The sequence below is a fragment of the Manihot esculenta genome, chromosome 17, assembly GCF_001659605.2.
Source record: "Manihot esculenta cultivar AM560-2 chromosome 17, M.esculenta_v8, whole genome shotgun sequence".
Lineage (NCBI taxonomy): Eukaryota > Viridiplantae > Streptophyta > Magnoliopsida > Malpighiales > Euphorbiaceae > Manihot > Manihot esculenta.
Genome location: NC_035177.2, coordinates 20,295,255 through 20,348,948, shown reverse-complemented (window position 1 = coordinate 20,348,948; position 53,694 = coordinate 20,295,255). Strand labels below are relative to the sequence as shown.

Genomic DNA, 53,694 nt, shown 5'->3' with positions numbered 1-53,694 from the left:
GGTTGGATTTTAGTACTGCTTTCCATCCACAGACTGACGGATAGTCAGAGAGGACCATCCAGACCATAGAGGATATGCTCAGAATGTGTGTGTTAGACTTTGGCGGTTCTTGGAGGCAGCATCTACCTTTGGTGGAGTTTGCCTACAATAACAGCCATCATGCTAGCATCGGGATGGCTCCTTATGAAGTTTTGTATGGATGGAAGTACAGATCACCTGTTTGCTGGGAAGAAGTAGGAGAGGCGGCTCTTGCAGGGCCGGAGCTAGTAGAGATCACCAGCAAAGTGGAGCCCATGATCAGAGAGCGAATCAGAACTGCTCAGAGCAGACAGAAAAGCTATGCAGATATCCGCAGGAAACAATTAGAGTTTCAAGAGGGTGATATGGTTTTGCTGAAGGTGTCTCCAATGAAAGGCGTGGTTCGGTTTGGGAAGAAATGTAAGCTAGCTTCACGGTACATTGGACCCTTTAAGATCTTGCAGAAGATCGGGAATGTGTCGTATAAGCTGGATTTACCTACTTCGATGGAGAGAATTCACCCGGTTTTCCATGTTTCTATGCTCCGAAAGTTCGTGTCAGATCCGAGTCAGGTTCTTAGTGAGCCTGAAGTGGAGATCCTTGGAGATCTCACCTATGTAGAGCAGCCAGTGCGGATCCTAGACACGCAGATCAGAAAGCTGAGGAGCAAGGAAATTCCAATGGTAAAAGTCCTTTGGAACCACCATAATCTAGAAGAGTACACCTGGGAGACACGAGAGTCTCTGCTCTAGCAATATCCATATCTGTTTTAAGGTTAGTTTTTCCTCCTTTTTATGTGTTTGATTGTTTGAGGAACATTCGGGGACGAATGTTCTTAAGGGGGGAGAATGTAATACCCGGCTAGAGTCCGGCATCAGAATTCTACTATCCGGTGGAATCCAGGATGTCGGAATTCTCTAGAAGGGTAAGAATTATATTTTTCTAAAGAGTTTTGGAATGTTTTAATGTTTTAAGTATAAAAGGAAACGAGTTTTTGAATGAAAAGCACCAAGGAAGATTTGCCAGGTTCAGCCGCCGAAGGTGAAGTTCGGCCGCCGAACATGCATGAGTTTGGAATCACGTTAGGCCGCCGAAGGTGGTCTGGCCAGCCACCTATAAAAGGCCCTAGGTCGGTGAATGGATAAGATTTTCTTTTCATTCACAGACAGAGGTGAGACCATGATCTTCCTTGGGTGATTTTCATGTTTTCTTCAAATCTTTCAAAGTTTTGATGAGTTTTATGTTGTTTTGAAGCTTTTGAGCAAATCAACCAAAGTTTTGAAGTTGGAGACTTTGAAGGAGAGTTTCTCCATATCTCCACGTTGGAATCATTTATCTTCTTATTTGTAAGAGGTAAGTGAAGATCCTGAACTTCTTTTCATGTTTTATGAAGGTTTTATGGAGTTTATGGGTAGAGATGCATGTTTAGGGTAAGTTGAGGTTTTGGTTGATTTGTAGTCAAAGCATGCTTATGTGTTGAGTTGTGATGTTTGTTGGGGGTTTAAGTTACTTTTGGACCCCTTTGTGCCTATATTTGAGTATATGCAGGTTGTGGAATTTTGGGTTGCATATTTGTGTGAAGTTTGGGTGAGTTTTGCATGAAGCAGAGCAGGGTTCTGCCTTACTGGCAAATCCAGTTTCGGCCGCCGAAGGAAGGTTCGGCAGCCGAACATGCTAAAGAGGTGGTTTCGTCTGCCTAAGCTTGCCCCCGAAAGTTTGGACTTTCGGCTCTGGAAGGGGGTTTCGGCCGCCGAAGGTTAGGGACTTTTGTCTCTGGAGAGGACTTTCGGCAGCTGAAGTGCCGCCGAAAGTGCTTGAGTTTCATCTCTGGAAGGGACTTTCGGCCGCCGAACCTGCCGCCGAAAGTATCCTGTCCAGCCTTCTTTTGCATGTTTTACTTGATTATTTTAGGATGTTTTAGGGGGGTTTTGGGGAGTTTTCTAGAGTTGTCTTTGAGTTAGTTTGGTCCCTCATTTGAGTCCACCTGTGTAGGAACAGACCAGAGGAACCGAAGAGAGCAGCAGTGAGCACTGCGTCAGAGTTTGCAGAGTCAGTTCAAAGTCAGCCAGAGGTGAGTGGGACTAAACTAAACTTAATCGTTTAATATGAGAACTTAACTGCTTTTAGCATGTTCCATGCATCATGATATGTAGTAGGTTGAGTGCACTAGACTACACTAATGTGACGCATTGCATTATTCTATGCTTGTACAGATCGGACATAGAGTGGATTCATTAGCCCTCGAAGTAAAGTCCTGAGGAGCCCTGAGAGGGCCGAGCACAGAGCACCAGAGGGTGCGGAATAAAGTCCTGAGGAGCTCCTTAGCGGGCCGGGCATAGTTTAGAGGGAATTTTGAATCTGTCCGTCTGAGATGGGTGATTTACTTGTGATGTGATGCATTCCATGTGAGCATGTTTTAATGAGTGTGAAAACCAGGCTTAACATAGTATGAGTTTAACCCGTCTAGAGCAAGCTCTAGTAAGGGGTTTCAGAGTTAGTGCATGCACAGGTTGAGCCTTGGTACAGAGCAAATGTTTATGTTTTTACAGAAAATGTATGATCATGTATGGGATTTTACAGGTACTCAGAGAGTATAGCAGGCTTGCTACGGGTTCCGGCGACCTTAAGTCGACCTGGATCCTAGCACCGGTAGCGGTCCGATTTTCGGGTCGTTACACATACAATTGTGTAAGGCGACAAATCCTAACATTATGCAGATAGTTAGTCCATTGTTCATACTTTAAATATGGGCATGAGACCGTATTACAGCAGTATCGCCGACACTAGCTAACCGAGTACCACATCATAATGCTCCCTTAGACAGTAGATATGTGATATTATAATATTTTTTACTAATTTTTTTAAATTTAATATTTAAAGAAACATTTGATAATATAATATAATTTACAGGTGGAGTAATGCCAGACAGATTACTGAGATTGTCACCCACGTACTAATGGAGCTGCGTTATTGTTAGATCGGCTATTATCCAAGCAGGTAATACTGTAAAATAAAATTAATATTTTAATACTACATTAATTTATGGATAATACTTAAATGTTAATTTGAGGTAATTTAAGAGCCATACACTGAAGTCCTGATTGAGTCGCTCCCTGAATACTGTCGCGAAGGACGAGGAATTTGGAGAGCTATTGTCCCACTAGTATGCTTTCACATTATAAAGTGCATCATCCAGATCGTGTCAAGCGATAGTTTGGTATGCAACAACATATTCCAGCTGAACCTCTATAATCTGTTGCACTGCATGATTTTGATTTGCAAAAGAGCGATACTAATTGGGCAGAAATGCATTCACATTGGATTGCGCGCTGAAGTACCCAAGATCGAAGAATAATTACTAGACCGCCAATAACAGAGTCACTCTATTTTCATTCGGAGTATATGGAGTGGTATGGTAGGGTGTCCAAACGCTGGATTTCTATTAAAGGAACGACACTGGGATATGGGGTAAAAAATTTGTTATTTTTATGTCATTTTAAATTATACCAGCCTCTTTTAAATAATATAATTTCTTATATCTATTGCAGGAGGAAGATCTTGAGCATATGTAAGCTATTGCTACCAACCCGACTACTGGGAGCATGACGACTATTTGTGATCTAATACAATTCGTATTTTTTTGTATGATGGAAGAGAGACGGCAGACATAGTTGCCAGCTCCGCATCCAGCACCTGCTGCACCGCCTAGCACAACTGACCCAGATGACCAATCTATTCCAGAGTCAGTTTCACATGGCACTAGGGGTAGGAGTCATGGTCATACTAGGGGTCTTAGAAGCGATCAGGCATAAGCGACACGAGTTGAGAGGGATATGCATCTAGTGTCTCTCCCGATACAGTATCACTAATCCACGCATGATCAAGATGCACCAAGTTCATCTCAAGTGACATCCATATTTTATCCTTCTCAGAGCCAGTTCATTAGATGGACGTCGGGACCTTCAATACCGACTACATTCCCTTCATTTATGACCAGTACTTATGGTGTACCATATACACCATTAGAATCGATGTTTCCTGCACTTCCATCAGAGCCTATGCATGAGCCTTCTACTTCTAGGCAGTATTACATGTTAGGCGGTACTACAGAGCATATGTTTATAGGGTATAGTGCTGGATTGGGGTATGGGCATACTGGTGTCAATTTCTTTGGTCAGTCCGATCCATCTGCGGGTGAGGTGCGCACTCTAGATCTCAATGCGCCGACGACACAAGATGATCTGGATCCTTAATAATTCCTAGCACTGGGACTATGGTAAGGATATTTATGAGCTCCACATGAGAGGAGACATCCAGGCTGTGGGACTAGTGATTATAATTGAAATGTTAACTGTATATGTATGTAAAAATGTATTTCAATTAAATTCTATTAATTATGTTTGTTTTTTTTTGTATTTATTTAAATTTATTCCCCTATGTTGTTTTGGCTTAAGCTCATATTATGGATTCTGGTGAACTTTCATGTCTCATATTGGTTTTATTGTTAGCTTGCATTATCTTAATTAATGGAATTGTTTGTAATTATAAATTATTGAATCATTCGTTAGATTGACTTAGCTTAATTTAAGGGTTTTTATAAGTGAACAGTAATGATGCTGAAAATGACATTTAGTATTTAAATAAATTAAATTTAATAAAAAATAATTATAGAATACAAATAAATGAATTGAAGTAATTTAACGAATAATTTTAGATGTATTATGAAATGTATTATGTGAAGATTGGCCCGTTTAATGACACCTAACATCGGAACACCTGTAATGTACAAACAACTTGACTTGTTTGGGGTTCTATCAAGATTGATTGGCCGGGTCTTCCTTAGGCATACTATAAACTAGCCATTTGGCTACGCTAGCTACTTTGATTGGGATTTAACTTGTATATTTTTTTTATTTGTTTCATTTGAGTGGGATTTAGCTACATTTCATAGTCCAATCTTCATAAATTCTTTTTCCATTATCCCTTGTTATAAATATATAATCAACCTCTTTTCTTTAAAAAATTACGAATGTTGGACAATGTGTTTTTTAAATGTCTAATAAATAGCTAAAATAAGTAGTGTGGCGTTGGATAAATAGCCAATAATAAAACAGTTGGCATGCATATATCGTCTAATTATGTTCATACTAAAATCACATTATTAATTAAACAACCTTTGATTAGTTATAACTTGCATATAAAAGAGGCGATTTCTTTTGTCATAATTTGCTCACATAAGAATAAGAATAAGAATAAAAAAAGATGGACACTAAAAAATACATTATATTTATAATAATAATAAAAAAATCAATATTTATCTACTTGCTTCCTGACCCACACAGGTTTTTTTATTGTGCCCTACCTTGCCACATATGGAACAATGGACTCTAGATGTTTCTTTTATTTTGTTCGACCTCCAATCTATCTCATTACGAATCCTAGAAGACCTCGGACGTCCATTTTTTCTTGTTCTATAAATATCAGGCACAATGGGAAGTCCATCTGCTGCAGACCAATAGTCAGAATGTCCAAGAGGATGGAATGTGTATGCATAACATTAGATGGTGCGCTCCAATTTATAATAATCAGATACAAATTGTTCGTAGTCAATTAAATGTGACATGGATGCATCAATAGCATGTGAATATGGTATCCTTGTCTCTTGAAATTTTCCACATGTGCATGTTTGATCCATGAGTTTTACCACTTGCTTTTGCCTACCTTGAGCAGTAATTATTTCACAAACTATTGTCTGACTATTGAACCATCTAATTTTATATCCATTCGCTTTAATTGCATTAGCACATAGAGTTTCACTGCAAGCTTGAGTGAAAATATATCCCTTATTTTGTTGATCTAAAAATGTTGTCCTCTGCGTATTAAAATAATGGATACATTGGAAGAATATTTTCTCAACTATTACCGTTATAGGCAACACCCGAAATTCTTTCATCATGCCATTTAGGGATTCAGACATGTTTGTTGTCATCACGCCATAGCTTTGCAATTGCGTTCTGCTTTGCTTTCCATATTTTTTTATAAGATTGGCTTGTATCCAAATTTATTTCTCACTTCAGCTTGTAGGGCAGCAATTTTTTTATCAAGTTGTTGTTCAATTAATGCAAAAATGAATGGATAAATGAAATTTTCATCCAATTGGCTAAGGTTTTTCGTCAATTGAGGATTTGTATATGTGTGTAGTCTACTATATCTCGTAATTTTTCATATATCCTCTTCTTCTTTTTTGGATACTCGAAGCCTCCATGCACAACCACTATCTTTATCTTTACACTTTATAAAATAAGTCTTCTCTCTTGTTTCATGATAGCAAAATTGATAATGATGTCTTAGGTGATATTCTTTTGCAGCTGCAACTACTACATCTCTCGAAAAAAATATCATCCCAACCGAAAACTCTTTAGATGGATCCTAAAAGGAATGATCTTTTAGCTTATCATAAGGATCCATCTTAAGTAAATCGAAGTCTATTTCTGAGTATGGGAGAAGGTGAACAACAGGCACAATAGGATTAGGAAATTGAGTGTTGTAATATCGACACTTACTCCCACTATCCTCATCATTATTATCATCATCATCATCCTCAGTAGACATCCATGAATTATCGTCATCGTCATCATCATCCTTTACTCTATCAGATAAATTATTTGACCATCCTCCAAGACTATCAAATAAATCATAATCATCCATTGAATTTTGCTCTTCACATTTTTCAATATTTGATTCCACAGCAGTTCCAGATGGACCTATATCAGCATCCTCATTCGTCGCATCAACACAGCGAAGTATCTTAACATATATTTCTATACCAGAAATACCACCAATTTGATATAAATAATTAAACATACTAGATATATCATCTTCACCCCATATCTTTATGCATTTAAATTTTAAAAATCCATCCACAATTGTAGACTTTCTAAAATTAATTGTCTCTATATATTCATTCTTCTCAGATAATCCAATTGTACGAGCAATTTTTCTGACCAATTGATTAAAACTTATCCTTTTACCCACTGGAATAACCTTTGAAAAACCTCCATTATAAACATATCCATGAGAACTATTTATAATATTTATGTCCCAATGAATATTAGCATATGCAGGAACTGCCATTTTTCTGATAATAAATTAAAAAAAACATGTAAATTCAATATTTTTATAATTGATAATTAAACCTTTTTATTTTTTAAAATTACAATAAATTAAAATTAGATACAATAAATATGATATATTTATTTAAAAAAATTATAATTTTTTATGACTTACCTTTTAAATATGAATCACTGTCCATTTCAAAAAAAAAAAAAAAAGAATCACTGTATCACGTTTTCACCGAGTCGATCAATGAAATCAAATCTTTCAATTCCTGCAAATAAAATAATTTCTATTAAGAATTTATTTATTTTTACTAAATTTACTATAAAAATAAAAAATAATTTAAATTTAAAATAAAAAATATATAAAACTTACCGACGTTTCTTTTTTTTGTAATCGAGTCGAAACAAGTAGATATAGTAATTTTATGAAATTTGTAGAGGAAAAAAATTAATTTTTATCAAAAATTAAGCAAAAAATAAGCAAGATTACATAAGAGAAAATAAAAAGGAAGCAAATAAGTAATGAGAAAGTCTAATGGCTGGGATGTTATTTATCATGGAAAGCAATTTATAGAGGGCAATTTATAGAGAGGTGGCTGGGTGGCTGCCGTTGGTGTAGTTTGGCACTAAGAGTGCCGAACTAGACATTGTGGCTAGTTCGTTTTGGCTAGTTCGGCACTCAACTAGAGTATTTGAGCCTAATGCCGAACATGCCACAGGAGTAGGTGTCGAACAAGCATGCCACAGGAGTACAGAGACCCCTGTGGCATGCACAGGGATAGGTGCCGAACAAGCATGCCACAGGGGTGCAAAGACCCTTGTGCCGAACATGCATGCCACAGGGTGTAGAGAATCTCTGTACCCCTACACCCCTGAGGTGATAGCTCGTTCAGCACTTAAAGTGCTGGACAGGCATGTTCGACACCCTAAGTGCCGAACATGCCACGTATGTCATCACAAGAGCAGTTTAGTGAGCTCTCGTGGTAAGGAGCAAATTGTTCGACACCATTGGTATCGAAAAATCTGCTCCCGTGGCAGTTCGACACCATTGGTGTCGGACAATGGGTTATTCGAAACCAATGGTGTCGAACATGCATGTTCGGCACTATAACTGCTAAACATGCTTGTTTGACATACCTAATTCGAAAATATTTTCGAATTATGCATGATTTGATAAGTAGTTTTTTAATTACGCATGATTTAAAAAAAAAGCTCCACCTTGTGGAGGGAGAACGTATGTTCTGTGTATGCACCTGAAATCAGGCATTCACTGATTTTTTTTTCTTTTCTAAACATTATGGTTCTGGATTTGTATGAGTAGGTTCTTTATTATGCAAATTTTTCCTTTTGTTGTTTAAATTACTAGTGAAAGCTTATTAATGAATGAAAAGGATAAGAAAATGTCTATCAAGTGAGGGGTAGAGTTAAGAGGAAAGATTGCTGCAAGGAATGTGATGCCAAGAAAACTCCTTTCCTTTGCCTGGGCAACTTCTTTGCTGGAATGTTCTTCGTTAACCAGTATATGATTGGTAGGTTTACACTATTACGTGCGTTCCACAATAACTATAATTTAAAAAAAAAATCTCAAATTATATGTTACTTTGAGAATTTTAAAATAATATTAATTTTTACTTTCTATATATATCTTTAATAATTTTTAATTAAATCATGTGAAAAAAATAGGTAATTTAGATAAATTATTATAATTTTTTAAAATTAAATTATTAATTTGAGTGTACAAAGTTTAAGTCATAAATATTGAGAGACCAAGATAGTATAAAATTGATAAGTTTCTAGTGGTTGAATTGACTATATATGCATTTAAGTCAATTGGTAAATTAATTATTACAAATGGTGCATCTCAAGATTGCTTATTCTGTTGGGTGTGCTAGTGAGTTGGATTAATGGAATGTCCATGACTACTGTGCCTCCACCGACTGTCCAAACATTGCTATTTCTATAGCAATCTGCAGTGGTGCAACTTGTTGCCTTTGCTGGAAATGAAGTCCAAAATTTCAAAACTTTTTTATTATTAATTTGATTATTCATTTTAGATGCCAAGAAAATTTTGTTAGAGAGAAGGAAATAACTTTATAACATAATCTTTCCATTTTATCGTCACTGAAAATTTGAATTGATGAATGACAAATAGATCACAGTTTAGCATAGAATATGATAAATTGCTTCATTGTGTACATGTCATTAATAAAATTAGCAGCAGCTAATAAAATTATCATTGTGTACATGATAAAGGATAATAGATACTAAGATTTTTCAACTTTAGAGATGAAAGTAGCAGCAGCAGCTAAGGCCGAACATGAATCTTTATCAAATCACTCCTCCATCAAACTGAAAACTAATTCATGCTTATAGGAACCAACACAGCTTTTAGCAGTCGGAAGAAGCAAACCTTTCTATTAGATTTTTTTTTTCTTGGCTAAATTTGATCCATCATAAACTATGTGTATGTAAAGTAGAAGTTAATCCATTATGGACAGTGTCTAACGACATAGGGAACATTAGCCGTAGGTTGTCAAACATCAATAGTAAAAATGAAAAAAGTCCCGTGATGAACTTCGAGGAGTTCAATTTCATTCCAATGCAGGAAAATCAGTTTCTTGCTCGAATAATAAACCACCTGCTGCCTTTTGCTACAGTGGATAGTTAACAGACTTGACCTAACAAACCCGTAATAGAAAAAGTAATCCCACAACCATACAGCCCAAAAGTTATAATAATAATAATATCTTTTCGTCCTTTTTTTACAAGGGGTTTGGTTTTGAAACTTTATTATGATTATTAAAAAAGCGTTAATAATGAAAAAGAGAAGAAGATCAAATCTGGTCACCTACTCATATCACTTTGTCCGCAAAGTGGTCGACCTTTACCCAGAAGGAACAATCGATTGCAGAGGAAAATTTATGTCTGCTTCTTCACCTACCACCGGAAAAGTTCATTTACACTTAGGGTTTTCTTTTTCTGAAACAAAGGAAAATAGAAAATCAATATTAACTGATAAAACATTAGACTTTGATCATACAACTCCTTTTGTTTCTTTTTTCAACTTATCTCACCTTCATTACTCACCTGTCTCTCTCTGGGAAAAATTCAGCTATTATATCTATGAAGAAAACAAGATACTAATTAAACCATCCAATATAATTTTTATATATTTATACGACAAGATCTTTAATTGTGGAATCCACTGCGTTCTATATATATAGCAATCATCCATGGAATCTTGAGATGTAGACATGAGAAAATAATACATTAATTGTTTGATAACACAAAAATGCAAAATTGCTAATAAAAAAAGTTCACAGGTGACTGCGCATGCATGCAACTCTAGATATTAACCCTCCTCGATCTGTTTTCAGACATCAAATCAGACTCTATATAGAACAACCCATTATTCTGTCGTGGAGTCGTAAAAAAAAGAAGAAGAAAAAAAATCAGTCGTGGAGCTAGCTAGAAAAGACAAGAAAAGGCACCTCAAAAAAGAGATTTATATACAGTACTACGTGATATTGGCACGGCTCAATCAAACAACAAAGCTCTATTCATAGAGCACTGCTCTCTGATTGAACCGCACCAATATCTCGTTTTTGTTCTTTATTCTTTAATTTAAGACAGGCTTGTATATGTATAAACAGAAAAAGAAAAAAAAAAAAACACAGTATATGCATACCAAGAAAAAAAAAGTAATACATATAACCTGATATTAGCAAGGAGCTGCAAGAAACTAGCTAGTACCATAAAGAAAGAATGCAGAAAGAGAAGCAATGGAGGCAGAGAAGATGAGAAGTAGTGGTTTTTAAAAGTGAATAAGAGATGTCCTGTGAGTGAGATCACCATTATTTAATATGGGAGTATGAGTGTGAGAGAGATGGGGGAAGGTGAGAGGGGATGGGATGTTGAGCCTAGAAGAAGTTAAAGCATTGAATTTGCCACCAACCCAACAACAAAAAAGAGGTGGGTATATTAAATTTAAAGCTTGAGACAACAGAAAAAGCTCATTGATGAGATCCCTTGAGCTTTCAATTTGTGTATTTATGAGGATGAAGAAGGCCGGGCATTGGAATTTCAAAATGGAAAAGCGTAAAGCAAGAGAGTTAAAGTCTTCTTGGTCGGTACCCTTAATCTCTATAGCTAGGTTGATTTTGGCTGATATTCTAAGAAACAACTTTGGTACCAAAATCTTGCAATCTTTGCAAAGAAATGTCGTGGAAATTGACGCCCTAATTAAGGACACTTTTGCATTTTCATGGGACCATATATAATTAATGCTATTCGTATTTTTTTTCCATGAGTTATTAAAAAAAACAGATGGATTGTTTTGACGAAGTTAAGTTACTAATACCTGATTTACATCAAATTCTTACACAATCATGAACAATTTTTTATTTCTTTTTAAAATATTTTTTTCTCAAGCAATGTGGCTTCAATTCCTTAATTTAATTTGTATTGGTGAGTTTGAGGTAATCCATAATTGTCATTAATTGGCAGTGTCCTTTTCAGACATGTCCCGAGAGAAGGAAACTCCAGTCTTCAATTCTCTGTCAGAAGCATTTCATCATTTAGAGCGACTTCTCTTTTTTCAAATATTTACTTCCTTTCATTTGCCATATTGTAATTTTATTTTTTACATATATACTCTTATTAATTTTGAATTATTTAATATTAATATATAAAAAAATATTACCATCCTGAAATTTTTTAATATTTTTTTAATCTTTTTTTCTCATATATATTAATCTCAAATCTTTAATTCATTCACTATTTAAGTATATTAATCAAATTATTTAAGAGTTAAAAATTAAATTAAATTTTAATTATTAATTTAAAAGTACTTGTCTTTGAAAAAAAAAACTTTTAAAACATTTTGGAGCTAAAAACAAATGTATAATAAAATAATTTAAGGAAAAAAAAAAAAAGAATCCTATGGCCAATTGGCGCCCATGTATTAATGACATGTGCATTAATTTGTAGCTACCGACAACCCATGTTGTACAAGGATTGCTTCGTTTCCCCGTATCCTTATGAAGACCAAACAAACCTGGAGCACTTAAAATAGACTTCAAAATGATAACTTATTTAAATTTGGTTTATAATAAATTTAAAATAAAATAATATATAAAACATTTTTCAACAAAGCCCAACCAATTAAGAAACCCAAAGGCCCAAACAACAACTAGCGACGTCGTTTTGATGAGGCAAATGTTCTTGCTGACGCGGCGATGCATAGATTTTGCTTGACACGGAGGTAATCCAACCCATTCCAACTTGCGAAAGGGAGTTGCATGAGAATTGATCATCCTATAAGTATAGGTTTCGTGCGGGAATCAGAATGAAACCCTAATAAGTTTCCTTTATATTAAATGGAAGGTTAATTTTTGCTTTTGAAGCATCCAATAATTGTCTATCTGATATCGACCTTTTTGGGTAGTTCTTTTCATAACTTTCAATTGGATCAATCAATCAATTCTCTTTGAAAACCCTAATTCCCTCATCTAATTATCTCCTTTCGTGTTGGGTATGTCTCAAAGTTTCAATCTTTGCTTGTCTTCTTGAGTTTGTTGTTTCTTTCGGTATAGAAGCAGTTTTTTTTTTCTTTGTTTTGTTTTATGGTCGTTAGTTGGAGCAGATTTCTGAATTTGTGGGGTTGTGATGTTTTCGTGTGTGAAATTCGCAGAGAACTGCAATCGAAGGTCGGCTATAGCCATGGCTAAAAGTTCCTTCAAGCTTGAACATCCACGAGGTTCGTTTGTCATTTTTTTGTTTGGAACTATCGAATTTTTAATAACTCATACATATCTGATGTGATCAATCTTAAATATTGGTATGGGTACTCCCTAATTTTACTGGGGCACTTGCTGTTTATTCTATGCATAACTTGATTATACTTGCTGAAATGCCAAAATAATTATTGAAAAATGAAATTGAAATTGAGATTTTGGATGACTTAGATTGGTCACGAGTTTTTTCTATTTATTTGATGGGGTGCATTTATGCGTTAGTTTCCATTATTTCCAAATCATAATTTTGATGGTTGACTGAAGAATTTCTATTTTTGGACCCCCACTCTCTCTATAGATCAAAATGAGATCTTTCTCAGTGCATATGAATAGAATGAATTTTAACTGATATAATGCCTGATTCTTTCCTCAACTATAAAACAGAAGTTATGGCTTTTTTCTGTCAACATCTATCTTCATCCCTTGTTTGTCAATTGGTGTATAACTCGAACTCTATGTATGATGTCCACCATATGTTCAAGATAAAATTTGAACAATTAATTTAGAATTATAACGACTATATAATTTATTATCTTCTTTGTGCCTGCTTTCTTGTTTTTCTTTTCAGAGAGGAGGCAAGCAGAAGCTGCTCGCATCAGGGAGAAGTATCCAGACAGAATACCTGTAAGATTCTGTTTCTAAATTTCTGTCAATCTAGATTTGGGCTCTTCCATGCATTTTATTCAATATGCTTATCATCTGATTGAGCATGTGATGCAGGTTATTGTGGAAAAGGCTGAAAGGAGTGATGTTCCTGATATTGATAAGAAGAAGTTAGTAGCATTCTTTCTTTATACTCTCCACATTCGCATTATCATTCACATTTTGCCTGAAGTTGATACTTTCAGGAACTCCTTGTTATATATCCTGCAATAATAAGACATTCTCTAGTTGTATATTCATTCAATTTTCAGTGCTTCACTTATTTCTAGGTAGATGTGCCTATTTTAGTAATGCATGTGACATTGCCTATTCTCATAGGCTTGTCGTAATATTTTCATGTGGAAAATAAGGTAAATCTTTTGCAGCAGTAGTAATTTTTTTTGGTGTGACTTTTGCTGCCAGTTGGTCCCCAAAATGTTGCCAGTGGACATCACACTGGTATTTGGGGAACGGTTCTCTAGTGATATAGGAACAAAATTATAGAGATTACACTAAGCTATACAAACACACACGCCAATGCACACACACACACACACACACACACACACACACACACACACACACACACACACACACACACACGCATGCGCACACATACAGAACATAGAAGTTGTTGATGAATGTGAATATAGTTCAAATCATTAAGCAAATCCAACAATGGCTTCTATCGGCAATAAGTATATATAAATAAGTCCTATCTAGTTATAAGATTCATTTCATTTCGCATGTTTTATATGAGATATCTCTATGGATGCTAGTTAAATTGCATTTTTTCCCAAGAAATTTAGGTTCTTAAGTCTATATGAAGGTTTGGTAAGTGCTTTTTCATTTGTTGATTCAAAGATAATGCCCACAAATTAATAGTGTACAACTACAAAGTTTCTTTGCTAACATGTATTTTTACATTACAAAGTTCGTTGAATGGCATTGCCAACTCAATTTGATTGTAGCTTTCCTTTAATTTTTTTTCTTTGTTGCAAATACAGGTATCTTGTGCCAGCTGATTTGACAGTGGGGCAGTTTGTCTACGTTGTCCGTAAAAGGATTAAGCTCAGTGCTGAAAAGGCTATATTTGTGTTTGTGAAGGACACTTTACCTTCAACTGGTGAGTAACATTGATGTATAAATCGCTATATTGGTAAAATATTCTAGTGTTTGATAAAAATTCTTATGTTGTTTCAGCTGCATTAATGTCTGCAATCTATGAGGAAAACAAGGATGAAGATGGTTTTCTTTACATGACTTACAGTGGGGAGAATACCTTTGGATTCCATCAAGAGCAACAGAATTCGTGCATGTAAATGAAAATTAGGTGTAAAGTATCGGCTGCTGTCTGTTAAGATTAATGCTCTAACCAGCTTATTTATTCTGCTTATCTTGTTTTGGATTTACGCAAATGCTATTTTCTGGGACTTGGAACTGAATGGATTCATTTAAATTCCAGTGATCTGATTTTCAATCCTCATATTTTCTTCTTTTGCAAATAATGTGGCATGATCTTATTTCAAGATTATTTATATTTGTTCTGTTCGAGGACCACAAATGAAACCCCAAACTTTTTTTCTTCCATGAACAGAAGGCAAAGAAAATAAAATCTGAAATTGTCTTTTAAGAAAGGATGAATACCTGCATGGAAACCGAAGAATGAGCAAACTCATTGGAAACCATGAACAGATGAAAATTTCTAGTTACTACTAATAGAATAAGACAGCAATCATTCAATGTATCTAGCTCTATGGTGGGGTGAATAATTTTAGGACAGTTCATCAACCAAGAAGGCAAAAGGGAAGAGGTCAACCAAAGCAAGGAAAAGATCCAGGCAATGCACTTAACTTTCCAAAGAATACAGATTCAAAGAGAAAATAGAAAAAGCTCATTCAGAGGGAGAGAGAGAGAGAGAGAAACTGGTGGTGTTAGGCCAACGGGGCTTGGATTGAGAAACTGAGTTGATGGAAAATGATCAAGGTTAAGGACCTATAAGCCTGATGAAAAGGAAAATGCTACACCTGTAGATAGCTCCATACTGTACTTCCGAAAGGAGACTTGCCAATTTACCTTTTTCTGGGAAGACGTCTCTTCTTTTAATTCCTTTTTTTTGGGAAAAAAAACAGTCTTTTACTTCGAGTTTAATAGTTATATTTTTCAGCTGGTTTTTAAATGTTTCTCTTCCTTCATTATGTATCCAGAGGACTAAATTGTTTGCTGCTTAATGTTTTTCTTTACCTCCTAGTATTCCATTAGAGACCACAGCTTATGTTTTCCTCGACAAGCTAATAACCTGATGGCATCGGGTTTTTATTCTGTTTTTTCTAGAGTCCATATGATACAAGATTTCGATTTGGCTAATATATATTTTAGATGCTCAATTAACTACAGATAATTACTAAATCTGAACTGGGTTAGTTGAGAGAAGACTCTAATACCCCAGATATGCAGTGGGTTATTTTTGATATTATAATATTGAGATTCTCGAATTAATTTCAATATAATAATTAACGATAAGGATGAGCAAACAAAACCGAATGATCAATTGCCCTTTTCTTTCCCCTTCTTGCAACTGAAATATATGAACCAGCAGAGAAGAAGCATCCACGAGCCAGTACATAGGAGAGGAAACAACCCACTGATGAACCCTAGCAGCAAGAACCCAGTACACCCAGTACAGTATCTTGTTCCCTGGCTTTTTAACAAAACAACTATAAAAAATTAAAATTAAACAAATTCATACAAGCACGGATAGTCATGCTTATGCTGGTGCTGCTTGCTCGTCCACTCCTCAGCCACCCTGTTGAAATAGATGACGACGTGGACGGCGAAGATGAGGAAATGGGTACTTGATACCATCCTCTGATGACGCTATCCATCCTCCATTAGCAAAATGTCAGGACTTGAAACTGGGGTGTATATTGTTTAGTGTGTTGTATATCAATAAACTTTGTGCAGCTAGCACTTCTCTATTCATGAATCATGCTTCAAAGAGTGCGATTAAGGAGAACAATTAACATTTAATTTGAGTTTCAACGCTTAATTTATTGCTGTTACCTTGTTTGTAGGCAGAAGTGAAGGATCTAGTGAGATAGACATAGCTTACCTTCACATGTGACCATGTCCCGAGCTTGAGTTGGTGGGTGGTGCCAAACTACCAACAGACTACAGGATGTAGATAATAGGATATGAAAACAAAAATATAATAGCCCCATCAGTTTGCTTAAAAAAAAGGGAGAAGTTAAGCAAATAGGAAACGTAATTCTCATACCAGACCCCCCTTCTTGCCTCCGCCGTCCTGCGCCTCTCGCAAAAGGGAGAAGTTTCTTTCTTTCTATATCTATCTGGAAACACTTAACTCTTTTCCCCTGTCTCTCTCCCTTCCTCTCCAAAGACGGTTTTTATTGTTGAAGTAATCAAATGAAAATCATTTCACTTATTTGCAGCACTTAAGACCATAGAATTTCAGGATTCATGTGTGTTTTTTGGGGTCCATGAGTCCATGCTCCCATCAACATTCTCGTCCACTTTCATGAAAATGTTGTACGGGATTTCACCAAAACTCAATCCCAACAACTCTTCTGTGTCTTTCTCATGATTTCTTCCTCTGCCCTGTGTTTTTTTTGTATGCATTTGTATTGTGAAAGTTGATTTTTCCTTTTTAAATACTCTTATGGCTTCGAGGGCTGTTGGAACCATCAGGGTTAGCACAATGAGGCCTCTTTCGATTATGGGCGGGTCAGATTTGGTATACAAACGATGTGGGTTTCGCTTTGATCTGAGGTGCAATCGGGATTTTAATAGGTTCTCTGGACGAGAATGTTGTCGTTTGGCTGTTTTCCCTCAGAGAGCTATCACTCCTGTTGAAGATGAGAAACCTTTCATTCCTGAGGTGGAGCCTTCTGGGGCAATTGATAGGGTTCAGGACACTGAGTCCAGTGTCATTCACAAGGATTTGAACCTTCTTCCTAGTGAGTCCGTTCTATTATATTTTTCCAGCTTAAGCTCTTGTTAACTTTAATTGGATGGTTATTTGGCGAATTATTGTATAACTTACTTATTTAAAAGCCTTCTTTAGCATAAAATTGGAAATGCCGCGTGATTTCTGTGTGCATGGATAGGTTATTTGTTGATTTTTGTAAAAGATAATGCTTTTTCTTGTAATTAGAGTAAGGATCAATTTCTTATTCTAGGTAAACTTATGTCCTTTCAGTAGTAGTGACAACTGAATAATTTTTATCTCATGGGATCTATTTGGTTGGTTATCCAGATTTTGGAATTATTATTTTGCTGAAAGGCTGCTGAAGATACCATAGAAAATTTTAAGCTTTGGATCATTGTAACTATTTATTAGAAAAAGTAAGTGTAAACTAATCAAGTTTGCATTTTGTTGTGAATTGCAGAACCATTATCAGCAGCAGATCTTTCTGCATCTCAAGATGACAACATAAAAGTACGGGTTGCTTATCAGGTAAGCAGTTCAGCATTCTTTATTATGACTCCATTATCCATTTCCTTTTTAGCTATACTTGTTTTGCTTTGGTGCCCTTTTTAGGGTATAGCAGGTGCATATAGTGAGGCTGCTGCACTAAAAGCATACCCCACGTGTGAAACTGTCCCATGTGAACATTTTGAAGCCGCATTCAAGGTTCATCTAATCGTTATGTATAATAATTTTTGTTTTCTGAACTGAGCATTATATAACTCTCACATTTTTTCTCTTGAACTTCTCTGAGCAGGCTGTTGAACTCTGGTTAGTGGATAAAGCAGTCCTTCCCATTGAGAATTCAGTTGGCGGCAGCATCCACCGTAATTATGATCTATTCCTTCAACATAGGCTGCATATTGTGGGAGAGGTGCAGATGGCAGTCAACCATTGCCTGTTGGGTTTGCCTGGCGTACAAAAGGAGGAATTAAAACGTGTCTTGAGCCACCCCCAGGTTACTCCTTTCTGTTCTGTTGCATGCCATTTCATTGTTGTTTGTTGTAGAAGACACCTGGCAATATACGAGCTATGTTTCCTGTGTTAGATTCAAGCCTCATTAGTTTGTAGTCAATGTGATTGAGCAGACTTATTTATGACTAGAGCTTCTGAACTGATCTGAATATGGTAACTTTTCATTGCTTAAAAGACAGCAATTAACTGGTAGTCATCTAGCCTATGGAGATCTGATTGCGGTGGAACTCTTACTATTCATTTAAAATGACTACATTTAACTCTTGGCCATTACAGTTTAGAGGGCTTTTACCATAGTTTTGATGGCATAACATCTGAAAGTTGGATGTAAAAGATTACAGTTTTAATTATTGCTTTTGCCTTTGAATTGATAATTTTGGTACGAAATATGTCCTGCTCTCTGAAATATTCCGACTTGCAGGCCCTTTCCCACTGTGCGATGATATTGAGTGAGTTAGGTGTTGTAAAAGTTAGCACTGATGATACAGCTGGTGCTGCTCAGGTATTCTTCAAAATGATCTGAATCCACTTTTATGCTAACCCTGAATCATACTAGAAACAGTTATGCTATATGCTAAAATGCTTGCAACAGACAGTAGCTATCTGTGGCATCAGAGAAACTGGTGCTATCGCAAGCGCTCGAGCAGCAGAAATCTATGGTCTTGAAATGCTTGCAGAAAAAATCCAGGTAATGCTCCACCTTCAGTTTTCTGTGATTTTCTTCATAAAAATTTCTAGAAAAATGGTGTTACCAGTGTGTAAAACTTTATTGAGATTAGTTTCAGATACTTGTAAAACAGCAAAGACCTTTGTGTTTGATTAAGTTAAACACTATTGATTATGAAAATGGTTGATGTTATTCTTATTGTCTAATTATTCACCTGCTAGTAATCAATCTGTTAATTTGTTTTTTCTTCTGAAATTTAGTTATTGAGGGCTTAATCGCTTAAATCATAGGTGTCATTCATAAAAAATACAATCCTATGAAAGGTGTGCAAAGGAGCGACTTGCAGCCTATAAAATTTTCTTCTAGTAGTTGTATGTTCCATACTTTGTTAACCATTTGTATTAAGAAATTTCTTTTCTTAGGGGAAGTCAAATGACAAAAGGTTTTGCTTCTCCATCATATAAATTTGTATTGCTGCTGTATCTACCTTCTGCATGAAGCAGAAACATTTGTCTCCTTCATCCCACAATTTCATATTCAGACCTTTCTATTACATAAATAATTAGACTTATTTGGAAAACCTTGAAGTTTGAAAGACAACTACAGTTCTCCCCATAGACATTTAATTACATTTTCTCCTAATGCCAAATAAAGCAGTGTTATGTTTGATCTTATTGTAAAAGGATATATTAGAAACAGCTCATTGTTAGTCTCTTAACTTTTCATTCAAGTGTCCTTGGACATTTCAATGTCAATGATGTTGGATGTGAATTTTAGTGGAGAATTATAGAGCCTAGTATTTGGTGGGAGTATTATTTCCATGGACATCTTTTTGGTGGAGAATTATAGCCTAGCATTTGAAATATGCCCAAGTCAAGCAACTGTTACCCTTGGCCACACTGATAACCTCCTCGAGACTAATTCTTGGAGAAAAACCTTGAGATTTCATGCATGTGCTTACTGGTTTGCATGCCTAATACTAAAGAAATATGTTGGTTGAGAAGATATGGTGCAAACAATGCCATGCATATGATTCAGGATTAGGTCTTAAGAGTTCAACTTGGTAGTGCTTGTAAGTTGTAAGTACTTCAGCTTGTAAAAGACTTGTATTTAAAGCTTAAACTCCATTATGCTTGAATTTGGAAAGAAAAGAAAATTGGTTATAAAAGTTCACCAAATTTTCACCACTCATGCTGATCAGGATGATGATGACAATATAACCCGCTTTTTGATACTTGCAAGAGAACCTATTATTCCAGGAACTGACAGGCCTCATAAGGTATTATTCTTTGTTACCCAGCCTTTTGTAATCTTTTTTTTTTCCTTTTTTTTCTTATTTTGGAATATTAAGAGAATAAGAGAAGCTTTTCCATTCATCATTTGTACGTAGTCATAAGTTTTTCCCCATTCAGACAAGCATTGTTTTCAGCCTCGAAGAAGGTCCTGGTGTTCTGTTCAAAGCATTGGCAGTGTTTGCTTTGAGGGGTATTAATTTGTCAAAGGTAACCTTAACTACAAGCTTGTTTTTGTTGTTTAACCATTGTATGCAGAACTACAAAGGCTCTACTTATTATCAAATTTTATCAACTTTCAGATAGAGAGTCGTCCACAAAAAAATCGTCCTTTAAGGGTAGTTGATGGTTCCAACAAGGGGAGTGCCAAGTAAGTGATAAATTTTTGGGAATTATTTGTAAGGTTGGATATGAACTGTCCTATTTCTCAGGCACACACTAGTAGATTCTGTGGATGCAAGTTTACGTGAATAACTTGGAAAGAATAATCAAATTGTGATATAAAGCAATTGACCATCGTCTTAACGATGGATGAACGATTGGGCAGTGGTAGTGATAGCTTCATCAAGAAGTATATAACAACTATACTTATGTGCCTATAGAAATTTGTAAATTATAGAAAAACAGGTTGCAGAAACAAAAAGTAACTTAATGTGATCATAATATTTTTCTGTAACAAAGAAAAAAGAAAAAGAAAAAAAAGGTAATTGGTGCCTCTGTTCTTTCATTATCTTTGTTAAATATTGAAATTTCAATAATGATGCTAAAATGTACTTGAAATTAATTTCGAGGTTTGAATGCTTGGATGAGAAGTAATTATCCATTTCGTAAAACACTTTGTTCAAAAGTACCTTTTTCAATTCAGATACTGTTTATCCTTTTACTGCTGCATTGTAAACTTTCTTGTATGTCTTCCCAAAATACAAGCATTCACTCAACATACCTGATACATAAGTATTAAGTTTTCACTTTTCTTATTTCAGGGAAACTGAAATATCAGAGAGGATAAAATTCAATTACTCTTTTCTTTTACAACTTCTCTGAAACCATATTGCTGTTAAAGCAACCTTGTGTAGTTTTTTTATATATTTTTGGAGTATGTGTTTGCTATGCCAGAGATGTATTTCTTGTGACAGGTACTTTGACTACCTTTTCTATATCGACTTTGAAGCTTCTATGGCAGAACCTCGTGCTCAAAATGCATTGGGACATTTGCAGGTTAGTCCTTTTGATAATGTATGGTATCTAAGCAAACAACTCTCATACATTTGAACAAAGCAAACTCATAAGCTACATTTTCCTTGTCAATTTTTTACGATCTAATTTCTTTTTTCTTCTTTCTTTCTCACTCTCTTCCCCTTTTTTGGCATTTACAATCTAATTTTTTGACATTTATAAGTGTTCTGAAGGTTTTGTTGTGATTATTTATGACAAGAAATAAGTGTCGGCTTTTTATAAACCAATCACGGTGTAGACAGATTATTGCACAAGAGAAGGATTTACTTCTCGAATTGCAATCTGTTCATGTCCATAACTATCAAATAGGCCGTTTTATTTCCTTGTTGGGGAAGCGTGGATGGAACCTATCTCTTCATCTTGATATGAGACAAGAAAATGTTAATTTGAAGCGCATTATGTTCTTGATCTGGCATTTTAACAGTAATAATTGTATATGGAAGCTAGCTGTCTATTGCTGTATTTTTTTCTTTTTTGTCTGCATATCTTGTGCCTGCTGGCCTCCTACTGAACTCTGCAGCTCTTAATAACGTATGGGCCAAATACATATTTTTATCCCCATACTATTTATAAGTAACCCTCTTAACATTTGAACTAAAATCTAAATCTATTGAATACACCCGACTAATTGACTTATAGTTAGAAATGGTTTCACTTAGCCCCAAATTTTTATAAAACAACAAAGTTACTCTTGTCTTGTTCATTTTATTAAAGTATGAATAAGAAATGGAACTATATTTTACTTTTTCTTTTCTATAAAAAAATTGATGATATGGCTAAGTTGTTTTCAATTATTCTGATTTTATAATATTCAAGTATATAGGTTATTGTTATAGTTCAAACGTCAATGAATAATCCCAAATAGTTTCATTTACTTGAGATATAGTTGAAAGTGAGTGGTTACACTCAGAAGGACCAGAAGAGCCACAAGAACCGTTCTGAATAAGAATAGTCCAGGATTGTACTTAATTTTTTTTGTTCTTTCATTTTTGCAGGAATTTGCAAGATTTCTTCGCGTTCTTGGTTGCTACCCTATGGATACAGCTGTATAAAAACTTACCTTGGCATCTATTCTTACGGTTATCATGATTTCTGAAACCCACCAACAAAGATACAATTCAGCCTTCGTTTGCTGTACATAAATATATTAACATGGCCCAAGCGAACCTGGAACTGGAAGAGAGTTTATTGGAATGTGATCAAGGCTTGTTGATGAGATGGCAGCATGCCAACAGTATCTTTTCACTTAAAAAAACTTTCATATTTCTCTTTCACAATTCTTTTCATCCCCTTGACAAGGAATATCAGAACATTATGTTTCTGTAGATGTAATAGTTGAAGGCAAGTCTACAAGGACATAAATTCCTGTTCCTGGAATAAAATTAGTGCACTTAAATTTGCATTTTCAATCCCTTTAAATGAGGCATATATGATAGTTAGCTCAAACTGGTTAGTTACAAATAACATGTTAGTCGGGTAATCATTATATTGCAATTCAACAGATTTGGTCCATTGCGAGTGATTTCTCGCTACTACCTTCCCATAAAAAGAAAACAGCAGAATGGGCCAGTAAAATTTAACAGCCAAAACGAAGCCACAATATACTACCAATTAGTATAAACATGCTTCTCTAATATAAATATAGCGTGTTCACTTAGTTCCATCCACAAAGTTGAAACAGGAATACCAGCTGCTTTAGATACAAATCACACTTATTCATATAATAGTAGCATATGGATGAGCGGTGCAGCTAGAACCCACTTAAATTAAGCAATTACTCTTCCTTCTGAAGTTCCTTGAGAAAGTCTTCATTGTCAACCAGGACCTATAGAAATGATCCAAAGGAACAATACACGAGCTCGTCGATGAATAAAGATGATATAAAATATGAGAATATATAAAGGATAATATTAACATTCTTTGCACTTTATGCATATGCTCAATCTCATGCCACGTTTGCAGTCTATTCTCCATTTAACCATACTCACTGGCATGGGTGGTTGAAAGCTTCCACGTGATTTTAGATATCAACATCTTCTGGTTCTTAATATTTCATAAATGTGCAATTTTCTTCATATTTACTATAAGCCAACATGCAAGTCTAGTTATAATTCAACAGACAGACAAGTTGATAGGCAACAATCTGTAGGATGCAGAACATCAAAATGATGTTGAATGTTTGACATTCAAAGGTAACATGCCTATCATGCATGTCTACTTGTCTCACTTTTCATTTTCGTTAATTAGTTTTGGATCATAAGTTGACCACCTCTTTCTTCCTGTTTTAATATTTAGTTTGATAGACAATTACAGTTGCACAAAATCCAGTATAGAAATAATTCTCTGACAATGAATAATGTAGCCATACTTAGAACCTAGGAGCTACTAGAGGAAACTTACCGTTTTCCAGCCATCTGGGTCTAGAAAAGAAGTAATCTTGGTGTTAATTCCAGGAAGTGGTCCAGGTTGTCGAGTTATCTTTCCACCAAGCTCTTGGGTAACCAAGTTCACAACCTCAGCACTTTTGTACACATCATCAGTACAAATAGCAACCTGCAGTAACACATTAGTGGACAACAAGCAGACGAATGGATGTTCAACACAATAAAATTTCACAAGCATTCCAATAGAGAAGGAAAAAGGTTTTTAACTAACCTGTGCATATGCATTTCCCTTGGAATATTCAGTCACACCATAATTGTATGTCAACTCAAGGACAGTTGTCTCATATTCATCTGCATAGCCCATCATTGCCAATGTATACTGCAAAATGTAGGCTACAAAATGAGGCAACTCAAAAAGCTTTTCCAATTCTCATAGTACACCTACTGTCAATAGATATATCAAGTTATTAAATACCAAATAAAGTAGGTCATAGTATTGATTACCTTGTACTGAGGATTATCAATCTTCCTTAATAACTTCATGCCTACGGCCTGCAGAGAGAAAACCAATAAGAGCCACATGAAGCCAGTTTTTGGATCATTTCTACAGTTCCTCTACTGTCTTAAACATTTTGGAACGTACTGTATCCATGCACAATGTGATTTCCTAATGACTGGACTAGCTATGGAGTCGAATTATTTCCAGAAATAAAAAAAAGAATGAATCAATCTGAATGCTTTCAGAGTTCCATATACTAACCAAAATTTGGTACTGGTACCATATTCCCAACCTTCCAAACCAGGTGGGCGGGGGGAGGGAAGATATGGTGTGAACTAAAGCCACAACATGGATAGGATGAAATTTGTAAATATTGCAATGAAGTCAATCTTTTTCTGCAAATCTCTAATCATATTGACTTTGCAGTTATATTATGCATAAACTTGAAATACACACAAGTGGCAATGTGTTCACTTGTTAATTAAATAAACAATGTCCGAGAAAGTCGAAATTACCTTTTCATAGAACTGGATAGAGCGATCCAGATCACCAACACGAAGCATTACTTGGCACAGGGGCTCAGGAGTTGGTCCTCTTTGAATGAGCTCAAAAATATAACCATCTGGATCCTTTACAAAGGCAATAACAGTAGTTCCACCTTTGACTGGACCAGGCTCCCTAGTGACAACACCACCCTTGGCACGTATGTCCTCAACCAACTTGTAAACCTTCAAGTCAAATAGATGCAGAATCCATGGTCAGCACCTGGGCAAAAAAACTCAAGTGCCAAACTCTTAAGAGTACAATGATACTTACATCCTGAGATGCAATTGCAAAATGGCCAAAACCAGTTCCAATATCATATGAAGTCACTCCATAATCTGCAATCAGAGACCAAGTAAATTTCAGATGTTACATAGGTAAAGAAGCTAAGCTTTTATTCAAGCTTTCTCTTTAAAATGCCTGAGATGATTTACCTAATCAACACCAACCTTTTTACTTCTTAAACTGATGTCCTAAGGCAGAAAGGCTCATAGGTATGCCTTAAAAGTAATATCATGTCTACCATGTCAGTATTAAAAACTGCTCACTCATTAGCCGGAGAAAGATTTACTCTTTTCAACAGTTTTCAACAACTTAATAAGATCATCTGCGTCATTTCTTGATATGCATATTGCACTACCTAAAAAAGATCTACTTTTTGTTTCAAATCTAGGGTGGAACCACTTGCCCTATTGGTATTAAAGAACAAGACAATGAAGAACACAGAAAGCAAAAAAGTACTGATTATGAACTCTCCTCCGAGAAGATAATATAACAAAATGAACATTTTACCGACTAAACAGTTTGGGCACAAAATGGAAGTAGCCCATCTAAAGGTAATTTATGAATGGACAATTCAGAGACCGCAAATAGTACATTATCAGTAAGTCGTCATTTAACAGATAACACGGAGAAAATCCTAAGCCATTGAATATATGAAGAAACATCTAACCTTACAAAAAAAAAAAAAAAAAAAAAAAAAGGATAAAGGTGAGATCACCATACTATAAGTCAGCTCCACAACAAAATTAGTCTCTTCAGGGCCAAATCCAAGAAAGGCATTCGAGTACTTTTCCTCAGGAACATCTCTTTTCCTCAACAGCTTCATCCCGAAGCATTCAGTATAAAACCTACCAAATTACACGCAATAGTTTTTTTTTTTCTTATTTTTATGTACAGATATAACAGTTGACAAAAGAGCCTTATCATCAAAGGATCATACTTTATGGTGCGATCGAGATCACCGACACGATAGACGACATGGAGGAGTCGGCGCTTATCTTTCTTTGGCCATTCCAAGAGCGCAGCATTTGGAGCAACCTCGGCCATGGTAAAGTTCTAATCACTGCAAATTATTGGCTCAGTTGTTTCAAAATTACATCTAAAATTTTGTGCTAATCCTTCAATTTCAAGTTCAATTAGAGCGATTCCACAAATTGCAAATGAGATCTAAACACAAAAACTTAAAAGAGGACAGAGAGCTTACCAGAGAGTGAAGAAGAGCAGAAATGATGTCCCTAGAACATCCACTTTACAACCTGCACCCTAGCAGATATATATACTACTGTAGTATTTTGGGATTTTCTAACGTCACTGTCGGTTACGTTTTCAATTTATTGATTGGTCACAGCAACGTTATTTCATTGGTCTGTTAATACCTCTATATATATATAAATTCATTAATATATTTTATTTTTTAAAATAAAATAAAATAAATTATTTAAAAAAAATAATTTTTATAAAAAATTATTTTTAAATATAAGTTATTTTTAAAAAATAAAGCGGATACATACTAATCTCATCTCTGTTATTAATTTTTTAACTAAACATTGGTATACTAATTTTAATATTTTAGAAAAAAAATAGGGAAATTTACTTTTTAGTCCCTGAGGTTTAACGTAATTAACACTTCTGTCCCTCTATTTTGGCGACCCAACACTTAAGTCTCTCACTTTCTCTTCCGTCCAAATTCGTAGTCCTTTCGTCCATTTAAACCGTTTGGTCAAAGAGTCAAAAGTGAAAGGTGATAATTTTTTCCAGAAATACCCTTCTCTTAATGTGAAATTCCTTTTTTTTTTTTTTTCTCTCTTTCATGCTTTCTCTCTCCAGTTGCAGAAGAAGAAGAAGAAGAAGAAGAAGAAGAAGAAGAAGAAGAAGAAGAAGAAGAAGAAGAAGAAGAAGAAGAAGAAGAAGAAGAAGAAGAAGAAGAAGAAGAAGAAGAAGAAAGAAGAAGAAGAAGCTGCTGCAGAAAGAGTAGGAAGAAGAAGAAGAAGAAGAAGAAGAAGAAGAAGAAGAAGAAGAAGAAGAAGAAGAAGAAGCTGCTGCTGTAGAAAGAGTAGGAAGAAGAAGAAGAAGAAGAAGAAGAAGAAGAAGAAAGAAGAAGAAGAAGAAGGAAGAAGAAAGAAGAAGAAGAAGAAGGAAGAAGAAAGAAGAAGAAGAAGTTGCAGAAAAAGGAGGAAGAAGAAGAAGAAGAAGGTTAATTTTGTCAATTCACGTGTCCCAAATGGCTATTTTGGACGGAAGGACTACGAAGTTGGACAGAAAAGAAAGTGAGGGACTTAAGTGTTGGGTCGCCAAAATAGAGGGACAGAAGTGTTAATTACGTTAAATCTCAGGGACTATAAAGTAATTTTCCCAAAAAAATATATAACATTTATCTTAAGAAATTAGGAATTTTTATTTTTGGGATGGAAGGAAGCTTTTAGAATGAAGGGAAAGTAGTGGCTATTTCTAATGAGGAAGACATCACAGGAGGAGACATTTTTTGTGATATTTTTGTAGAATTGGGTGAACCTTATACTTCAAATTTTGCAAAACTTGTAATTTAAACTTGTAGTTCCTAAAAAGGAGTATGGAAATAAATTGACTAGGAGAGGAAATCGGCAATGCGCAAGCTCCAGGCTTCCTCTATCACCAATCGCCACCACTTCTTTTTCTCTCACGACGCGTCACAAAAGCAATGAGCTTCCAAATTATGAAAGCATGTCCAGGTTCAATGAACTTGGAAAGGTGAGTTCTCTTCCTTCCTTATCTAACAACTTTCCTCCCAGGTTCTCTCTTCCCCCACCTCTATGTACGGAGCTGCATAATACAGAATCAAACAACAAACAACCGAGAGAATTATAAATAAATAAATTTTTAGTTCCCTTGTTCTCGATATCCTTTAATGGCTTTTAGTATCGCCTCTTCCTCTTCTTCTTCTTCTCCTTCTGCAATTTCTCCAACCAGTTATTCGCGCTCCTCTGACCTCAAAGGTTTCTTTTTTTTTTTTTTTCTTTCCTGAATTTTGAATTTGAATGTTGAGCTTATCATTTTAAACATTTCATTAATGATGCGTTTGTGGCTTTTGGTTTTCAGCTCCACAAATTGGTTCAATGCGGTTGTGGGATCGCCCGGCCATCGTCAGCCTTTCTCAAAGGGGGTGTGCACTGAAGCCGGTGAACGCAGAGTTTAAATGGAATGATTCCATTGTCCCTCTCGCGGCAGCTATCGTTGAGCCTGGTAAGTACTATTTGTTTAATTAAAAATTCTTCGTCCCTTTTGAACATGTTTAATGGTGTTTTAATTCCAAAAAGAAGAAGCCGACTATGTAACTGGGTGTTAAATTTTGTTTGGAACTTGCAGAAGTAGCAGTGAAAATAGAGGTGGAAAACTATGAACAATTGGCCGAGGAGCTTCAGAACTCTTCACCTCTGGAGATTATGGATAAGGCGTTTGAGAAGTTTGGCAATGATATTGCTATTGCATTCAGGTAATATATGTGGCCATAATTAAATTTTATATATCTATCTATCTATCTATCTATCTATATATATATAATAGTTCAGGAGCAGAAATTGTAAAATGTCCCGTTATTCTGATCAACCTTGAAATTTGTCTTTTACTAACAAATAGTCTCTCCTTTTTCTTTTTTTTTTTTTTTTAGTGGTGCTGAAGATGTTGCTTTGATAGAGTATGCTAAGCTAACTGGTAGACCCTTTAGGGTGTTCAGTTTGGACACTGGGAGGTTGAACCCAGAAACATATAGGTTTTTTGACGCTGTCGAGAAGCATTATGGCATTCATATTGAATACATGTTTCCTGATGCTGTTGAAGTTCAAGCTATGGTAAGGAGCAAGGGCCTGTTCTCTTTCTATGAGGATGGACACCAGGAGTGCTGCCGGGTGAGAAAGGTGAGACCCTTGAGGAGAGCTCTCAAGGGGCTACGTGCTTGGATCACTGGCCAAAGAAAAGATCAATCCCCAGGCACTCGGTCTGGAATTCCTGTTGTCCAGGTGGACCCAGTTTTTGAGGGAATGGATGGTGGAGTTGGCAGTCTGATCAAGTGGAACCCAATGGCAAATGTTGAGGGCCTAAATGCATGGAATTTCCTTGGAGCCATGAATGTGCCCGTAAACTCACTTCACTCACAAGGGTACGTCTCAATTGGCTGCGAGCCTTGCACAAGACCAATTCTTCCAGGCCAACATGAGAGAGAAGGAAGATGGTGGTGGGAGGATGCTAAGGCTAAGGAATGTGGTCTTCACAAAGGAAATCTGAAGCAGGATGATCTAGCCCAACTTAATGGCAATGGTAATGGGGCTATCCATTCAAATGGAGCCGCTGGAGTTGCTGATATTTTCAACTCGCAGAATTTGGTCAATTTGAGCAGTGCTGGAATTGGGAATTTGTTAAGATTGGAGAGCAGAAAGGAACCATGGATTGTTGTTCTTTATGCCCCATGGTGCCAATTCTGCCAGGGCATGGAAAAATCCTATCTTGAATTAGCTGATAAGTTGGCTGGAAGTGGAGTGAGGGTGGGGAAATTCAGGGCAGATGGCGATGGAAAAGAATTTGCCAAGCAAGAATTACAGCTTGGAAGCTTTCCAACGATACTTTTCTTTCCCAAACACTCCTCTCGGCCTATTAAATACCCCTCAGAGAAGAGGGATGTAGATTCCTTGATGGCTTTTGTCAATGCACTCCGGTGATGGAAATAAAGGTCATTTGATTATGACGTTGAATCACTTGAACCCAGAAGTCAAGGTGGTTTTTGATCCTCACAAGTTCGTTACATCCAGTGATTAGGAGGTGGACTCACAGCCACAGGCTCAATTGGAATAATGGAGGAACCAGCGAGCCTCAACCTTGACTAAATTGTTTGCCAGTTCCAGCACTAGCAGCCTTAAGATCTCGGATCTTATCTCCTTTTCTGCACTTTTGCTCCCTTGCTAGTTTTGCAAGATTCGATTTCTAGGCTAGAGTTTGACTTTTTAGTCTTCAGAGGTTGTCAAAGAATCATTTGTATATAGATGGGAAGCAGAGTTATTGTATGAAAAAAATTTTGCTTTTGCGATTCTTAAGTTCATATTTGTCATCTACTACTGCATTAAAATAGAAGTTGAATATCTAATCTATATCTATATCTATATCTATATCTATATCTACTACTGCATTAAAATAGTATTTGATGGCATCTAATCTATAGCTATATCTCTAATCGTAGCGCAGAAAGATTTTTATCTACTTCATAGGTCTCTAGCAAAGATCAAGTGGCCGACTTTTTCAATAAACTTTTATCAGCTACACAATGCTAACATTTCTATTCCAAGTTCCAAGTTGTCTTTGAGCTCCCTCCGAAATCTAACTTGAAGGAGGCGTAGAAGAATACATATTAATTTGTAAAACATATCAATTTGTCTTTATTTTTTTAAATATTATTTTGTAATTATAGCTTGACATATTCTGAATCTATAAGTTTTAGCTTATTTTGTTTTAGTATCCTTTATAAATTTTTTTCCCTAAATAGTTTAGCTTTTTTTTGTACAGAATTGAATCTTCAATACAAGATGTATTCTCTCAGAAAAGCTTCTCTCTCTTTACGCTTATGCGAGTGGAGGAGGGTTTCGTAATATGCACTGTAACAGCTTCTGAAAAATTGGGTTATTGTTTCTAATGATGCTTTTTTCAACATTCCTAGAGAATCTGAGGATGTCCTTGATGAAGATGATTATGAGCTCCTTCGAGACAACAATGCTTTCCACCACCGACCGAAGGTTGTGATTTCTATTTTTTCTACCTGATGTTGTTGCTTATTACACATGCTTGTTATAGTGATTGGGAGTTCATTTTATTTTCAGGATAGCAAAAATTTAAGCGGTTGAAAAAAGCTGAGGGATTCTGATGAGGAGCGCTTTGGGTTTCCTGATGAGGAGTTTGACTGAAGTGGTAAAGGTGGGCGAACAGCTGAAGAGAAACTTAAGCACACATTATTTGGTGATGATGAAGGTACATATGGCTTGTATTGTTGCTAAATATACTTGCTTTGTACAGTTTGGTTTATGGCTAGTGACAATGTACTATGATGTCACAGGAGTTCCCCTTGAGGATATTGCTGAAGAGGAGCAGGAGGAAGAAGAGAACGAGGACCGGGACATTGGCGAGGAGAATGAAATGGCTGATTTTATTGTGGACAAAGAAGTTGATGAAAATGGAGCTCCAATGAGGTATTATTTCTATTGTAGATGTTGCAATTTTGGTCTATTTGTCATAGGAAATATCAATTAATTAATGGGTTTGTTATATAGACGGACGAAACTGAAGAGAAAGAAATCCAGGCAGGCACCAGGAGTCACATCAACTGCTATCAGGAAGGTCACGAACTATTGGTGATGTTGATGACTTCCTGCTTCGACGCAAGCGAGAATTAGAATTTAGTGAATGGAAGGAAACAAGATTGGATAAGGAATTTGAACCAACTGTACTTTCTGAGAAGTATATGACTGAGAAAGATGAGCAGATTCGAATGACTGACATTCCAGAAAGAATGCAGGTTTTCTAAATTTATTTTTTCTTTTCAAAATATACTTCAATTTTCACATTTTGCCCTTTTGGTGTCTATGTTCTATCAATTGAAGGTTTTTATTTTTTAGATATCTGAGGAAAGCACTGGTCCTCCTCCAACTGATGAAATCAGTATAACAAAAGAGGGCAGCTGGATATATAATCAACTTGCAAATGGTACGGTTCCTTTATTTCGCAAGAGAAGAGATAAGGCACATGAATAAGAGCAAGATTTGCCCTTGAGCAGGGACGACATCATCCAATTTTTGGAATTGCACCATGTTCAGAAGCTAGTTGTTAGTACTTTCTGATTTACATGGGTATAAATCCTACATTTGGTCTAATTTTGATCGTAGTCTGTCATTATTCTTCTGGTGTTTTAGGTCCCCTTCATTGCTATGTATAGAAAGGTGGAGTGTTCAAGCCTGTTGAAAGATCCTGAGAACCTTGACGTTGATGGTAAGAATCATGACAAATCTGAAAGAACACATATGCTGAAGTGGCACAAGGTAATGAAATTGCTATTGGACTGACATTATGTTTTGCTTCGTTGCTTCTACATGATGAAGCTGGCACTTTAAGAAGAATGGAGGTTTTAGGATCTAATAGCTAATTTACTTCCCTGCAGGTACTTTGGGCAATTCATGACTTGGATAGTAAGTGGTTACTTCTTCAAAAACAGAGGACTGCTCTCCATTCATACTATAATAAGCGATTTGAAGAAGCATCTCGACGGATATATGATGAGACAAGACTCAATTTAAATCAACATCTTTTTGTTCAATTCTTAAGTCTCTCAGGGATGCAGAACTAGAAAGAGAGGTTGATGACGCCGATGCAAAGTTCAACTTGCATTTTCCTCCAGCGGAGGTAGGCGGGGATGAAGGACAGTATAAGAGGCCCAAAAGGAAATCCCAATATAGTATCTGCAATAAGGCTGGACTCTGGGAAGTTGCAAATAAGTTTGGGTGCAGTGCAGAGCAACTTGAATGGGCTTGTCCTTAGAAAATATGGTGAGCTTGCATAGTCTACTGTTGCTGTGCTCGTCCTCGATGGTTATCTAATTTATTGTTGCATTTAAATGCAGGGAGAAATATTGGAGAATGCTAAGGGAACACCTGACGAGATGACATCAAACTTTACATGTGTAATGTTTGAAACTCCCCAAGCGGTTCTTAAAGGGGCCAGGCATATGGTAAAAATTGATTTTTCTTGTTGCCCGGATTAACTACCACTGAATTTTCTGCCACAGGATGCTTGTTCATCAGAACAAGTTGCGGTTCTCTGTTGGCTTTGTCCTTTACTCATTGTTTTATCTGCTGGATTTTCCAGACTGCAGTTAAGTTGTGAGCCAAGTATCAGAAAATATACGCACAGTATCTATATGGAAAATGCTGTGGTATCCACAAGTCCAACGCCAGATGGAAATGTTGCAATAGATTCTTTTCATCAATTTGCGGGTGTGATATGTTAACAAATTTGAGGATGCTTAATGGTTTCTCATTCAAAAGGCTGAGGAGGAGAAACTTCTTCAAATAACATTTAAGCTTCCAGAAAAATACATGAATAAATTGATTAGTGACTGCTATGAGCATTATCTTAGCGATGGTGTTAGTAAATCTGCTCAACTATGGAATGAGCAGAGGACATTGATATTGAAGGGTGCTCTGTACACTTACTTGTTACCTTCAATGGAGAAAGAAGCAAGGTCTTTAACAAGTAGAGCTAAAAATTGGTTGCTTTTGGAATATGGAAAGGTTTTGTGGAATAAAGTTTCTGTGGGTCCATGTCAGCGGACAGAGAATGATGTTTCCTCTGATGATGAAGCTGCACCAAGGGTCATGGCCTGCTGCTGGGGCCCTGGGAAGCCAGCAACCACTTTTGTTATGCTGGATTCGTCTTGGGAGGTGCTAGATGTACTTTGTGCTGGGTCCCTCACTTTGAGATCAATTGTTGATGGTCCTTGAGTTTTTGGAAGCCATCTGTTTTTGAGATTTTGACGACTCTTGGTGCCTATTCACTTATAGAAAATTGGATCAGTATTCTGGAAAATAGAATTTCTTATTCATACGTGCCAGTTTCCCGATGGAGATTTGTGAAAACTTGTTTTCCAGTTTTCTAAAGCTTGATTAGGATTTGGAAAGCATTTTAGAATTGTTTTCCATTATTTCCTCCATCATAAAAGTTTTGTTTTTCAATTATTTTCCATTCTATAACCAAAGTTATAGTATATTAAATAATTTAGCAAAATATTTATTTACAGTAATTAAAAACTAACCATATTATTACATAATAAATGAATAATAAATTTTCATTTTTTTAAAATTAAATTAGTTTTTTAAATATACCTATCCTGATTTATTTTTAATTATCAAAGATATGAATATCTTTTCAAATTAGAGAACTGTTATTTGATATTGTTTATTGTTTATTGATATGTTTTAACTTGATTTCTTTGCAAAATGAAAGCTTTACAGTGCGTTTAGTTATAGAAAATTTTTTTCTGTTTTCCATCTCCAGTTTTACTTTTATTTTTTATTTTTTGTTCTCCACAAAAAATTGAAAAAACATGTTCATTTCATGTAATATTAAAAATTATTTTTAATTGGAGAAACTAGAAAATATGTTCAAATTATCATTATTTTTTTTAAAAAAATATGTTTTTTTATAATAGTCTCAACATTTATTTTTATATTAATTTAAAATAAGATGTATTCTTAAATATGTAAATATAATTTTTAAAAATTGTGTTTTGTTTATGTAAAGTCTATTCACATACACGGAGTTCCGTGTTTTTCAATTTTCTAATATAATGAAAAAAACATAGAAGACAATTATTTCAATGCTTTTCATTTTATTTATAAAATTTCAAAAATAGAAAATTTATTTTTTATTTTTCAATTAGAGTAAAAAAGTTAAAATGAATACATTTTCTAATTTCTTTAAAAACAATGATTTTTTTTTTAAGAAAACAGGCACATTTTCTATAACTAAACACACTATTAGATTTTAAAGTGTTTTTACATTTTGTATAACTAAACACACTATTAGATTTTAAAGTGTTTTTCATCAGTAAACAAGGTCCTAGCATCTAGAGTTCTGTTCTCTTATGAAGCTGTATTTTAGTTTTTAATCACTACAACTAGGCCTCAATTCTAAACTAGTTGATGGCAGTGATGTAGATTTTTTTTTTTGCCAACTTTGTTTGAACTAAATTTGCATTAATTTTCAACAATATTTTATTACTACCTTCCTTCCACATCATTTTAGGTCTTCTTCTCTGTTTTCTCACTTCTTCCACCTCTGACTTATCACGCACTCATATTTGGACACTTGATATTCTATCTCAAAAATGACCAAACCATATTAATTTGCCCTCTCTCGTTTATCCTCGATCTGTGCTATATGCAGCTTTCAATTTGGGGAAAAAAGGAAGACTTATCACGCACTCATATTTGGACACTTGATATTCTATCTCAAAAATGACCAAACCATATTAATTTGCCCTCTCTCGTTTATCCTCAATCTGTGCTATATGCAGCTTTCAATTTGGGGAAAAAAGGAACTTATCATTTATTCTGTCGTGTAGCTTACATTCTTTATTCTGTTGTCTGGTCTACATTCTAGTTCTCAAGTGGTTCTTATTTAGATGATTTACTCTGGTGCTTATTACGCCTCTCCACCTTTACCAGATCATTTTTAAGATGGTGGAGGAAAATTCTAGAGAGGTTGGACATGAGACGAATGAATTAAGCATTGTGTATGGTGATGAATCTCTACCTACCAGCTAGCTGGGCAGCCAGGTAGATATACAAAATTGTCCTGCCGTTTTCCAATTTCATATTATTGAGACTTAATGTAGTGATAGATTATGTCTTTTTTCTTATGTTCATTAGGCATTGTTAGGCGGGCTGCAGGTCTTGGCCGTTATGTTCAAAATCTGTCAGCCATGGTTGCAGCGCTCTGTGGATCAGCAAGGGAGATTTTGTCCTGGAAGCTCAGCCCTTTGGAGAATTTTCTCAATCCTGATGAGAAATATACAATGGTTGAACAGGTTATGGTAGATGTCATAAACCAGGTGGGCCTTGATATTAACATGGCTACAACCCATGAATGGTTATTTGTCCCTTTACAGTTCATTTCTGGGTTGTCCCTACAAAGGCAGCACCTTTGCAGAGGTCTCTGGTAAGGGCTGAAGCAACTTTCACTAGAAAAGACTTTGTGACATGGACTTGGCAAGAAGGTGTTTATTAATGCAGTTGGCTTCTCGTGTGTCCGGGATAGTGGGTTAGCTGCAAGCAGCAGCCAGGTTATTGATTTGTTGGATGATACAAGGATACATCCAGAATCTTATGGACTGGCACAGGAAATGGCCAAGGATGTTTATAGGGATTTCAGGATTGGCGTAGACGGTATAAAGAGCCAAGTCAGGATGAGGAATTCTATATGATATCAGGTGAAACTGAGGATACCCTTGTTGAAGGGAGAATAGTACAGGCTATCGTTCACAGGGTGCAAGGTGAAAGGGCAATATGTGTATTGGAATCTGGACTTACTGGTAAAGACTACGCTGTTGATTGAAGGGATATGCCCGAGTTGTCTGACAGGCTACATGAAGGTGACATACTCACTTGCAAGATCAAATTGATAAAAAAGAATAGTGTCACAGACTTTATAATTTGATACGTCAATCCGTGCGGCACTTAGTCCAATTGAACTAAGTTCAGCCTCCCAACCCTCCTTAGCCTTGTGAAAATTGAAAATAAATTGGCTAAAGAAGCCAAAAGCACCTCCAGTAGAAATTAGTTAAAGTGGCCGAATGTAATCTAGAGAGTTTTGACAAAGTGGGGCCAAAATACTCCAATGGAAAACTTAGCAGTGATGGCCAAAGATAATAAAAGAAAAGTTGGCTAAGGATAATTTAAAAGTGCACAGTGGAAGTGATAGCGGTTGTCGAAATCGTAAAAAATAAACCTATTATCAATCAACAAAATAATTTGTAGATAATGGCAATAGGGTCGAACCACAGGGATTTGACACTATGGATCTTCCTAATAATGACTTGGACAAATAAATAACAAAAATAAAAAGAGGGGGGTTTGTTTGAGATGATAGTAGACTAGAATTAAAACTTAGTAAAAGAAAGCAATAATAAAAAAGATGAGTAAATCAATGAGAGAAATGCTCTAATTGAAGTATGGATCTATTTCAGTTGTTTAGAATTGATAATTGATTCTTTGGAACTCCTATTTATTTCAATAAATTAGTTTAAGTTGTGGAAGACGCTTCTCACAATCAAATTCCTCCTTAGTTTTAGTTTGACTAGGAAACGTTCGCTAATCAAACACTAGTTAACAAGTTGCCAAGGAACATCATTGGGGTCTTTTACTTTTCAATTGTTAACTGCATTAAGACTTAGAGAAACCTAATTCTAACCTTGCCAACCGCGTGGTCAAGTTTAGATTATGCAACCAAGTGTGCTTGTGTTCAAACAATCTAAGCAATTACAGACCTAAATTATTTAAACTAACATTTTATCACTTATGCAATTAAAAGCAACATGCCTTAATTAATTCTAATAACAAAGCAATAATAGCATGAAGATCAAGTTGCATAAATATTGAAAAATAGGAGCTTAACAATGGAGTTTTAAATCTCCCAATTCATCACAAAACTGAAATTTCCCAACTTCAACTAGAAAAGAAAATATTTAGCCACTCATGGTGGACAAAAATACACAAAAAGAGAGAAAAGAAAGGAAGAAAGGAGGCTGTTGCGTTGCTGCTGAAGTTCTGCAGAATTTTCGATTCCCCTTTGCTGGTTTGTGGCTGTCTCCCTTTATAGGTGAAGAGTCCTAGTCCAATTAGGATTTGGAATCCTAATTTGACTTGGTCTTTTGTAGCCTTTTATTCCTTCTTTGCTTTTGTATTTAAACATGAATAAATTTTCTTCTTGGAGAAAGTCTTTCTTAGGAGTGACTCTTGGAGATGTCATAGGATTGGTCTTGTGATGTTTGAAATAGGATAGGACTCCAACACTTTTGAAATTCTGATTTTTCCTTTTTTCCGCGCTGCTGCCCTTGTCTGCGTCAGTTTGATTTGGGCAGTTGATTTGCCCAAATCGCTTGGCCAGATCATTTCTGCAAGTCAGTCTCAGATTTCTGCTTCAGCTTCCTGCGAGTGATTTGGCCAAATCATTTTGACCCAATCAATTTTTCAGCTTTTTCTGCAATTTTTCTCCAAGTTTTCAGTTTTCTCCTTTCTGTAAAAACATCATAAAAACATAAATTAAACTAAAAAAATGTGTAATTAAACAGTAATAAAGATAATAAAAATGTGGTTAAATTATGCTTGATCAAATACCCCCACACCTAACCTTTTGCTTGTCCTCAAGTAACAAATGACTTAGTTAATCAAGCCCCTTTTTCTTTTGAGCCTAAGTACCACTTAATCAGCCCCCCTAGACTCCCAAATTGAAGCACTACAGTGTAGAGTACATGCACTAAGGTTGTCATCTCTTTCCTTGTTTCCTCTTACCCACCATGGTCAAGAGAAAATTTCTGATTTGATCATACTTTATTCTTTCGTTTTAGGCTTAATGCAACCTCTAAGAGTGACTTGCCCCTTTCAAAGCATTTTTATTTAGCAGCACTTTTTATTCTTACTTGAAAAAGTCACCAACCTTTTTGCGCGAAAGTGCATATTGGCGATACCCACCCCTGGTTACTCAGTTGGTCAATTGTTCAAGTGACTACTAGCTCTGTTCATAGTCTTTGACCATTGAAACAGGTTATGTTTTGTACTTTTTAATTTTGCTGAGTTTTTCTTTTTCTCTTTTCTTTTTCTTTAACAGTTAGGGCGAATTAGCTCATAGAGAGTTACACTAACTTTTTATTGCATATGTTTATATTTTTCCCTTGACCATAGCAAGTGTTAAAATTCAATTTAAGAGAAAAACTTCCTAAGTAAAGGTAACACACTGTAATTGATTCAATTTAGACTTAAAGGGTTGGAAAATTTAATGGGGTCATGAGATAGGAGGCTCTTTTGACTTTGTCATCTATGCTAAGTAGAGCAAAGGCTAAAACAAAATCTGTATATGTGCAGAAATGAATATGAGAGAAAAAATGTGTGTGAAAAAAATTTTTGTGTGTGTAAAAGGGTAAAAAGAATGAAAAAAAAAGGAAAAAAGATAGCAAAAGATAGTGCAAACAGTGCAAAAATATTCTCCAGTATCCCCACACCTAGTACAAACATTGTCCTCAATGCAAAACATATAAGGAAAAAGAATAAGAGAGAAAGGGACTTCCTGGCCTGTGAGTGATTTGGTTAGTAATTTGGGCAAATCATTCGGCCAAATCACTGGCTGTCATGGTCTGTGGGCAGAAAATTATCCACCAGCAGTTGCAATAGGTGCTCCATGTGTTGCATTCTGTCTTCAATTCTGCTGAGACGAGCCTCCGCCAAATGGTCTTGAGGTGCCTTTTATGTCCTCCAAGGTCTACCCTATGGCTTTCTTGTACTTTCTCAACACTTCTAGGAGGCTTTCTATAACGACCCGGAAACCGGACCGCTACCGGCGCTAGGATTCAGATCAACTTAAGGTCACCGGAACCCGTAGCAAGCCTAACATACATCCTGTTCTACCTGATGAAATCTCATACATGATCATACATTTTCATAAAAACTTTAAACTTTTCATATACCAAGCTTGACCTGCACATGGATCATAACTGTAAACATAAAAACCCCATACTAGAGCCCCATCAAATGCTCTAGTTGGGTCAACATTTCATATGTCAAGCCTGGTTCAACATATCTTATCATTAAAACATTACATAAGGATCATGTACAAAAAGGATTTTACAATAAATATTAGGGCCAAGCACAATACTAATCCTCAATGCATTACTTTACATCACATGTCCACTGCAACTCTATTACATGACATAGCCATTACCCTTGCTGACTTCCTGCGCTATCTCTGATCCTGCAAACCTGGGGGTTAGGGGAAAGGGGTGAGCTACTAAAGCCCAGTGAGCAGAACAATAAAAATCATTTATTAAACACATGCTTTCATGAAATGCATCACATCACAAACAATTCACATCAAGGATGGACATGACCCAAAACTCCCTCCACCCTGTGCCCGGCCCTCGGTGGAGCTCCTCAGGACTTCTATTACATAACATAATGCCAGGATGCATGGCATGGGCAGCCCTGGACTTTCTTACATGGTGCTAGGACGCGTGGCATGGGCAACCCTGGACTTTCTTACATGGTGCCAGGACACGTGGCATGGGCAGCCTTGGACTGTCTTACATGGTGCCATATCATATCATATTGAGGGCTAGTGGGTCTTCCTTTGGTCCATCCACACCAACAGCAAATAATGCAATGCAGCATATTCGTGAAATCTAATGCAAATAGCTTAATACATATCATGATGCATGAACATGCTTAAAAGTTTGATTGCTTTGAAAATAAAAGAAGTTATGTTCTACTCACCTCTGGTTGACGCTGGACTGACTCTGAAACAGCTAACACTACTGGCCTCCTCGGTTCCTCGGGTCCGATCCTACACAGGTGGACTCAAATGAGGGACCAAACAAACTCTATAATGACTCTAAACAACTCCCAAAACCCCTTAAAACCTCACAAAACAAGCATATAAAACACTCAAGGAAGGGCTGGACAGGGGACTTTCGGCGGCAGGTTCGGCGGCCGAAGGTCCCTTCCAGATCCGAAAGTCATGCACGTTCGGAAGCAGGTTCGGCGGCCGAAGGTTCTCCCCAGATCCGAAAGTCAGGCACTTTCGGGGGCAGGTTCGGCGGCCGAAACCCCTTCACAGATCCGAAAGTCCAGCCTTTGGGGGGCATGTTAGGCGGCTAAAAGGCTGCCTCCCATGCAGGTTCGGCGGCCGAACATGGTTTCGGCGGCCGAACCTGGTTCCCTCTGAATGGCAGGTCCGAATTTGTCACAAGCATTTCCAACCCCAAAACTCTCAAATCCTCACACCCAACAACAAAAAACATGCATACTCACTCCCACAAGCATAAGGGGGTAAAAACTTACCTAAACCCCCAACAAACATCAACATAAACAACACAAGGCATGCATTCATCATAAAACCAACATAAACCCTAAAACATAGATCTACCCATTTTATGCATTAAAACTCTTAAAAACTTCATTAAAACATACAAGAAGACAAAGATCTACACTTACCTCTTGAAAATCGAGAGGAGATGCGATCCAAACTCAGAGATGAGGAGAAAAGGGTCTCCGGAGGTCTCCAACCTCCAAAACTTCGATTTGAGCTTTAAACTTCCAAAACCAAAAGAAAACTCGTGAAAACTTGAGAGATTTGAAGGAAAAACATAAAATCAACCAAAGGAGGGCAAGAACTCACCTTAGCCCGAGAATGGAGAGAAAACTCGCCCATTTTTGGACTGGGGGGCCTTTTATAGGTAGCTGACTAGAACACCTTCGGAGGCCTAAAGCGCTCCCGAAACAGCCCCATGTTCGGCGGCCGAACCTGGGTCCTTCCCGCAAAGAAAACTGTTCTTCTCTTTTAACATTTTTAGCTCAAAACCAACCTTAAAATCATGAAAAGCATTTTGAAAGAAAACATATTTTTTCCTTCTAGAGGTTCCGGTATCTGAGAAATTCCGAATTCTAACGGAGATTCCATCGGAAGGTTGGAATTCCGATGCCGGAGTTTAGCCGGGTATTATACTTTCTTCTTCTTGTTGGCTCAATTGATTGGACACTATGACTGGTAGTGTTTTTCTAGCCCCCAAGTAGGCGTATTTGAGGTGCCTTGGTAGACGTTTCAGATCTAGTGCAGTTGTTGTCTGATCTGGTGCTTGCTGTTTGTTCATTGATTTGGACAGATTGTCTGTTGCCTGTCCTGGTGATTTGGTCAAATTGCTCCTGGTTATGTCTGTCTGCTCCAGTGATTTGGGCAAGTCAAGATCTACCTGTTCTGATGATTTGGTCAAATCATCTGCAGCCAGTAAGGTGCAGCATGCTGTCTTCCCTGCATCTGTCTTGGTGCTGCTGCTGTCCACGTCTTCTTGCCTACATAAACCAGCATTAAGTAAATTATCTTGATCAAAATAAAAAATTTCTTGACTTAAATCATCAATAATATCAAGGCCATAAAAATGAGACACATCATTGGGAAATTTCATAGCATCATAAATATTAAACTTGATAACTTCCCCTTCAAACTCTATAGTCAATGTGCCATCATGCACATCAATTTTGGTTCTAGCTGTGCTCAAGAATGGTCACCCAAGTAGGATGTTAGAGGTTGTGTTGCTTTTGTCCTCCTCCATGTCAATTACATAAAAGTCTGCTGGGAAGACTAGCTGATCCACTTGCACTAGCACATCTTCTAGGACTCCTTTGGGGTAGACAACAGATCGGTCGGCCAACTGAATCACTATGCTGGTGCCTTTGAGTGTACCTCCATTCAACAAGTTAAAGATGAAAAGGGGCATAACATTAATTGAGGCCCCAAGATCACACATGGCCTTCTTTGTCCCCACATTACCTATCTTGCATGATACGACAAACATTCCTCTATCCTTGCATTTGGTTCGAAGCTTCCTTTGAATGACAGCTGAGACACACTCCCCCACACTTGCCTTTTCACGTTCAGCAAGTTTCCTTCGGTTGGTACATAGCTCTTTGAGAAATTTGGCATACCTTAGTATTTGTTTGACAGTATCTAGTAGAGGTATGTTGATTTCCACATTGCAGAGTGTCTCAAGTATTTCTTTTTCCTCTTTTTCTTTTTGAGACCTTGCAAATCTTCTTAGGAAGGGGGGAGGTACCTTAAATTTCTCCACTGATTGCTGGTCTGTCTTGGTCTGCTTGGAGCTAGATTCTGCCTGGGTCGTTGATTTGGGTGAATCAACTTCGACCTTATCTGGAGATTTGGGCGGATCATCTCTGCTGGGCAGTTCAGTCTGCCTATCGATTGGGTCTGTGATTTGGGCAGATCGGCGACCCTAATAATTTTCTGCCAGATTCTCCTCCGTGACCTGTTTCTGCATTTGCTCAGCCTTACTGTCTTGAAGCTCTTTTCCGCTTCTTAATGTGATGGCACTAGCATTTTGCCTTGAATTTATCTCAGTTTGGGAAGGTAGCTTTCCTTGTGATTCAAGCTTACTCATTGAAGTGGCCATTTGACTCATTTGTTGCTCAAGGTTTCGCACAGTGCTTGCTAAGGACTTCACAATCTCTTCAAGGGATGTGTTGGACTTTTGAGGTGCAGCTTGAACTTGATTTCTTTGTTGGTAGCTTGGATATTGATTAGCCCTTACATAACTGAAATTTGGGTGATCCCTCCAACCTGGATTATAGGTGTTAGAATAGGGATTATACCTTCTTTGACCATTAAAACCTCCAACAGCATTGACTTGCTGGTCCTCTTCTTGAAGGGAAGGACATAGATCAGTTGGGTGGTTTATGTTTGCATATATCCCACATGGCTTTGGCTGCTGAATTTGTTGGGCTTGTTGGACTTGACCCACAACAAGGCTACGGACAACATTGGTGAGATTAGAGATTTGAGATGCTAAAGTGAATGTACTCACCTCATTCACCCTTCTTGGTGGCTGTTCTTGGTCTTCAAATTGCTGAGAGGCTGCTGCCATGGTGGAAATTAAATTCCTTATTTCTTGAGGTGATTTGTCTTCAATTGATCCTCCACATGCTATATCAATAAATTTTCTTTCTGAAGGTAGCAAACCTCCATAGAAATATTCGATGAGTGATTTGTCAGAAATATCATGCTGAGTGCAGCTTGTGGACAACCTTTTGAACCTCTCCCAGTACTCATACAAGCCTTCAGAATGCTTTTGCCTTACACTACTTATCTCTCGACGGATGCCAATGGCTTTTGAGGTTGGAAAGAACTTGCTTAAGAATGCTCTCACCATACCAGCCCATGATGTGATGGATTCGGGTGGCAAGTAGAATAGCCAATCCTTGGCATAGTCATCAAGGGAAAAAGGGAAGGCTCTAAGTTTAACATGCTCTTCTGAAATACCTTGGGGTCTCATGGTTGAGCATACAATGTGGAATTCCTTCAAGTGCTTGTGGGGATCCTCATTTTCTAGGCCTCTAAATTTGAGAAGGAGATGGATCAGGCCTATTTTCAACTCAAAGCGCTCCCGAAGGCATGCATGTTCGGCGGCCGAACTTGAGGTTCGGCGGCCGAACCTGAGTTTTCCTCCAAGGTTGTTTTTATGCAAAAACTCATTTCCATTTTACTTAAAACCATGAAATACCTTAAAACATTTTATGAAAATATGTTTCTACCCTACTAGAGGCTTCCGACATCCGAGATTCCACCAGACGGTAGGAATTCCGATACCGGAGTCTAGCCGGGTATTACATTCTCCCCCCCTTAAGAACATTCGTCCCTGAATGTTCCTCAACTAGCACATAGCATGGCATAAAAACATAACATACATAGAGATCTAACCTTAAAAGAGATGAGGGTACTGCTGGAGCATAGACTCCCGTGTCTCCCAAGTGCATTCTTCCAAATTGTGGTGGTTCCACAGGACTTTCACCATCGGGATTTCCTTGTTTCTTAGCTTTCTGATCTGGGTGTCTATGATCCGTACTGGCTGTTTAACATAGGTGAGATCCTCTTGGACCTTCACATCAGGCTCACTAATAACCTTGCTCGGATCTGACACAAACTTCCTCAACATTGAAACATGGAAAACCGGATGGATTCTTTCCATTGAAGCAGGTAAATCCAGCTTGTACGACACATTCCCAATCTTTTGCAAGATTTCAAAGGGTCCGATGTATCGTGGGGCTAGTTTACCTTTCTTCCCGAAGCGAACCACTCCTTTCATAGGGGACACCTTGAGCAATACTAGATCCCCCTCCTGAAACTCTACCTGTCTTCTGCGGATGTCTGTATAACTCTTATGTCTGCTTGCAGCAGTCTTGATCCTTTCTCTGATTATGGGTACTACCCTGCTGGTAATCTCTACTAGCTCAGGCCCCGCCAAGGCCTTTTCTCCAACCTCTTCCCAGCAAACAGGTGATCTGCACTTCCTTCCATATAAAGCTTCATATGGAGCCATCCCGATGCTAGCATGATGGCTGTTATTGTAGGCAAACTCCACCAAAGGTAGATGTTGCCTCCAAGAACCGCCAAAATCCAGCACACACATTCTGAGCATATCCTCTATGGTCTGGATGGTCCTTTCTGATTGTCCGTCCGTCTGTGAATGGAAAGCAGTGCTAAAATCCAACCTAGTACCCATGGCATTCTGCAGACTCCGCCAAAACCTGGAGGTGAACTGGGGCCCTCTATCGGACACTATCAAAACAGGAACCCCATGCAGCCTGACGATCTCGTCGACATATACCTGCGCCAACTTGTCCACAGAATAGCCACTCCTGACAGGGATGAAGTGAGGAGATTTGGTGAGTCTGTCCACAATCACCCATATGGAGTCCAATCTGTTGGACGTCGCCGGTAACCCCACTACGAAGTCCATAGCTATATTTTTCCATTTCCACTCTGGAATAGGTAGCGGGTTAAGCATTCCAGCCGGCTTCTGATGTTCCAGCTTCACCCTCTGACACACTTCACAGGCTGACACAAACTGTGCCACTTCTTTCTTCATAGCTGGCCACCAATAAACCTTCTTCAGATCTTGATACATCTTGGTGGCTCCAGGGTGAACGCTGTATCTTGCATTATGAGCCTCTCTCATAATGTCTCCTTTTAGCCCTATGTCATCTGGTACACATAGTATGCTCCCATAGCGGAGGATCCCTTTGCTGTCGAATCTGAACTCACTATCTTTGCCTGACTGAACAGTCCTGGCAATCTTCACTAACTCTGGGTCCTCATGCTGTTTCTGAGCCACCTGCTCCAGAAACACGGGTGCCACTCTCATCTGGGCTACCAAAGCACCTGTACCAGACAACTCCAACTGAAGACCTTCCTCAACGAGCTTGTAAAACTCCTTCACCACTGGCCTCCTCTCTGCCGATATGTGGGATAAACTGCCGAGTGATTTCCGGCTTAAGGCGTCTGCCACAACATTCGCCTTACCCAGATGGTACTGAATCTTGCAATTCTAATCACTCAGCAGCTCCACCCATCTTCTCTGTCTCAAGTTCAAATCTCTTTGACTCAGGATGTACTGCAGGCTCTTATGATCTGTAAAGATCTCACATTTAACCCCATAGAGGTAGTGCCTCCACATCTTGAGTGCAAAGATAACTGCTGCCATCTCTAGGTCATGCGTGGGGTAATTTAACTCGTGCTTCTTCAGCTGTCTAGAAGCATAAGCAATCACCCTCTCATTCTGCATTAACACACAACCCAGTCCCACTCGGGATGCATCACAGAAGACCGTGAAGTCCTCATTGCTAGTTGGCAAAGCTAACACTGGTGCCGAAGTCAACCTCCTCTTAAGCTCTTCAAAACTCTCATCGCACTGGTTGGTCCACACAAACTTCTGATTCTTCCTGGTTAACCTGGTCAGAGGAGCTGCAATCTTTGAGAAGTCCTGAACGAACCTCCTGTAGTAACCTGCCAAACCAAAGAAACTCCTGATTTCTGTCACTGAAGTGGGTCTAGGCCAGTTAGCCACAGCTTCTATCTTCTTGGGGTCCACCTCTATCCCATTTTCTGACACTACATGCCCCAAGAATGAAATGCTCCTCAACCAGAACTCACACTTAGAGAACTTGGCATACAAGCCATGTTCCCTCAAGGTCTGCAGAACCAACCTCAGATGATGGGCATGCTCCTCTGCGTTCCTGGAATACACTAAGATATCATCTATGAAGACAATAACAAAGTGATCCAGGTATTGGCTAAATACTCTGTTCATGAGATCCATGAATGCTGCAAGGGCGTTTGTTAACCCGAACGGCATCACAAGGAACTCAAAATGCCCATATCTGGTCCTGAAAGCTGTCTTTGGCACATCTTCATCCCTTATCCTTAGCTGATGGTACCCCGATCTTAGATCTATTTTGGAGAAACAACCCGCTCCTGCTAGCTGGTCGAATAGATCATCGATCCTTGGCAGAGGGTACCTATTCTTGGTAGTGACTTTGTTCAACTGCCTGTAGTCGATACAAAGTCTGAGGGACCCATCCTTCTTCTTTACAAACAAGACTGGAGCACCCTAAGGTGAGGTACTTTGTCGGATGAAGCCCTTTTCTACCAGCTCCTGCAACTGCTCTTTCAACTCCTTCAACTCAGCTAGGGCCATCCTGTAGGGAGGGATAGAGATCGGTCTAGTTCCAGGCAACTCTATCTCGAACTCTATCTCCCTAGCAGGTGGTAAACCTGAAAGCTCGTCTGGAAAGACATCCTGAAACTCTCTGACAACTGGCACCGAGGCTGGCTCCCTGACCTGACTACTAAGCTCTCTCACATGAGCCAAATACCCCTGACATCCCTTCCTAAGCAACCTAGGAGCCTGAAGAGCTGATATCAGACCTCTAGGTGTACCCCTCTTGTCTCCTCTGAAGACGACCTCTGACCCGTTCTGATCTCTGAACCTGACTACCTTGTCCCTGCAGTCCAAGGTAGCACCATGGGTAGATAGCCAATCCATCCCTAGAATGACGTCAAAGTCTGTCAAATCTAGAACCACAAGGTCGGCGGAGAGGCATCTTCCCTCAACAAAAACTGGACTGTACTGGCAGACTGACTCTGCCACTGACGGGTCACACTTGGGTCCACTGACCCATAGGGGACACTCTAACCCAGAGACTATCAGACCCAACCTCTCAACGGCTCTCGGAGCAATAAATGAATGAGATGCACCCGGGTCCATTAATGCATACACATCAGAACACCCAATGACGAGATTACTTGACACCACGGTGTTGGATGTGTTAGCCTCCTGCTGCGTCATGGTGAAGATCCTGGCTGGAGCTGATGGACCTTCACCTCGAGAACTAGAAGAAGAGGCTGCCCCTCTCCCTCTACCTCTACCACTGCCCTGAACTGCTGGCTGGAGCTGCTGGCTGTGCCACACTGCCAGAAGCTGTCTGCTGGGGCTGGCCCATAAAAGGTGCTCTAGGACACTCCCGAGCCATGTGTCCCTCCTATCCACATCTGAAACATGTATTAGTCCCAGCTCGACATACTCCTTTGTGCGGCCTCCCACACCTTTAGCATTCTGTACCGTCTGAACCTGAGCTCGAGCCACCGCCGAATCCCAGACCGGATTTCAACTTACTCCAAAACTTATTCTTCTTCGGTTTCTTGGTGGTGTTATTCCACCTCTTGCTACTTGAGCCCTGAGAAGAGAGACCTGGCCCTCCTCTGCCTGGGGTCTTAACCCCTGAAGACTGGGTCACTGACTGCTTCACTGACCCCTCAACTATAGCACTCGCCTCCATCCTTCGAGCCATATCTACCACAGTGTGGACACTTTCCCTCTCAACTGACTGAATCAAAGAGGAGTACCTGGAATGCAGCTTCATAACATATCTCTTGCCTTTCTTCGAATCGGTGTCTAGAGCTTGCCCTGAAAAAGGCAATAGCTCTAAGAATTTATCCGTGAACTCCTCCACACTCATGTGTTCTGTCTGCCTCAGCTGTTCAAACTCAATCATCTTCAGTTCTCTGGAACTGTCTGGAAAAGCCCAACCCGCGAACTCATTCGCAAATTCTTCCCATGTCATGCCGTCTAGTCTCGGGTCCACATAACACTTGAACCATTCCCGTGCCTTCTTGCACTTTAAGGTGAACCCTGCCATCTGAATGGCCCTGCTATCATCAGCCCCTAGCTCATCAGTTATTGTCTTCACTACTCTCAGATACTCAAAGGGGTCATCCCCTAACTTGTATTTGGGAGCATCTAGCTTAAGGTAATCTGTCATCTATACCTTGCTCCCACCGGCTGAGCTAGGTCTAGAAGGTTGAGTAACTGGGGCTGCTGGTTCTGTAGGTGGTGGAGGTGGGGGTGCAGCATTCCTCGAGGTGGGGTTTGCCGGGTTTGGATAGAAGGGTGAGGGTGGATAAGCTGGGTACTGTGTGTAAGGTGGATAGAAAGGTGGATAAGGCATGTAGGTAGGGTAGGGGTTAAAACTGGAATAATCCGATGTACCTCCCATCGGATACCCTGAACCCTGTGGGAAGGGTGGATAATGGGGTGGAAAACCATACCCCGAGGCCTGAACGCCTCCCTGTGACTCCCCTGTCCCCTCTTCCTCCATGCTAACATCCAGATTCCCATCCCTCCTCTGATCCTCTTCCATAACCTCCCTCACATCTGAAGAACTTCCTCCTCTATCTGTCCCCCTTCTGCTAGCATCAAAAGACCTTCTAGGGTCCCTTGACACTCTTTCTCTGTTTGCTCTACATGACATTGCCCTAGGCAATGTAGGAGGACGGGCGCTCGTGCCCTCATCCTCAGGTGGCACTCCAGTCAATCGTGCAGATCGACGAGTTCCTCTCATCTTGTTTTCTGAAAAACAGTACACATCACACAAACATTAGCATCATATGGTTCATGTGGGCACACATGAACCCTCATCACATATACATCATTCATATCATAGCATCAATGCACATGTATATAATCATGGCATTTCACATCATCATACAAGACAGGACTCCACATCCTATCCTAATGGACATGATCTTTCCTATTGTGCTTGACCTTCTATAACATCTATGAGCCCGACACTCTAGGTCCGATCCTATGAACCTAGGGCTCTGATACCATTCTGTAACGACCCGAAAATCAGACCGCTACCGGCGCTAGGATCCAGGTCGGCTTAAGGCCGCCGAGACCCGTAGCAAGCCTAACATTTCAACCTGAAAACCTGTTTAATCCCATACATGATCAAGAAAATACATAAAAATTTAAAACTTTTCTTTCGTTCATACACCAAACTCAACCTGTGCATGCATTGTACATAAACATAATCATAATCATGACCCCTCTATGGGATCTCATCAATGCCCCAATGGGCGATACATCATAAGTTGAGTTGGTTTGCATAATCATCATAAAATATCTAAGATCATGTATTAAAAGGGATATCTTATACATATAGTCAAGCACAACCTCTAATCCTCAAAGTCATTACATGACTAAAACTGTACTTTTACATAACATTAATACATTTATCATGTCCACACTATCTATTACATACACATGACTTCATTACTCTTACGGACCTCCTGGTCTACCCTGTACCTGCAATCCTGGGGAAAATGGGAGAGGGGTGAGCTACTAGAGCCCAGTGAGCAGAATAATAAAAACATTTAAATCATATGGCATCATGGAATGCATCACATCACAGCTAATCACATCAAGGATGAACTTGTCACCAATAGCCCTCTACATAGTCCAACTGTGCCAGAACGTAGAATGGGTCCTGGTCTTTCTCTTACATAACATAGCATAACATAACAGTCCAACTGTGCCAGAACGTAGAATGGGTCCTGGTCTTTCCCTTACATGGTGCCAACGAATGTAGAATGGGTCCCACTGGTCTTACATTCCGTACTGTACATATCACATCGTCATATCATGGATCGAGGGCTTTGGATCATTCAACGTTCATCCACAACAATCAACAATAAAGTATGCAATGCAACATATTCGTGAATTCTAATGCAAACAACCTAGTACATCTCATGGCATTCATGATGCGTGAAACATGCTAAAAAGTCCATTATTTGCTTTAAAACATAATGAGTTATTCCACTCACCTCCGGATAGCTCTGACCAGACACTGGGGCAGCTGACTCACTGCTTGGGTCCTCGGTTCCTCGGGTCTGAACCTACACAGGTGGACTCAAATGAGGGACCAAACAAACATAAACATAACTCTAAACTACTCCCCAAAAACCCCCTAAAACATCATGAAACAATCATAGAAAAACATGCAAGAGAAGGCTGGGCAGGGCACTTTCGGCGGCAGGTTCGGCGGCTGAAAGTCCCTCCAGAGCCGAAAGTCAGGCAGGTTCGGCGGCACCTTCGGCGGCCGAAACTCCCAGACAGAGGCGAAACTCATGCATGTTCGGCGGCACTTTCGGCGGCCGAAACTCCCAGACAGAGACGAAAGTCTCCTTTCGGGGGCAAGCTTCGGCAGCCGAAGGCTGCCTCCACAAGCATGTTCGGCGGCCGAAAGTTCCTTCGGCTGCCGAACCTGGTTTCTCCCTTAGTGGCAGAAACTCAGCTCTTCTATACACATTTGCCTCCAAAACTACCCAATCATGCATAAACCTATTCTACAACATTCCCAAACATACACAAACAAGCATACAAGTTCCTAGGGGCATCAAACCATCAAAAACCCCAACTACAACACCTCAAGCAACATACATTGTTCATAACACATATAAAAACCCATAAACCTAACCATGAGCTAAACATGCATTCTACCCCATAGATCCACTTAAAACTTACTTAAAACATGCAATGAGCTTAAGATCGGCTCTTACCTCATGGAGATTGAGAGAGAGACGACCTAACTCGGAGATGGGAGGGGTTGAGTTCCCTTGAACCTCAAAGCTCCAAAACTTTGCTCAAAGCATGAAAATCTTCAAAACAAAGTAAAAACTCATGAAAATCGAGTAGGATTGGAAGGAAAGAACTCAAGATCGGTGAGGGACGGCGGAGAGCTCACCTTGGCCGAAAATGGGGAAAAAGCTCGCCCGTTTTCGGCTAAGGGACCCTTTTTTAGTGGCTGGCCAGGCCACGTTCGGGGGCCGAACGTGCCTCCGCATGCATGCCATGTTCGGCGGCCGAACTTGAGGTTCGGCGGCCGAACCTGGACTTCCCTCACTTATGCTTTCGGGGGCCTAAAAACGCTCCCGAAGGCATGCATGTTCGGCGGCCGAACTTGAGGTTAGGCGGCCGAACCTGAGTTTTCCTCCAAGGTTTTTTTTAAGCAAAAACTCATTTCCATTTTACTTAAAACCATGAAATACCTTAAAACATTTTATGAAAACATGTTTCTACCCTACTAGAGGCTTCCGACATCCGAGATTCCACCAGACGGTAGGAATTCCGATACCGGAGTCTAGTCGAGTATTACAAAAAGGGTTAGGTTTGCATGAGTTGCATGAACAGGGTTTATGTTGATCATAAGCCATTCTTGTGTATATGTTTTGTTTTTGGGGGTTTTAGTTAGTTCTAAGCCCCTTTATGCATGAATAAGTGTATATGCATGTGTTTGAGAGCTTGTGGGGGAGTTGTGCATGTTGTGGAGAGGTTTTGGAGGCTGGAGACATGAGGTTGAGCTGGGTTCTGCCTCTTTGGAGAACTCAGGTTCGGCCATCGAAGCAAGATTTGGCCGCTGAACCCCTTAAGGAGGTTGTTTTGGCCGCCTAAACCCGCCCCCAAAAGTTTGGACTTTCGGCTCTAGAGTGGAGTTTCGGCCGCCGAACATGCCGCCAAAGGTGGGTGACTTTCATCTCTGGAAGCTCTTTCAGCCCCCGAACCTTGCCCCCAAAAGTTGAGTTTCGGCTTGAAAGCAGACATTCGGCCTCCGAAGGAAGGTTCGACCGCCGAAGATGCTTGACTTTCGGATCTGGAGAGGGGGTTCGACTGCCGAAGGTGCCGCCGAAGGTGCCCTGTCCAGCCTTTCTTTGCTTGTTTTTCCATGCATGCTTAAGGTGTTTTAGGGGGGTTTTTGGGGGGAATGTTAAGATATATGTTAGAGTTGTTTGATCCCTCATTTGAGTCTACCTGTGTAGGATCGGACCTGAGGAATCGAGGTGTTAAGTAGTGTTAGCTGCTTTAGAGTGAGTTCAGAGTTAGCCCAGCAGTTGCTAGAGGTGAGTAGAACTAACCTATGTTTTTAATGAATGTTTTAGCATGTTCCATGCATCATAAATGCCATGTTTATGATAGGTTGTTATGCACTGCATTAGTAACCACGAAGATGTTGCATTGCATAATTTGATGATGATGTGGATTGAACCCAGGCGACTTCACTAGCCTATAGATCTGTCATGAGTGAAAGACCTGTGTGAGCTCCTTTGGGAGTCGGGCATTTTGTCTAGATAAGTCCTGTGTGAGCTCCTTAGGGGTTGGGCACTAGACATGTAGGGAAAGACCTGTGTGAGCTCCTTTGGGGGCCGGGCACCGACAGAGGGAGTTTTGAGGTCATGTCCAATCCGTGATGTGAAATGTTTGTGCTGTGATACATTCCATGATGGCATATGTTTTTAATGTTTTGATAGTTCTGCTCACTGGGTTATATAGCTCACCCCATTCCTTAACCCTATGTTTTCAGGGATAGAGAAGATCAGAGTCAGCAAGAGTAAGAGCAGGGTTATGGTTATGTAATAGAAGTTTAGTGGACATGATGTAAGTAAAGTTGTGTTTGTACAGACATGTTCTAACATGTAATGTATTTAGAGTTATAGTATTGTGCTTGGTCCGAGTTGGATAACCCCTTTGTACATGGATCCTGTTTTATGTTTCTTGATGAGAAATGTGTTGACCTAAGCCTGATGTATGTTATGTTGACCCTAGGGGTTCTATGTGTTCAGACATAGTGCATGCATGTCAAACTTGGTAAATGAAAGAAAAGTTGTAAAGTTGTATGTTTTATGATGAACCAGGCTTAATATATGTTTACAGCTTCTGTATGATACCACAGCAGGTATCACTTTCATAGTGCATACAGAATATGTTCAGGTGAAGTCTGGTATATAAAGTAAAGTTTTA

General features: G+C 38.4%; 4 protein-coding genes, 2 long non-coding RNA genes and 2 pseudogenes across 15 annotated transcripts; 5 read left to right on the top strand and 3 right to left on the bottom strand.

Moving 5' to 3' along the window:
* Positions 1–9,685: 9,685 nt before the first annotated feature.
* Positions 9,686–11,162, bottom strand: LOC110605082. Its single transcript, XR_002486318.1, has 2 exons — positions 10,852–11,162; positions 9,686–10,257 (listed from the first exon to the last, which is right to left on the bottom strand). It is a non-coding gene; the product is annotated as an uncharacterized LOC110605082 (long non-coding RNA).
* Positions 11,163–12,404: 1,242 nt separating this feature from the next.
* On the top strand, positions 12,405–15,059 carry LOC110605080 (autophagy-related protein 8C). Of its 3 annotated transcripts, none has more exons than XM_021743384.2 (6): positions 12,405–12,521; positions 12,829–12,894; positions 13,500–13,555; positions 13,652–13,704; positions 14,581–14,699; positions 14,777–15,059. In XM_021743384.2, exons 1-6 carry the CDS (start codon positions 12,515–12,517, stop codon positions 14,893–14,895), a joined length of 420 nt encoding a protein of 139 aa, XP_021599076.1. In that variant the 5' UTR covers positions 12,405–12,514; the 3' UTR covers positions 14,896–15,059. The 3 variants fall into 3 exon arrangements, with proteins under 3 accessions (XP_021599076.1, XP_021599078.1, XP_021599077.1); XM_021743386.2 differs by having other exon boundaries at positions 12,419–12,724; XM_021743385.2 differs by having other exon boundaries at positions 12,421–12,669.
* Positions 15,060–16,068: 1,009 nt separating this feature from the next.
* On the bottom strand, positions 16,069–17,081 carry LOC110605081. Its single transcript, XR_002486317.1, has 2 exons — positions 16,851–17,081; positions 16,069–16,744 (listed from the first exon to the last, which is right to left on the bottom strand). It is a non-coding gene; the product is annotated as an uncharacterized LOC110605081 (long non-coding RNA).
* On the top strand, positions 16,737–23,140 carry LOC110605078 (arogenate dehydratase/prephenate dehydratase 1, chloroplastic). Of its 2 annotated transcripts, none has more exons than XR_006349203.1 (11): positions 16,737–17,550; positions 17,983–18,050; positions 18,135–18,227; positions 18,319–18,519; positions 18,958–19,038; positions 19,129–19,224; positions 20,405–20,482; positions 20,633–20,705; positions 20,798–20,865; positions 21,632–21,713; positions 22,727–23,140. XR_006349203.1 is itself a non-coding variant. In XM_021743381.2 (11 exons), exons 1-11 carry the CDS (start codon positions 17,253–17,255, stop codon positions 22,781–22,783), a joined length of 1,212 nt encoding a protein of 403 aa, XP_021599073.1. In that variant the 5' UTR covers positions 16,737–17,252; the 3' UTR covers positions 22,784–23,140. The 2 variants fall into 2 exon arrangements, 1 of the variants encoding a protein (XP_021599073.1); XM_021743381.2 differs by having other exon boundaries at positions 20,616–20,705.
* Positions 23,141–23,342: 202 nt separating this feature from the next.
* Positions 23,343–26,797, bottom strand: LOC110605079 (lactoylglutathione lyase GLX1). The gene is made up of 9 exons (XM_021743382.2): positions 26,644–26,797; positions 26,380–26,502; positions 26,163–26,287; positions 25,431–25,495; positions 25,130–25,342; positions 24,620–24,667; positions 24,387–24,494; positions 24,132–24,284; positions 23,343–23,556 (listed from the first exon to the last, which is right to left on the bottom strand). The coding sequence occupies exons 2-9, from the start codon at positions 26,484–26,486 to the stop codon at positions 23,506–23,508; spliced, it is 870 nt and encodes a 289-aa protein (XP_021599074.1). The 5' UTR covers positions 26,487–26,502; positions 26,644–26,797; the 3' UTR covers positions 23,343–23,505.
* Positions 26,798–27,945: 1,148 nt separating this feature from the next.
* On the top strand, positions 27,946–32,652 carry LOC110605077 (5'-adenylylsulfate reductase 1, chloroplastic). Of its 7 annotated transcripts, none has more exons than XM_043952537.1 (9): positions 28,190–28,411; positions 28,515–28,658; positions 28,782–28,908; positions 29,083–30,466; positions 30,648–31,424; positions 31,510–31,642; positions 31,724–31,968; positions 32,069–32,488; positions 32,608–32,652. In XM_043952537.1, the coding sequence occupies exons 1-4, from the start codon at positions 28,324–28,326 to the stop codon at positions 30,125–30,127; spliced, it is 1,404 nt and encodes a 467-aa protein (XP_043808472.1). In that variant the 5' UTR covers positions 28,190–28,323; the 3' UTR covers positions 30,128–30,466; positions 30,648–31,424; positions 31,510–31,642; positions 31,724–31,968; positions 32,069–32,488; positions 32,608–32,652. The 7 variants fall into 7 exon arrangements, with proteins under 7 accessions (XP_043808476.1, XP_043808472.1, XP_043808470.1 ...); XM_043952535.1 differs by having other exon boundaries at positions 30,643–31,424; XM_043952534.1 differs by having other exon boundaries at positions 29,083–31,192; positions 31,277–31,424.
* On the top strand, positions 30,150–34,177 carry LOC110604836 (annotated as a pseudogene).
* Positions 34,178–35,420: 1,243 nt separating this feature from the next.
* LOC122721263 lies at positions 35,421–37,119 on the top strand (annotated as a pseudogene).
* The last annotated feature ends 16,575 nt before the right edge of the window (positions 37,120–53,694 follow it).

Excerpts from the sequence above, each read along its gene's own strand:
- LOC110605079 (XM_021743382.2), bottom strand. The coding sequence starts at position 26,486 with ATGGCCGAGGTTGCTCCAAATGCTGCGCTCTTGGAATGGCCAAAGAAA. Across the intron at positions 25,496-26,162 it reads TGTTGTGGAGCTGACTTATA|ATTATGGAGTGACTTCATAT; the intron begins GTATGGTGATCT and ends CTCTGATTGCAG. Across the intron at positions 24,668-25,129 it reads CTATCCAGTTCTATGAAAAG|GCCGTAGGCATGAAGTTATT; the intron begins GTAATTTCGACT and ends TTCTCTCTGCAG.
- LOC110605077 (XM_043952537.1), top strand. The coding sequence starts at position 28,324 with ATGGCTTTTAGTATCGCCTCTTCCTCTTCTTCTTCTTCTCCTTCTGCA. Across the intron at positions 28,412-28,514 it reads GCGCTCCTCTGACCTCAAAG|CTCCACAAATTGGTTCAATG; the intron begins GTTTCTTTTTTT and ends TTTGGTTTTCAG. Across the intron at positions 28,909-29,082 it reads GATATTGCTATTGCATTCAG|TGGTGCTGAAGATGTTGCTT; the intron begins GTAATATATGTG and ends TTTTTTTTTTAG.
- LOC110605078 (XM_021743381.2), top strand. The coding sequence starts at position 17,253 with ATGGCTTCGAGGGCTGTTGGAACCATCAGGGTTAGCACAATGAGGCCT. Across the intron at positions 18,051-18,134 it reads AAGTACGGGTTGCTTATCAG|GGTATAGCAGGTGCATATAG; the intron begins GTAAGCAGTTCA and ends TGCCCTTTTTAG. Across the intron at positions 18,228-18,318 it reads ATTTTGAAGCCGCATTCAAG|GCTGTTGAACTCTGGTTAGT; the intron begins GTTCATCTAATC and ends TTCTCTGAGCAG.
- LOC110605080 (XM_021743384.2), top strand. Across the intron at positions 12,895-13,499 it reads CAAGCTTGAACATCCACGAG|AGAGGAGGCAAGCAGAAGCT; the intron begins GTTCGTTTGTCA and ends TTTTCTTTTCAG. Across the intron at positions 13,705-14,580 it reads CCTGATATTGATAAGAAGAA|GTATCTTGTGCCAGCTGATT; the intron begins GTTAGTAGCATT and ends TTGCAAATACAG.